Below are 72,089 nucleotides of genomic sequence, written 5' to 3'. Positions count from 1 at the left end.
GAATACGGACATCTTTCATAGAGCTGAACAAATAGCAAAACCCACAGTCAACAGGTTATCTAGACAATAAAGACAGTTCTGGAATAACTCCTGACCCCTGTGCACCATAAACTCACAGGCACATAGCAAAATAATCGAGGCAAAGGAAGACTTAGTGAAAACTAATAAAAACTCTCTTACTATACAAGTCTGTTTTCTCTTTTCCTTCCAGAAATACCATTGTTTTAGCACAGCTTTTATTCGGAATTCTATTTCATCTGGCCGCCTTATATGCAAAAACAGCAATGGCCATACACACATATTTCGTGATGTAATTATTCTTTCTCCAGAGAAATGGCTCCTTTGGTATCCAGGGAAAAAGGAGGCAAATGTGGCTTTGAACTAGTTTCTCTACTCAGCACATCGCTGTGCTGGCTCCACTGCACACACGGAGCTCTGGAGGGAGCGCGTCCTGACGCTTGAGAGCGGCCGAGGCACTTCGCTCTGTGCCTGAAACTAACACAGCATTGTAAACCCAGCATCCTTCAATGCAAATTCAAAAATTAAAATAAAGTAGATGAAGATGTCATTGAAACAAAACGAAACAAAAAAGAAGCTGGCTTGGAGTTCTTGCCTGGAGACCTTGATGTGTGGCCCAGAGGAAGTTTTTTAACCACAACTGAAAAACAGAGCTGATGGGAACACCTTTCAGAGAGGACTGAGACGAAAGGCTCACTGAGACGAAAGTCTGGAAGTCATAATGGTTGGCGACCAAACCCGACTGCGACGATTACAGCAATCGTTATTAATCTCTCTGCAGGTGAGCGGATGCAGGGCTGTGGCTGAGACGCTCACGTGTCTGAGTGGGAGGCCTCCACGTGGGTGTCTTCCTCACTTTTTCTAAGAAAGCGGGGAGAGGATTTGAAGCCCCTTCTCCTCATAACCTGTGTGAAGTCACCCACACTGCGTGATTGCCCTGGCCGTAAGCTCACGCTAACTTACCCGGGCGTCATGGAGAGAGTAAGAAATCTGCTCCAGAAAACGTGGTCCCGTTCCCAGCTCCACCTCCTGCTCCCTGTGGGACTTTGGACCAATTATTCTGCTCTGTGAATCCCCAGTTTCTTATCTGCAGATTAGAATGATACTTCTCTGTGAAGCTTATTTGTAGATAAATATGACTGTGCATTTCCAGAACCAGGGGCAGAGACCAGAGTTCATTTCACTCGTTCAGCAACTGCGTGTTATGCTCCTCCTGCGTGCCAGGCATTGTGCTAGGATCGTTGAGCGACAGCAGGGCGGGGGTCCCCTGCTCCCTTGGAATTTGGAATTACTGGAATTTTACAAATGTGTTCAGAGAATATGGGAAATTTCCCTTTTCCTTTCATTGCTTCGTATGGGAACGCGTTACAATTTCTGATGGCTTTGGCCTTTTAATGTCTGTACCCAGCCCCACAGGTGAGCCTCAAGTTCAGCGTGCCTCAGGCAAAGCGATTATCTTAAAGCCAGGAAGTTGAGAGAAGTAGTTTCAAGCTTGAGGGAGTCCTGAGGTGGGAGGGAGCACAGAGAACATGGCAAAGAGGGTTCTTTCGTGGGAGCACTTGGGGAGCTGCCAAATTTCTAATAAGAAATGAATTTGCCTTTATTTAAAGAAGGGAACAGTACTTTCCCACACTCAGGAGGAAGGAAAGACTGTCTGTCCTCTGGCTTTGGTACCAGCCCTGCCTCTCCAGGAGGGTAGCTAGAATGAGGAACAAAAGTGATGAATGCAGGCCTAGCCTTAGACAACTTCCTAGACAAGTGAAAACAGAAGGGAGCAAAGTGTGCACTACCGGAAGGAATGAACTCGAATCCAAGAAAGTGCACCGCACCGTAGCCTTGCACACGCGCCGTGTAGTGTGGGCTGGGAGGTCAGAGAGAAGAGGGGGCTAGTTGCTAATACTTAGCCCCAGACATGGCAGGATGCCTGGAGGTCAGCGCCTCTCTCTCTGTCTGCCTCTCTATTCTCCCCAGAGTCCCCCACAGTTAGGTTGGGACACATGCAACTGGGCTCCGGTCAATGGTGTGTGTACAGGGTGACTATTTCAATGACTCAAGTGCCTTCTTAGGTACCAGCTCCTGTTCTCAGCCTTGGGGGCTCAGCAGGAAACACGACCGGCATAAACTTCTGCCCTCACGGTTCTTATGTATCCTGGGAGGGTGAAGCAGACAATGGACATGGAGAATAAGTAAAATCTATAGTAAAATATGTGATTCAGTCAAATATATAAACATTCATTCATGTATAGCTTATATATAACTTATTAAATATACATAAAAATATAAATTTTATATATAATTTCCTAAATAGAAATAAAACTATACATGTGTATGTATACATATGATATATACGTGGGGTGTGTGTGTGCATATATGTTACAAAATATAGAGACAGTGATAACTGCTAAGCCAAAATAAATTAGGTAAGGATGATCTGAAATATCAGGAGAACAATTTTAAGGAGGGTGTCCACAGAGGTCTTGTAGAGAAAGTGAATTCTGAGCAAAGAGGTGAAGGAAGAGAGGGTTCTAGCCATGCAGAGAGCTGAGGAAGGAACATTCCAGTTTCCACAGAATACGAGGAGGCTGGGGGCTACAGTGAAGGGTATCATTCAATAAGGAAGGAGACCAGGGAGGGGACAGAAGTTTGGGTCATCTGTGGCCTCGAAGGCCACTTTAAGTTTGTTGGCTTATAGTTTGAGAGAAATGAGGAAGCCTCCACATGAGGCATGAGATGTGACGCACTTCTTAGAACGCGAGACTCATTCAGGTTGCTGTTTTGAGGACACACTGGGAGGGACTTGGGAGACAGAAGCAGGAAGACCAGTGTGGAGGCTTCTCCCAAGTTTCAATCAACAGACAAGACTGACTTGGACCATGAGGTGGGACAGGAGGAGGACGATGGGATCAGATCTAGATGTATTTTAGAGGTAAATCAATAGGATTTGCAAATGCACAAAATCTGGGAAGTGAGCATAAGGCAGAGTCATGGGTGATGCCAAAGCTTTCGCCTGAGCAGTGAGAGGGTGGAGCTGCTCTCACGGAGATGGGGAAGGTTACAGGAGGACTATGCTTGGGGAATATCAAGAGCTCAAGTTCAAGACAGCCAGTGGATCCAAAGTGTGGGGTAGAGGTCCAGTTGCAAGACACATACTTAGAGGTCAGCAGTGATAGAAGTCATCACGTCCTTCAGACTGGACCTAAAACCATAAGGCTGAATGGGGTCACTTTCTGTTCCTTTGTCCTGGGTGGTTGAGTCACAGATGCAGTGGCAGAAAGGGAATGAGTCAGCTCGAAGCGCAGGGATTTGTGAACGGAGAATGACCTTAGAGGCCGCCCACCTCCTGGGGAAAATTTTCTGGACTTCCCAGCAGACCCCACAGAGCATTAAAATAAACACACACAAATCAGAACCAAATAGTAAAACAAAAACACTTTATGGGAATTTTACCAAGTAAAAAATTTAGATAAATTATTGACTAGATTGCTTGATAACCACAGGGGGAAGGTGCACCTTACTGCCCTGAAACTGGCATGTGTAATGGTAAGTGTGAATGTTCTGATGATTCATCCACTTTCCCCAGTCATAGGTCATCTGGGAACTCTGGGGCCATTCTAATGCCAGTCTTAGTTCACAGGTAATTCCAATAAAGTGAAGCAGAATTCTTTTTCCATTGAAAGCTGAATGATAACTTAACAGGTTAACGTAGAAGTCAATAATTCAATGCATGCATAGGCCAGGCAGAAAACATTTAAATGGTAATGTGCTTGGACAGGAAGGGTAGAGGTCATGGCAGTCTGCAGGTAACAGTGAATACCTAGTTGAGTGTTAACATGCAGAAATAGACCCTCAATTTTCTGCAAATATTCAAGAGTCTAGAAATCTGGATTTTATGTGGAAAGGCTTTCAATACTGGCATTTCTTTGATCACACATTGTGTGCACGAAGTAAAGCAGGCCTCTTGTCTAGTTGATGCTGACTGGACACATTTTCTACCACTAATTGTCTGTTTCTGCACAGCCATTTATTGAGAAACTCTCTGTGGATACAAGTGAGTCAGACCTGCAGGATTCCCACCTAGCAGGGGAGGTAGCCAGATGGACAAGTGGTAGGGACACTTTGGGTCTGTAAAAGATTGCTTGAGGCAATATGGGAAGAGCAATTATCCCTGCAGGGACGAGCCACCGAAGACATCACGGAAGAAGTGGGATTTGAGTTAAACCAAACTTGAGGGATGAAGGGATGGTAAGGGGTTAGAAGTTTGCCAAACTATTGCGTTTGGTTAGTTTATTCTTAATGCCTAACCATACTAATCTATTGTCAATGAGAGCAGACCACTTATCTGTTATTTTTCATTAAGATCTATGATCCATTTCAGCCACTCACTACAGCTTTTTTTTAACAGTTCTATTGAAATGTAATGAACATAGCATACAATTCACCTATTTAAAGTTTATTATTCAAAGTGTTTTAATATATTCACAGCACTGGGCAACCATTACCACAATCTAATTTTGGAACGTTTTTGTCCCTTCTAAAAGAGATCCTATACCCATTAAGGGTCATTTACCATTTTCTCCTCCTCAGCACTAGACAACCATTAATGTACTTTCCATCTTTTTAGTTCGGGCATTTCATAGAAATCGAATAATCCAATATACGGTATTTGGTGACTGCTTTCACTTAGCACAATTCTTCCAAGGTTCATCTATGCTGTAGCATGTATTAGCCCATTGTTTCTTTTCATTGCCACATACCATTTTACTAAACAAATATAACACCTTTTACTTACCCATGCAACAGCTGATGGACATTCAGGTTGTTTCTAATTTGGGGCTATCATGAATAATACTGCTGCTACGAACATTTGTGCATTTGTGCAGCTATCTGTTTTCTTCTCTTGGGTCTAAATCTAGGAGGGGATTGCTGGGTCATATATAACTATGTTTACCGTTTTGAAGAACTACCAAATGTATTTTACAGTGGCTGCACCATTTTACATTCCCAACAGCAACGTATGAGGGTTCCAGTTCCTCCACATCCTTACCAACACTTGTTAACACGTCTTTTTGACTGTAGTTAGCCTATTGGTGTGAAGTGGTATCTATTGCTTTGATTTGCATCTTTAATAACTGTTGACCTAGAGCAAAAAGACTGTCAGTTATTTCCCAAGCAAAAATGTGATTACTCAGGATCAGCAAAGAATTCCAATGTGGGACCTGCAACCACGGGGAGCCACGTGCAAGTCTGTGCCACTGGGAGAGGAAAACTCATTTAAAGAAGGAAAAAGGAAGTTGAGAGGATTATTGTAAACAAAAAGTGCACTGGAGGAATTGCAAGCTTGAAGTATTGTGGCTTTTCGTTGGCTGAGTTGTGACAGTCTTTTATTGGCTGAGCTCTTCCCAGGCAAGAAAAGAAAGTCTTTCTTCTTCCCGTTGGACCCCGCTATCATAGCAGCACATGAGAGCTCCCACCTCTGGCCTTTCAACTCTATTTTAACTGAAGTTTCTGTTTAGTCATTTTTCGTAACATAATGTAAATAATATTTTCATGTAGTTATTGGATATTTGTATATATTCTTTGGAAAAATAACTACTCATATCCACTCCCATTTTTAAATTACTTTATTTTTCTTTTACCTAATGAGTTTTAGGAGTCTTTTATATATTCTGTTTAAGAGTCCCTTATCAGATACGATTTGTAAATATTATCTCCCATCCTGTGGGTTGACTTTTCACTTCTTGGTGGTATGGTTTGCATTACAAAAGCCTTTAATTTTGATGATACTAAATTTAATTTTTTAATTTATTGCACTTGCATAGTCCCTAAAAAAAAAAACATAGCTTAACTAAGTCACAAAGAGTTACGTTTTTATTTTATTCTAATAATTTTATGGTTGTTGCTTTTTTCATTTAGGCTTATAATAAATTTTATGTTAATTTTAATGTGTGTTGTGAGGTAGGAATCTAACTTTATTCCCTTGCATGTGTCTAAGAACCATCTGTTGAAAAACCTATTCTTTCTCCATTAAATTTTTCCATACCTTTGTTGAAAATCAGTTGAATATAAATGTAAGGGCTTATTTCTGGGCTCTCAATTTGGCTCCATTGACCTATATGTTTATCCTATGCCGCAGTACACGTTGTAGATTACTTTAGCTTTGTATTAAGTTTCTAAATAAGGAATTATTAATCCTCCAACTTCGTTTTTTTAAGTTTGCTCTTCCTAGTCTTACTATCCTGCAATTTCACATGAACTTCAGGGTAGACTTGTCAATTTCTGCAGAAAACAAAACAAAACAAAAACAAAGCAGCTGGGGTTTTGATAGGAATTGCATTCAATATGTAGACCAATATGGGAGCATTGCCATTTTAACAATATTGCCTTCCACTCCGTGACAATGGATGTCCTTCCATTGATTTAAATATTCTTTAATTTCGTTCAATGATTTTTCATCGTTGTCGGTACCCAAGTCTTGCATCTAATGTTAAATGTGCACCTAAGTGTTTTATTCTATTTGATGCTAGCTGTTTTCTTAATTTTGTTTTTGGAAAACCTGTCGTTAACGTGTAGAAAATACAATTAATGTACGTATACTAATCTTGTACCACGCAGCTTTTGTGATCTCATTTATTAGTTCTTGTTGTTTTTAGCAATTTTGTAGGGTTTTCCATACACAAGATTATGTCACCTGTAAATAGAGGTAGTCTTAATTCTTCCTTTCCAATTTGGGTGCATGCTTTTTATATTCTTGTCTAATTACTCAGGCTATAACTTCTTGTATGATATTGAACAAAAGTGATGAAAGTAGACTTATTTCTTTTTGTCTTGTTTCTGATCTCAAGGGGAAAACATTCAGTCTCTCACCATTAAATATGATGTCAGCTGTGGGTTTTTCTTAGATGCCATTTAGCAAATTGAGTAAGTTCCCTTCTATTTCTATTTGTCAAGTATTTTTATTAAGAAAAGATATCTAATTGCTCACCATCCATAACAAACAAACAATAACATTTTTGTTGTAGTCACTTAATTTTTTCCAGTTTTATTGAGTTATAATTGACATACATCTCTGTATAAATTTAAGGTGTACAGCATAATTTGACTTACATACACCATGAAATGACTATCACAATAAGTTTAGTGAACATCCAGCATCTGAAATAGATACAAAATTAAAGAAATAGAAAAAAGGTAGATGTTTTTCCCTTGTGATAAAAACTCCTAGGATTTACTCTCTCAAGAACCTTCATATGTAACAAGCAGCAGTGCTAATTATATTTATCATGTTGTACATTACATCCCTAGCACTCGTAATTGGAATTTTGTTCCTTCTGATCGCCTTCGTCCGATTCCCTTTTCCTCTATTCTCACTTCTAGTAGCTACAAATCTGATCTCTTTTCTATGAGGTTTTTTTGTTTGTTTCTGAAGTATAATTGACCTACAACACTGTGTTAATTTCTGTGATACAACATAGAGATTCCGTGTTTCTATTTATTTCAAAATGATCACCACAATCAGTCTAATTATCACCTGTCACCATACAAAAATATTACGTAATTATTAACTATATTCCTCACAGTGTGCATTTCATACGTGGGACTCAATAGTCACTTTGTATTAAAAAATTTTTAGTGTAAGTCATCCTGATAATTATTTTAACAAATATCATTTATGTCCCTTAATTTTCATATCATGAGTTTGTTGCATGTTCCCCCACCCATGTCTGTATATTTTTACATTATCTGTACATGTGCATAATCCATAGTGTTGTTTACCTGTGTTTTAATGTTTGTAATATGGCATATCATTGCCTACAACAATTTATATTTTTACCCATCATTATATATTTTTAATATCTTCTAGGCTGATGCAAAGAGTGATTATTTTATTTAAGTGCTGCATAGTTTTCTCACATGAATAGTCTTTATTTTATTTATTCATATCATTATTGATGGACATTCAGATTTTATTCTTGACTTATTTCTTTATGAGCAATTACTGCTGTGAGATTGGTGCACATGTCATTTTATACGTATGAGCTTGAGTTTCTAGAGAACATACATGGAAGTGGAAAAGTGAAATTTTGAAGCTTGTGTATTTTCAAATTTACTAAATATTACCAGATTATTCTCAAAAGTATACCAATTTGCCCTTTGAATGACAATGGCCTTTTCATGCACCTTTACCTGCAGGAATTGCAGGACTGCCATCTGTGCCTTTGAGGTGATCACAGGCTAGAGCAGCTCTGCCCATTGGAAATTTCTGGGATGAGGGAGCTGTTCTTAATCTACACTGTCAAGACAGTAGGCAGTAGTCACACATGACACTGAGCAGTGGAAATGTGGTGAGCGTAACTGAGGAGCAGCATCCTGAGTTGAATTGAAATTTAATTTTAAATGTATACAGCCACATGAAACTGGGGGAACCAGACTGGACAGCAGAACTCTAGATGGCGAGAAGAGATCTTCCAACACCAGTAGCGTCTGACAAGTGTCGACGGGGAGAGGCACGTTGAATACTACAAATGCTCAGAGGAAGGAGAGACCACTGTAGGGGAGTCGGGGGTAACCTGGGAAGGCAAGGTTTGAATTAGCAGTAAGATTTGTGTTGGGGGAGAAGTCTGGGCAAACCAGTCTGTTATTAGCCTAAAGTGTCACTAAAAGTGACAATTATGGTAACTCTATACAAAATGGGTAACAATTTTCAATGTAATGTCAAGTGAAAAAATAAAAATAAAAATTAGTTGTGATACAATACTTCTAAGATGTTTAATGTAGACAAGAATTAAAAATATATATGTATACATATGTATGAGTGCGTTAAAATGGAAACTTTAAAAATCATTGCTTAATTTTTCAAACTGTCTTACTTTATAATATCTTCTTCCTTTTTAAAAATTGGTAGATTCTGTGAATTTATAAGAACAGATAATTTAATGAACAATTAAGAACCAGATTTATCCGCAGTTATAAGGTAATTTTCTTCGGTTGAAAAAGTCCAAAGATAATCTTGATTTGAATAGCAGAATTTCTGAATGCAGAAACAAATAGAGAAAGATTGCTAAAAATTCCTGACTCTGTGTATCCTTCAGCAAAACCTTATTATGGCACATTATGGATTGATTATTCTCAACTACCTGCTGTGATCTTAGTCAATATAAAGCGTGAATTGTTTAGGAAGCAGGTTTTGTTCTTTCTTATAGGAACACAAGGCAGCCACTAGCTCTCTCCCAAGTAAAAAAAAAAAGAAAAAAAAAACTGAACTCTCCCCCCTCCAAAAAAAAAAAAAACCCCAAAATCTGATAGAAAACATGCACGTTAAGATTTTTAATTTAATTGTTCCCTTCTCTTTGGTCTTTGCATAGTCAAAGGGAAGGGGAGATTTGGCACATCGTACCAAGTGGTTTGAGGAAAAATATTTAATTCCTTGACGATTTGGGGCACCCAGCTATTGTTTTGGTTAGTCAAAAAAAAGGAGAACGGATTTTTTTCAATGAAAAATCTCAAACTTGCAGAAAAATTGTCAACGTAGAAGAAAGAACTGACGCGGCGTCTGCCCGAGTTCTGTTGGTATGTATTTCCCCTAAACAAGAATATTCTTCTACATAAACGACAATAACGTCATTGAAATCAGGAAAGCAACCTTGATACATTATCACAATCTAATCTTCAAATTCCATTGCAGTTTTCCAAACGTTCCAATAATGTCCTTTGTAAGTGAAAGGGTATGATTCAGAATCTCACGTTGCCCCTGGAACAAGTCAATTCTTTCCTCAAAGTTCATGCTCTTGACGCTTTTGAAGATTGCAGGCCAGTTATTCTTACACTCTGTCTCGATTTGGATTATCTAATATGGCCTCATGTTTAGTTTCACATTATACATTTTTAGCAGGAGTATCTCAGAATTGATGTTGTGTTCTCCTCACTGCATCTGGAAGGCTTGTGTCCTGCACGATGGCTCCAGAGAGTTCTTGCCCCGTCATGCTGTTCTTACAGTGTGCTGTAGACTCCCCTCCTACTGAGAGGGGGATCTGTGGTTCTCTTCCCTTGATACGGGGCTCCTGTCACCAGGAAGGGACTGATACAATGTATCATGAAAGCAAGGTAGCTTTCTGCTGGTGCTTTTGGGATGCTCACCCTTGGAACTCAGTCTCCATGCCCTGGGGAAGCAGCGAGGCCCTACGAAGTGGCCATGAGCAGGTATTCGGTCTGAAAGCCACAGGTGAGATGCCAGCTGACAGCGAGCATTAATTCCCAAGGTCTCATTAATGTCCTTTACATGTGAGTAAATCTTCAGCTGATTCCGGCCTTCAGCCATTGGATCATCTCCAGCCTTCGTTTTTTCTCTTCTGGGGCTTCAGACCTCATGAAACTGAGACAAGTCATTGCTCCAGAGCTCAGCTCTGGGCCGTCATGGCTCTCCCAAGTGGGTCTGGATGCCAGTGCCATTCTGTCCCACCTCATGGCTTCCGGATTGAATTGTTTGGGAAGGAAAGAGGAGGGAAGAAGAAGAGCAATAAGATCAGGGAGCTGAGAAATCATAGTCATATTCTGGTGTTGTCATCTATAAGCAGTCATCTTTGGCTTCCTGCTGAACCAGACTCTCAGTGTCCTTCCCTGTGAAGTGTGGGTGATGGTGAAGGTACCTCTCTCTTGATACTGCTGTGAATACTGCAAGCTAATATCTGCCCACTCCTCCTACCTTCCCACCCACCTGACACAGATTAGCCTGTTCCTAGACAGCAGGAAGTTTGTACTTACTTTTAATACCTACTGTGTGCTTAGTTCATAGTAAGCATTCCATAAATATCATATAATGAACGAGTCAGTAGTACTAAAAATCTTTATAAACTGTAAAACACTGTAGGAGTGACAGCTAGGACTAAGGACAAAGATTTCTAACCCTCTGAAATAGTTATTTATTTATATATATATAAACTATTTTTGAAACTTAACTTCTCATACAATCCCTGGCACGTGAAAGGTGCTCAATAAATGTGAATAATCAGATAAATGTGTGTAGGGATGGATGGATGGATGGATGAATAAGTCAATGATCAGTAGATGTTTATAAAAGGAAATATTCTGGTCTGATTTAATTTTTGCACCTTGTACAGATGGGAACCCCGGAGGGTTTCATGTGAATTACATGAGGGAGGTGCTTGGCCAGCCACACAGTACAGAGCTGATGAGAGATTTGCCAGTTCCTCAGCTGAGTGGGTTGTTTGGATGTCATAAACGGAGAGTTTAGATTCAGAACTTTTATCTAGTATAAGAAAGAAAATGTGATTATTATACTGGTAATTTGTGCAACTGTTTTGCATTGTACTACAGGATAAAGTCCAAATTTCCAAGGATGGTATTCCAGGGGCTTTCCCATCTGGCTGCAACCTATATCTCCAGCTTCATTGGGCATTTCCTATCATCTCCCTTCCCCTCTATTTTATATATGATTATGAGTTGAATATTCATCTTTTCTTGGCAGTTGTCTTCTGTTGCAAAGTAGAATTAATAACTTCCCTGAACCTCTCATTGCTGAGACTCAAATGATACAGAGCTTAACCATCAGTAAGTGTAATTGCATCTATGAAATAGTTAGTGATTATCTAATTCATGCCATAAACTGCCAAAGGCACCAGGGATGAACATCCCGTAACCCTCATCCTCACAGTGAAGTGAGAAACAAAAGCATTAGAAAGGTCATGCCCAATGAAACATTGTACGTGCTACAACCTGCACTGTCGGTGATGTTGGCACACAGCTGGGTGTTATTACTTTTTATGCAACAAATGTTTATTGAGCCCCTACTACGAGCTAATCTAGTTGTTGACGTAAACATAGTTGAAAACGTATGATGTCTGATTTTTCATAGAACTTACTTATTTTAGTGAAGTTCGTAGGCAATAAATAATCAAATAGATAAATAATGTAATTACACTTGGCGATGAACGCCGTGAAGAAAAATAAAGGAGAGTAAAGGGATGGAGACTAACGGGAGGTGGGGACCAGTTTGCTTCTCTTAGGAAAGAAGGGCTTCTTCGAGGAGGAAACCTTTGACAGTCAGAGATTTGCAAACAATGGCTCACAGACTTGTAAACAATAAGGAGGAGATGGAGAGAAGAGGGAGTTATCATGTCTTGAGGCAGGAATGTGTTCGTGAATTACCGGAACAGCAATAAGTTCAGTCATCCTCATGAGTGGGGCATGCGGCACGAAATGGAGCTGGAGATACCAGCAGGGTCCTGACCATATAAGATCTTATTCGTACTAACAGAGCTTAAATTTTGTTTATGATGTTACTAAGTATTTTTTATTAGAGTTCTTAGTAGGGGGGTGACATAATTAATTTATATATTAAAATGAAAATATGGAAGAATAGTTGATTTGCAATGTTGTATTAGTTTCAGACGTGTAGTAAAGTGATTCAGATATATCAGATACACACACACACACACACAGATATATATTCTTTTTCAGATTCTTTTCCATCATAGATTATTACAATATATTGAATACAGTTCTCTGTGCTACACAGTAGGTCCTTGTGATTTATCTAATAGTGATGTATATCTGTTAATCCCAAACTCCTAATTTACCCCTCCCTTCCTCCTTTCCTTTTTGGTAAGCATAAGTTTATCTTCTGTGTCTGTGAGTCTATTTCTGTTTTGTAAATAAGTTCATTTGTATTTTTTTTTTAGAATCCACATATCAATGATGTCATATGTTATTTATCTTTCTCTGTCTCACTTGTTTCACTTAGTATGGTGATCTCTAGGTACGTCCATGTTGCTGCAAATGGCATTATTTATTATACTTATATGGCTGAATAATATCGCAATGTATGGAGTGTTCTTTTTCCATTCATCTGTCAATGGACATTTAGCTTCTTTTATGGAACACTGTAAATCAACTATACTTCAATAAACATAATAAAAGCAAGAATAAAAACAAATATAAACAGAAGGGGAGCAAGAATGAAGAATGTTGCATTGTCCAAAGAGAGCTTGAACTGAGGCAGTCATGGTGGAGCTGAGAAACAGTCAAACTCACAACGCATCTTGAAAGTAACTGGAGAGACTTGTTATTTGACTGGATGTGAGAGTTAAGACAAGGTTTTTGACCTGGTCCATCGGTTATTAGGTGTGTAGTTGGATATACGAGTCTGGAACGTGGGAAGCGGTCAAGGCTGAAGATATTAATATGAGAGTTGTGGGTACATATATGATACATAAAACTGTGGGCTTGCTTACTTGGGAAGAGTGTATGGTTAGAGGAGGGATGAGGGACAAAGGGCCAAGTCCGGAATACACCAGTATTTTCAGGTGACAGAGAATGGGCAGACAGCAAAGGAGTCTGCAGAGAACAGACTGGCTTCTCAGAACACGGGAGACAATCAAGAGACTGTGCTTTCCTGAGCATCAAGTAAGAACGCATTTCAAGAAAGACGAACAGATGTGTCACTTTGTCCTGAGATCCTAAAATGGGGATTGATTTGGAATCGTTGGCTCTGCTAGCCTGGGTCACTCTGACAACTACCATATCACTGCAGTGGTGAGAACAAAATCCTCACTGCAGTGGGTTCAAAACAGAGTAGAAGGTGAGGAAGAAATGAAAGTGAGGCCAGACAAGTGACTCCCTACCTCAGGTCATTGGATCCCTCATCAGCTGTACTAAAATCAGCGAAAATGGTGATCTGAGGAATGATGGAGAGAGAGATGATGACTGAGTGTCAAGTCTTCAGTGAGTGAAGAAGGATGACTGGATTGTGGCTGATGACTTCCACAAAGGGACGTAGGGTGGATATAATCTGAGGACATGTATTTTAGTGGGGTTCTCGTGGATTTATTGACAGACGGGAGAAATGGTATCTTGCAGCAGCATGAGAAGCAAAAAGAGAATCTATGCCAACTTTGTGCCGTGCAGTACAAGGGGCTGTAGGAGAAAAAGAGCCACTGCTTTTGTGAGCTTCAAGGGAGCCTCAGGACAATGGACCAAAGGGCCCATGAATCAGGGGCAGCCAGGGAGGGCTTCATGGAGGAGGTGATACTTGGAGTGAACAGTGACGTGTGAATAGGGGCTTGTCAGGCAGGTGGCAAGGGAAGAACACTTCATGAAAAGAAAAGCACATGAATAACCTCATGGCGCAGAGACAGCGGACAGTGTTTAGGACCATCAGCAATTTAATATGTGTAGAAAATTAACTAAGATAAAAACACACACGAGGAATGGAATGTAGGATACGCAGCAGCTCAGGTAGCCAAGAGGCCTTTAAACACACTTTGGGGAACTTTGCGACTATAAAGTGGTTATTTTTTTTTTTTTGTATGACTCATACAAAAATGCTAGATGCTAAATAATTTTTTTAATAAGTCAGTAAATACATCCAGCTAATATGAATCTAGGGCACACTATATGTTAGATTCTAGGTTACATGCACACACTGACACATTTGCTTCTAACACCAAGTCCAGGGTAGGTGGTACCAGTGCCCTGATTTTACAGGTGAAGAGACAGACATAGAGACAGCACTTGTCTTGCTTCAGGTTAAATCGTGGACTCAGACTTTAAACTCAGTAATTCCAACTCGAGCGCCAGACTTTGACTACATTACTGTCTGAATGAATCACTATGGATGAATTATAAAATCAAACTAGGAATGAAGAGATCTGGGTCCTAATCTTAGATCTTTTACTCACAAGTGTGAGGGTAATACTTGTCCCCTTGAGAATTCTGTAAGTGAACGCATTTACACTAGACTGGCATTTCCAGTACTTGTTCTGTGGAACAGGAATATTAAACCCTTGAGATGCTACCAGGTCTTCATTGAAAACTACTTCAAAGTCAAATAAGTTAGAGACAGAGCATTCTCTGTCCCATTCTTGGATAGGCACAGTGTGCCTTAGGATGCTAAAGGCTCTGGCAAGGTCTGCTGCAAAGAAGCCAGTTCACGTTTAATCCAGCGCTAGCCAAACATACATGTCTTGGTCATTTACCATTAGGGGAATCAATGGCCAAATCAACAGAAACAAACTAAGGACTGACACTGTGATCTGTGTGAGGCACTCGTAGGAGTGCAGCAAGGTGAGAAATAAAAAAGAAACGCCCTTGAATTCAGAGGGGAAAGAAACTAACAAAAGCTTAGAAGTTGCTGTTTCATATCAGACACCTTACAAATGCTGCCTTACTTCATCCGCCTGTCAAACTAGTTGATAAATGTTCTTATCTTTATTTAAAAACAGGCTCAGAGAGGTCATGGGGTGTGTCTGAAGTCATCTATCTCCCAGAGTGGTAGAGAGGACATCGTAACATGTGACTGCTGGCTGCAAAAGCCATGCTTTGACCACTATAACATGGTGTTTCTCCACACGTGGTCATGGGGACAATATTCATAATTACAGTAATAACTCTCTGTTATATAAACCAGAGATCAGCAATCTTTCTCTACAAAGAGCCAGATGGCAAATATTTCAGACACAAGCTCTCCGTTGCAGCTACTGACCTCTGCCCTGGCGGTACTTAGACAGCCGAGGAAAAATGTAAATGGCTGGGCGGGGCTGGGTCCCGGAACCCTTCCTTTATGCAAACAGGTGGCCAGTTGGGTTTGGCCTGCCGGCTGTAGTTAGCTGACCTGCGTCATGCAATGTTTGCAGTTTATAGTGCTCTCCCGCGTTTGGTCTACACAAGCTTCCCAGGGTTGTGCAAACAAGGCTCTGTGATTCTGTTTCACAGATTAAGTGACCAGAGCTCAGGGAGGGAACGACTTGTCCACGTTGACAAAGTTGCTGGAGTAGCTTACACTGTCAGTGGACACTTGGAGAACAAAGTTACACATATACACCACTCATTACTCAGTGGATTCCCTGAGGTCAATGGCCCCATCTTTTCATGTTTGTGCGACAAAGGGCCTGTATGTAACGGGTATAAAATAGTTGAGAGGACAGAAGGTTAATAAAAGCACTTTTATTAATGGGAGAATATTCCAGTCCCTTCACTCAAAGAATATATTACTTTGATGTGGACGTTTAACATACATAGTAACGTTTCCTAGGGGGGTGTAAGTTATGTGTGGGGGCGGTGGAGGCGTCTGTATTAGAGTAAGGAGGGTGGTGTTATGGCAGTAAATTAAGAACACACAGAGCCTCATATTGATGGAGAAGACAGAGAATAAAAATTGTAAGCACCAGAGATAAGAACAAAAAACCCTAACAATATAGGGCCATTCAGGACAAATACAAATTAACCATCTACTTCAGACAGACCTGTCCTTTTTAATGTTCATAACCACTACCTTCCTCCAAGATTTACATTATGCTTCACTTACGCTGTTTAGGAGGCGATCAATACATTTAGAAAGAATTGCACTGAATATGTTTGTTATGATTAACGCTCATGTTGAAAATAAACTCACTCTCATGTTTACGTGATTGCGCTCTGGTGGGAGGTACTCTTGGACTTTGAGCTGAAGCTTCTGGGGTCTGCCCCGCACTGTCCGATGGGGAAGCCACGAGCCACGCGTGGCTGCTGGGAACTTGAAATGTAGCCAGTTCAGATGCGATGTCCTAGAAGGATAAAACACATAATGGATTTTGAAGACTTAGTACAAAGAAAGTAAAATATCTTATTTATAATTTTTGTATGGGTTAAATGTTGAAATGATGATACTTTAAGTCTCTTAGATTTTTAAAATCTGTTTCTTTTTTTATTTTATCTTCTTTTTCTTTTTTCTTTTTCTTTTTCATTTTTTTTAATGTGTCTGCAAGTAAATTTAAACCCACAGGTATGGTTTGCATTATATTTCTATTGGCTGATGGGGGTCTCGACAAATTGCTACTTGAAGGCATTTACAGTCTTACTGGGGAAAGGATATTTACTATATGAAAAAGTTGGTGAATGTGGCCGTGCATCGCCATACACCAAACTACATGTAGTACTTCTTGAGACAAGGCAGTGCTTTTTTGATCTTGTTTTCTTTTTAACTAGAAGACATTTTCAACCTATTGAAGGTCAGGATACCAGAGCACTGGACAGTGTATTTTTTGTTTTGTTTTGATTTTTTTGCCAAATCTTTCAAGTTTCTTCTTCCTTTCCAAGCAGAAAGCCAATATTATTCCCCTTTCTTCCCAATATACTCTTAGGATAGTAATAAAAACAATTGTAATGATATAAAATACTTTAAAAATGCCTAAGAATTACTTATCACTGGAGAAAATGCTTGACCTTCCATGTCTCATTACAAATGAAAATTGTTAGCGCCTCTATTAGAAGTCTTAACTCCTTGGGACTTGTTCTAAGATATAGAAGGTTTCGCAAATAACTATGGTGATTAGGTAATATTTGTTGGATAGAGACATCAATGAATACTGCACATAAACAGTGCTTCTCAGACCTGGAGGTATGTACAGTGGAATGAGGTGGAGAGGGAGATTTGCTCAGCAACCTGCCTTGGGGATGCAGGTTCAAGGTCAAAGCATACCGCACCTTCCCATAAAGCATACATTTTACTTAATGGTAAGATAATTTAACCCCATTTTCATATCAAAGTATACATGGAAGTATTGTGGGGGAGACTTAAAATCTCATGAATTTTTATGACAGAACAGGTAAAGGACTTCAAAGGAATGCCATCCTCGCTGCAGACTTTTCAAGGCTGAATTCTCAGCCTCTGACACCTTCACTCCTCGCCCACCAGCGGGTTCCTGTCTATGCTTCAGTGGGCGAGTTCTCCCAGAGCTGCTCAAAGGAAGACACCAGCATCCTCGCTGATGTAGAACCCACCGGCGGCCCACACTACATGGGGCACCAGGGCTCCTGCCATGCTACCCGGCACTCCAAGGGGCTCATCAAAGCAGCAGTAACCACAGGCCTTTCTTTGGGACAGAGAATTTTCTACCTTTCTGCTGTTAAGATCATGGTGATGTTGCGACATCAAACCCTGAACCTCCAGGACTGACAGTTACTCTTCTTAAAATTCTCACATTCTCCTCCGGGGCCTTGCCATCTCCTTTGGCAGCACCAAGCTGCCCTCTGGAGGTAATATTCTCTTTTTAGTCCAAGTGTCACCTTGTGTGCGTGTGTCTTGCTTAGAAAAGCTAGACTCTGTGGGTTGGTTTAGCAAGAGGAAGATGTACATTGATTTCCTTCACACGGTGGTAGCCACGTGGGACTTCAGCCCAAATGCAGTGCCTGCCTTCCTGTCCCTCCCTCCCTCATTCTTCTTCTCTTCACTCATGCAAGAAGGGGCCGCCTCTCTGACTGGTGAGCTTGTAGGAAGAGCTGAGCATCCTGGCACAGCCCACTCTCCACATGCATTCTGGTCTGCTCCCGGGGAGGCCCTGCAGGTGAGACCGGGAGTGTGGTCCATGGTGTGCACCTGTCTACTTCAGGAGAAGCGTTAGCAAGCTGGCCACAGAGCTCAGTCCATGTCCTCCAACCCTGGCTTAACAAGCAACAAAGCTGACTACATGGGTCTTCGCCTGTCTGATTCGCTTGTCTTTCTTAAGCTTGTTTCCAAACTCAGGAGGAAAGAGGAGTGTTATTGGCAGGCTCCTCAGTCTCCAGTGGACCTTGATTCTGGCATCAGAGGCATCAAAGAGGAGTGAACAGAGTACCCTTAAGTCAGAACATTGAGTTTATAACAAACACCTGCTTTCCTTCTGCTTGGACTCTTAGGCTGCCATCTTGCTGGCTTCGTTTGTGGCAGGGACATGCTTCAGACTGCCAGCTGGAACACACTTACGGTTCCCTGGGGTCCCAACCTGTAGGTCAGACTTAGGAGAGCCTGGACTGTCAGAGCCAGTTTTCTGTCTGGGCCTTGCTGGTGCCCCCATGATTCACACCAGGGATGAACGCCCCTGCTGGAGAAATCATAGCCACGTGTCAGGAGAGGGTGGGAAGGACTCAGAAGGTGATTGCTGCAAGACAGTGGGACCTTGGACAAAGGCAGGGATAGAGACAGGGACAAGTGATGTAAAGGTCTTTCTGTCTCTTTAAAGATCACCTTGAAGCTAACTGGGAATCTTGCTCTTCTGCTCATCTTTCTTCTCCCACCAAAACAATTCTCTGAATAGAAAGTATTTCCAAAGGGTTTAAAGTAAAATTTTCTGAAGTGAATTCCAGGGGAAGAGGGGAGCAGAGACCAGAGACATGCGTTTAAAACGGGATGGTTTGAACGGGACCCTACTATGTGCTTGTTACAAAACTTAAGCGTCATAAGCATTAGTTACGTCATCTTACAGATTCCAAAATCCTCAGAAGTTGGCAACAATGTCAAAGATTCTTTGTCCACCAAAGAGAGTTAAGCACACATGTGAACAGGAACACAGACCCACTGGCTAGCAGCTGCCCTCTGTTACCAGATGAGGACCACTTTCCCCTACACTGTGAACGTAGCCTTCAGAAGGATATTGGAGACCATCCACATCAGCTCAGTCAGTGTGCAGCAACCTGACCTGGGGTCTCCCCAGGGGTATGGTCAAAGCCAATGGAAGAATCAGATTCCCTGGGTCCAAACCAAGGCCCCTTTGACTTTCCGTATCTGCTAGAAAGTAAAATGTGGAGATCATACTTCGCATTAAGTAACATTAAATTTCATACTGAGCTTCTATATTTTTTAACATGACTCTGAAATTTCTTATGCAATTCTTGATTATATATCTTTGTATGATTTAATGTTTAGCTAAAAGATTTCATCAAAGTATAGTTGCAGAAAAAGTTTAACCAATGAATGAGGAAAATGTAAATAAACCGTCACTTGGGAATAATCAAGGTAGAAAAGATTGATCTTTTTGCTGGGACAGTTTGTTCATTTAGAGAAATCTTTTATAAAGGGCAATAATAATTTCTATTTGGTTGTAAATGATAATAGAAAAAAAACATTAGCCTTTCATCTAAGGATTCAGACAGAAGATCTGAGATGCATAGGGCTCCAAATTATGGCATTACACTGTCAAAAGAATGTGTGTCTTGATCTTTCTACACAGAATTCCCTCCATGACCCCATTCTCTTCTTGTCTGTCATTCCATTTCTCCCATTTTCCCTCCTTTTAAAAATCATCACGCAGTAAAATGGACTTATTTTGGTGTACAGGTTTACGGACTTTAACACATGTATGGATTTGTTTAATCACCACCAAATCAGAATTCAAAACAGTCCTATCACCTAGAAAACTCCTATGTTACCCGTCTGTAGTTATACCCTCCCCGAGCCCTAATACCCAGCAACCACTGATGTAGTCCCTTCTCTGCTTTCCTAAATTTAAAAATAATATGAACTGAGTCTACAAAGTCTGTTAAAAAATCCTAAAAAGATAGGGGATATTCCAGAAATGCACATCAACCAAAGTCTAAAAGAATTAGGTTAATTTTGCAAATCTTCTACTAGATTTTCGCAACCAGACATCCCCTTTCCCAATTTCTCCCAAGGATGCTCCACGATTACTACTATTCGAGATGTGCTGAGAGAGGCCAGCTCACTGCACACGACGGATGCCTTAGGGTGTCAGGGCTTACTTCTCTTGCAGAACCAACTGCAAAAACCTGCAAGATTTATTATTAAATAGTTAGAAACTCATACTAAAATAATTGCCATGCAGGCCAAATATGCAGGTAAAGATTTATGTACAAGGAGATTCATGAAAGAATGAAAAATTGGAAAGAACTTACATGTCCAACAAAAGGGCAGGCCGTTAATAAAATACGATATTTATAATGGTAAAAATTCTTTGCAGTTATTAAAATAAAATCTTAAATTATTACACAAGATAAAATGTGCTCATGATATATTGTGATAGACTTTATTTTTTGGAGACCAGGTATTTATTGAGACAGAAGTATCTAAATACACTGTGAAGTGAAGGACGTGTACAGTTCAGTGAGTGAAAACAGACATTGTTGATGCATGTAAAATGTACGTCTAGTGGTGATCTTTGCAGAGACTTATGAATGAATATTATTTTGTTCTTTATATCTTTTTGTTTTGTTTTGTTTTGTTTTCAAATGTTATGTAATGAAGCATGGCGATCTTTATTTTTTCAACATGTCAACTTGTCCATTGTTAGCCCCACTTATTTAGTTGAACACTAATCTAGATGTTGCTATGAATGCATTTTGTAGATGTGATTAAAGTCCATAATCAGTTGACTTTAAGAGAGGTTCCCCTAGTTAATCTGGGTGGGTCCACTGAATCAATTGAAAGACCTTAAGAGCGGAGCGGAGGGTTCCCAGAGGAAAAAATTCTCATTGTAGAATATCTCCAGCTCCTGCCTGAAAGTTCCAGACTGCCCTTGTCACCTGTCCTGTAGATTTTGGACTTGCTTAGCCAGTCCTCACAACTACACACGCCAATACCTACAATAAATCATCTCCTATTATGTATTTCTCCTACTGCTTCTGATTGTCTGGTTGACCCTTGACTGATATAATGGATTAGGAACCACGTATGCAATCACTCAGGTGTTGCTCACTATTATTCTCTGTGATGTTTTGAGTTCTCCCTAGAAGCTGACCCTTAGAAGACAAGGAGTTTATTCAAAAGGTGATCCCAGACAGTACAAGTAGTGGAGAGGGGAAGTAAGACAAGGAAAGGAAATCAGCAAATAAATGTTAGATTATCAAGCAAGTTAACCCTGTGGGCAATTAAAGAATGCAGTTGGGGAATTCTGGAACACAGGGTGAATTGCTTCAGGGTTATCTCAACCGAGCGGTGAGTGCGAATGGGTGCTTTCCCACCAACTCTTCAGCCATTATTGGGTAAGGAGGCTTCTGGGGGCATTCCCTCTGCTGCACTCAGGGCTTGCTCTGCTCCTCAGCACAGGACTCGCTAGCTTAGAAAAAAGATCCAGAAGGCAGTTGCGATGATGGTCTCTGTGGGTCTTCATTAAAGGCGGAGGCTGAGCAGAAGTTTCTGGGGAGCATTAGTGGCATTTGCTGCATTTTCCTCATTTTTACAGATGAGGAAACTGAGGTCGAGCAGTTAATTAACTTACATAAGGTAAAACAGATGGTAAGACTCAAAATAGATGTGTCTTCAAAACCCCCTTAAATGTTTAGAACATATAAGAAATAAATTCCTTGCCCATGGCGATATCCATGTCAACAGAGACTTAGGTCACAACAGCCTTACTGTTCATTTTGTTGGGTCACACCGCATTCTAGGAGTGCAGGCAATGCCTGTTTCCCTTTGAATTAACTCAGCTTCTCATATATCTCAGCCTCCAGCTTCTCTCTTTCCCTTTTGGTAAACACCTCAGAGTGTGCCTTGAGCATCTTAGCAGAGGCGGGAGAAGTCTGCAGTTGGAAGAGCGGGCGTCTGGGTGATGCTTCACAATGAGGACCTGACAAGAGTATTGCACATATTTTATTTCTCCCTCTGTCTTTTCACTTAGCAGGACCTTTATTTTGCCATGATTTTCTCTAACACTGTGCTCATCCACATCATTCTGGTAACATCTAAGCAAATCTTTCATCACAGTGTGAGACATTTGCAGCACCTTTCTGAGGAATATGCAAGATACCATATGGAAGGAAAATGTGGAGGAGAAAAAAAATGACATTAGAGACCTACTGTGTGCTGTACACTAGATAATGCACCTTCAATATTTAATCTTATTTAATAAGGTGAGTATTATCATTTCCATTATAGAGGTGAGGAAACTGGAGCTCAGGGAGACTGGACATCTTCATCAGGATATGCCGCTAACAAGAGGCTGAGCTGAGATTCAAACTCATGACATTCATCTTCACTGCAAGTGTTCCAGCAAGCTACACACAGTGCCTGACCCAAAGGGATCTGCTGACGGATGGCAAACCAAGTTATACAAGAGATACAGGACGGTAGGGAAGATGCCAGAAGGGTGACCTGGGTCATTACCAAAGGAATAATTCAAGCAAGTGTGTCATGAGTTTTCTATTAAGGGATCTAAGGAACATCTTTGCAGAGAAAGTGGAACTTAATCAGTGAGTGCAAAAATGGTAAGTGAGCAAGGTGCAGAGAGGCCAGGAGCGGATGTGCAATTGAGTCATGGTGTGTTTTTGTTGGGTCCAGATGTTGCATGTGTGCACACCCTTCCTGGCTCGAGCAGTTGTAATCCCAGCTCACACAGTGGCTCTTCTCTGAAGCCTTCCTGTGTCTCCTGATGGAGGGGTTCTTGCTTCATCTGTGTTCCAGGAACATTCTCTCACAACTTGTAGCACAACAGTTTAGAGTGAGGGCTCTGAAACCAAGATCTACTGCCTGGATTAAAATCTGGGATCGACCTCCTCCTAGTTGTGACCTTGGGTGACTTATTCAGCAAACCCATGACCTGTTTTTCTCACATGAAAAGTGGATAACAATGGTACTTGATCATAGGGATGCTCTAAAATTAGAAGCTTGGCATGATCTTCTAGACCTGTGGCTCCCAGCTGGCGGTGATTTTGTCCATCAACAGATATTTGAGACTATCTGGAGATATTTTGGTTGTCACAGTTGGGGAGGGGGTTGCTATTGGCAACTAGTGGGTAGGTGGGTAGCGGCCAGAGATACTGCTAAAGTAAACATCCTGCAATGCACAGAGCAGTCTCCTCCCCAGTCACTCAACAAAGAATCATTTGGTCTAAAGTGTTAATGATGTTGAGTTTGAGAGATACTGTCCTAGACCGTGGGCTTTCTGTGAACCGACAGTGTGCCGGCTGCGTAGGTATCTCTGTATTCATCATACCTCCTAGTAGGATTTCAGTGATGTTCGTTAATTTTCAGGAACTCGCCCGTCAGCTGTAGAGCGGCTGATTAAAGTGACAAGTCACAATGGAAGTCATAATCAATCCTTTAATCACTTACTGCAACGGGTCCAAATCAGTAGCTGCTGGCTTCCCCTATTTGGTTTCCACCCGCCACGAAACACCAGCCCAGGTCAGATGGGTCACATAAATGGGGTGGGGGGTGTTGTTTCACTGCAGAGGGAGCCCCAAACGAAAGGCTCCTACAGTCTATGGACCAGGGATCAGGAGGGAGATGAAAGGGGGAGAGCTGAGAGTGGAAGGGAATCTGAGCACTGACTCAGAGTGTGGAACAGTGTCTTCAAGGTCTCCCCTTACTTCTCAAACGATGCCTTGACAGAAGTGCTTGAAAGGAACCTTGGCCCAAGGCCTCAGATACAGAGACCTAGGGGTGAAGGTGCCTGGACCAGGAACGCAAATATGCAAAAAGCATGCCTGGCCAGAGGGCCCTCAGTCTTGGCTGCAGATTTCACATTGCCCTGGTTGTGCTCAGACTCTGGTGTGGGGAGGGCAGCTTTCCTCTGTAAGGCCGGACAGGTAAAGCTTTTATAATTGCATTCATTCTTTATAATTATAGTGCCTTTATTTTTCCCAGATTTACTGAGTTATAGTTGACAAAAGTTGGCTATATTTAAAGTGCACAATGGGATGTTTTGCTACACATATAGATTGTGAAATGATACCACAATCTAGTGAGTTAACATATCCATCACCTCATATAGTTACTTTTTTTTGGAGAGATAAGTTAAGATTTACTTTTGCAGCAAATTCTAAGTACCTAATACACTACGACTAGGCATAGTCACTGTGCTGTACATTAGATCTGCAGACCTGCTCAACCTGCACATCTCAAACTTTGTACCTTTGACTAACGTTTCCCCATTTCCCCCCACTTCCCAGGCCCTGGTAACCTTCATTCTACTCTCTGCTTCTAAGAGTTCAACATTTTTACATCCCACATGTAAGTGAGATCACGCAGTACTTAGTTTTCAGTGTTTGGCTTATTTCACTTGGCGTGATGTCCGTCAAGTTCATCCACGTTGCTGCGAATGACAGCATTCTTCCCAGCTGCCCAGTCCACAGGGCCCTTAAAATTGTAGGTTTTTGCCTGGGAGCTGGATTCCTCATGAATGAAATAGTCAGTAGAATTATATATCTTATAGGAAGATAATTCTAACCAAAATGTATATGAGTAGGTATATACTTGAAATAAGATCCCACTTAGCCACCACAAATGGTAATAACCAGTTCTTGGGGCTTTGTTAACTATTTTGCATAATAGGAAGATAAAGCAATCAACATACATTTCTATCATGACTCTAAAATTTTTGACTAAACACATTATGTAGTTTTTCCTGACCTAAGGTAGCATGGGAGGCCATTTGAGATTGATTCTAGCAAATGGACCACACGCGCTCATTTTTAGGGGGCAGAGTTTGTTTATAACTAAACTCAAGTCCAGTAAAAATGCTGTATTAATGTGAAAACACTATAGTGAATAATTCTGAAACTGTAACGTAATCACCCTTTGATGAGAGCTAGCCTAGAGTAGGATTTAAGAATGGGGCTCTGGAGCTAGACTGGCTGGGCATGACCCTAAAATGCTGGCTCTGACATCCATAAGCTGTGTGACTTTGGGAAAATCACTTGGCTTCTCTGTGTCTAATTTTTCTCACCCATAAAATGGGGATAATAATGATGATGATAACAATAGCAGTAACAATATGGCTGCTTGTGAGGTTTCAGTGTGTTAATTTCTGTAAAGTTCGTAGGAGGAGGACTCACATGAGGTAAGCCCTATAGAAATGTCTGCTGTTCCAAGATTGCTGTGGTGTCCAGGAAGTCTCTGGCCAGAAGTCACTATCAGGCTGTCCTGAAGATAAGGAAGTTAGTCCAGCAAAGCAGACAGTGATGGGCACGCCAGGTGGAGAGAATGCAGCGTGTGCTTAGAGCTTGAGGTGAGAACGTACCCCCGGCAGGTTGACTGAAGATTTCAAGGATACTGACACGGGAGGAGCCCGAGAAGAAAGCAGGTGGTGAGTCTTCCATGTCAGAGGAGAGCTTAGAATTCTGCCGTAAATAAACAGACCGTTAATGACGGGCTGTAACAGGTGACTGCGAGGCTCATCATTTTCCTGACTTTTTCTCACCTGCTCCTCATGCTCCAGGCTCCACCATGACAGCTGTGCACTCACGTTTGACATGAGCACTGGATCCTCTGATATCGTTTGCAGTTTCTCGCCTCTGACAAGACTCAAATTTGCAGCCCTGGTTACTGCTGCCACTAGCTACAAAAATGTGGCTTTTCCTGTTAGGCTGCTGCCCTGGGAGTGGAACATGCCGCCTTGGGGCAGGGGAAAATTAAGGCTTCCAGAGTTTCTCTCCGCTAAAATAATATGGTTCTTCTCTTCTCATACGCAATGCAAAATAAAATTTTATTAGTTTGAATTTCTGAAATAAATTACTCTTTTAAAACAAATGTCCTAGGTGCACAATTCTAGAGAAATGTGTTTTTATTTATTTGCTTACTTACTTGTTTATTTTTTATTAGGATTTAATTGAAATATAATATTGTAGATTTCAGGTACATCTGTCGATTATATATATATATGTTTATCAATTATATTTATATATATACATATATAATTACCACCATGGTGTTAGCTAACACCTCTATCAAGTCATATAATTATCATTTCTTTTTTGTGGTCAGATCAATCAAGATCTAGGCTCTTAGATACTCTGAGGTTTATAGTGCAGTATTGTTACCTATAATCACTATGCTGTGCACTAGATCTTCAGACCATATTCATCTTCTGGTAGTAAATTCGTACCATTTAAGGACATCTCTCCCACTCCCCGACTCCCCAGCCCCTGGTGACGGCCTTCTATGTGTTCTCTGTTTCTACAAATTTGGCTTTTTTAGATTCCACATGTAAATGATACCTCACAGTATTTGACTTTCTCTGACTGCTCTCACTTCGCCTAATGACCTCAAGGCCCATCAAGGTAAAAACAAAACACACAAATGGAAGGATACCCAGCGTTCATGGCTTTAGACAAGTTTATTGACCTTGAATTCCTCTCTCTTCTCTAATGCCTGCTTTGCTTGCAATTTAAGCATATGTTTAGCTTTAATTGATAGAAAAGCCCGGCCAGACTTTACAATTTTCTTAATCAGCTCAAAAAATAATTGGACACCCCAGCCTCCAAAAAGGTACGCTGTGGGTTGTACCTTGCAGAATCAGTGAAAGAGCAGAGCAGAGAGTGGGAACAGAGTGAGGCATGACTAGTGGCTACGATCACGAATGTCAGCAGTGGTCCTCACACCCACATACCTGGCAGCCCCAGCACCCATAGCTCCTGACTTCCTGGGTGTTACCACGGATGTCATCCACGGCCAGTCCCTCCACAGTTACCCAGTGTCCCACCACCAAGTCAAGGACTTGCTCCAGCCTGTCTCCCTTCCTCCTCCTGCATAGTTAAACATTCCTGTCTCCATCATTCCTATCAGCATGCAAGCCTTCTGCAGCATGTCTTTTCTTAAAAACAAAGCAGAACCCAAAACAAAACAAGCAACAGTAACAACAAAACATTCTCCTGACCATGTTCTCTCTAACAGATACCAGCCTCTGCAGTAAAATGCTTTGAAAACATTGCCCTTCCTTCCTGTAATGATTCCTGCTCTCTTTCTTATGCAGCCTTTGCTTCATCTCCCCATCCTCCTGATGCTCTCAGCGCTAAAACTCATCCAGTGGTCAGTTTGCAAGACACAGCTCTTTGACCTCTCAGCACCATTGGACAAAGTCAATCTCTCCCTCTTTATTGAAAAATCTTACCTCACATGGCCTCCTACAGCCTTTTCCTGGTCTCCCTTCTGTCTCCAGTGGTGGTTCTTCCACAGTTGACTTTGTTCCTCCCCAGCCTGTTGGCCCTGCCCACAGTTCCACTCTTGAACTTGGGCCTTCTCTTTTCACACTTACTCCCTTGTTGCTCTCATTCATCCATCTAATTTTTTTAATGCCACCTAGATACTTATGGTGATGAATTATTTAAGCCTAGCCCCAATTCTAGACTTCTACATCCAACTATCTACTTGAAATTTCTGCGTGGAAGTCTAATTGTCAGTTCATACTTATCACTGTCACATTTGACTCCTGGTCTCTCCTCCATGACTTGCAGTCTATCCCATCTCAGTTAATGGCAATTCCACCCTTCTGGTGCCCAGGCCAGTCTTTTTGGAATTATTTAGGTTCTTTCTCTCATTTCCCCTCATTTAAATCCTTAGGGAATCCTTTTGATTTCTGTCTTCGGAAGATACATCGAGGGTCTGGTCCTCCCCTCCTCCACTGCTCCACCCATTTTTGAGCCACCATCCTCTCCTGCCGGAGTTACTGCAGTCGCCTCTAACTGATCTCCCGGTTTTCACTGATTTCATTTAATTCCTTTCATTTCATAACCTGGCCCCCCTATGGGTTATCCTCAGCACTGCACTGCCAGAGGGATGCTTTTAAAGACAACATCGCTCACTGCTGAAAAGCCTCCAGTGACTCCTCATCTTACACAGAGTAGAAGCCAAAGCCTTTGCAACGTCCGAGACTCTATGCGATCTAACCGCCCTGTTACCTTCCTGATCTTATCTTCCTACTATTTCTTCACTTACTTGCTCCAAACTCCTTGGCCTCCACGTTCCCCAAACTCACCAGGCAGGTTTCCATCTCTGCTTTAGAACTTGGGTTCCACTTGGCCCACATATCCTCACAGCTACCTTCCCCTCCCCTCCAAGGCTCTGCTCACCTGTCGCCTTCTAATGATCCTCTGATCCACCTACTTCAGATCGAGTTTCCTGTCCTCTCATCCCAGCCTGCACCTCCTGTTGTTGTGACTCCCGTGGTGGGCTGAATAAAATCTCCCCAGAGAGTTGTTGCTATTCAGGGACTTCCAGGGACGTGCTTCTTACACAGTGATTTTGCAGGAAACTGTTTGCTGTCTCCAAACCCACTTTGGGGTGCAAGATGACAAATTTAACAGCTTTTAGCTCATATAAAAGTAATGAGGTGATCGGGGAGCACTTTGTACCTGGGAAGCGCTATCTAAATGCCTCATAAGAATGATATTCAGAGCCGGGCATCCTTTTAAGAGCTGTTACACTTCGGTCGCTCTCCAGTCGCATTACTCTTGTGAAAAATAAAACATTACTCGTCCACTGGAGAACAGGGCGTGCAGCCTGTTGGTTGACCAGACAGATTGCTTTTAAGAGGTGGCAGGACTTCTAAAATCACATTCTTTTCTACCACATTTCTTTTTTTACCATTCTATTTCACCCCGGTAAAGTTTCTGACGATTTTCCACAACCAAATTGTTTCTAGACAACCTATTAAATGCAAAGCTATGCAAGCTCATTGTCTACAGTCTTTTTTCGTTCTTACATATAAACGAATTCACATATCATTTGTGAGATTTTACAGTCAACAACTGGTTGTGTGTGTGTGCCCACACTGAATGGCTTTTCTATGAGTTACCACACTTCCCTTCACATAGCGTCACCATCCTCGGGAGCTGATGGGGTCTTTAGGAGCCATTTTGTCCAACCCCCTTATTACAGAGATGAGAAATCTGCCCAGAGTGGTTAAATGACTTGCCCAAGGTCATACTAGTTAATGGCAGATGCTCACGGGTGGTCACCAACTGTCTCTGCAACGTGAGAACCCTTTTTTTTTAATTTGCTTTTATTGAAGTATAGTTTGTATTAATTTCTGGTGTATAGCATAGTGGTTCCGTTTCATATATTTGGGCCCATTATTTTCTGGGCCTTTTTCCCAGAAAGGTGATAAGGGAGGGCTCACTGATGATAGTGACAGTGAAGGTAGAGAAAAGACAACAGATCAGAGAGACATTCAGGAGGATCTGGTTACTCCTTATCATGACGGCTTGAAGCCCTACCTCCCCTCCAGAAGGATATGATTGACATGATGAAAATAATAATGCTGTGGGGAAAACATGCCGACAGATACATAGATAGATAGATAGATAGATAGATTCTATGAAAGTCTTTTAAGGTTCCTTCGTACCAGGTCTTTGGAAAAAAGGCCAGAGGGATACCCTATGATAGTCTATCTGAAACAATGACAGCATTAAAAGGAAAAGTTGGTGGTAGAAACTAGCTTGGGTTCTCGTGTGGCAAACTGACGAAGCAGTGGACTCAATACCCCACGTCCTGTAGCCATTTGTCCCTGGCATTCCATCATGTGGGCCCTTCCCGCTGTGGCTTCGCCACAGTTCTTGCCACAACCTCATTATAAAAAGTTAAGTGTTGTTCTGAGACGGCATATTTGCCTACGTCGGCTCTGTAGGATCTTGTTCCTGATTAAAGGGCCTGTTGCTGCCAATCCTCCGGGGAGGCGGCTGCCACTGAAGGCACGATGATCATTTTTTATGCATCAAGGAAGGCACAAGAAGCTTCAAACCATAATCATTTCCATAAACATAGACAAGCCGTAAATTGTGACTGATAACAAATTAAACTATGTTCCTCAGTAATTATATTTTAGAGATTGCGCACCACATACCCAAACACAATTTTAAACTCAGAAAACTGTAATTGCATGCTTAGTGCTTAGCACTCTTTGTAGGTTTTGCTTAGCATGAGTTAGTCCAAGGAAATTGATTTCCTGGGCACATCACGAGAAGGTTCATGAGGCCATTGGCATGGCTTTCCCCACAGTATTATCATTTTCATCATGTCAATCATATTCTTCTGGAGAGGAGGTAGGTCTTCAAGCCATCATGATAAGGATTAACCAGTTACTCTTGAATGTCTCTCTGATCTGTTGTCTTTTCTCTGGAGCCTTCTCCCATATCTCCTTTCCGGAAAATGTCCACTGCCTCCCATTGGTCCCTTTGTCTGCAGTCTCACCCTCCATAGCGCTGTTATAAAAAAGTCTATTGACCATGACCTTGAATAAAAAAAAAATGACATCACAGTCTTACATACCCACGCACACACACACCAGACAGAAAAGAAGTTTCGCAGTGCAGTATTTATGGCTAGTTTTCTCATCCTTATAGACTGTGAAGGCTTTTTTAGAAGTTGGTGAGATCAGAGCAGCGGGGACTTCCACAGAGATGTCTGTGGTGGGTCCTGGGACAGGACCCAAGACGGTATATCAAGGTTTCAGTTCCCGTGCAATCAGACCCCTACACAAGAATTCAGGTGTGCAGTTGATTTGAAGAGAGAATGGGTAAGTCAGAGAGGGAGGGGAAGGAGGTGCATTAATAAACAGGCAATGGCCATGGGCAAATGGGGCTCAGTCTTGCTGGCAGCGCTGTGAGAACCTGAAACCTGGAGCCTGAAGCTTGATGACACTGGGACATTAATCCACTGACTCCTACCTTCCATGGATTAAGAGATTTCCCCTGGAGATGTTACCACCTCCCCTCTTCTCTACTTCTTGGTTGCTCCTTTGAGTTTTTTTTTTTTTTTTAGTCATCTTGGTTACAGAAAAAGCTCTCAGGTTAAAAGCTGCAGACCAGGAGCCATAGATTGCAGGTTCTTGAAGTGTAAGGCTGCCCCTGGGAGGAAAACTCACCTGCCGCCACAGGCGAGCTCAGGTGAGCTAAGTGATGTGGGGCAGGACATGAACAGCAAGTATTTGTTACAACAGGAAACCGTATTATCACAGATCTGCCCCGCCGTCTCTGGTGAGCTTTCACTCATAACCTGCAAGAGAAAAACCAAACAAGCTTCTTTCTCTGTGCTTTGCCCAAACCCTCTCACATGGGCTCTTGCTCTGTCAGACTCTTGCTGAACCCACAGTGAGCTGAGGACCGTTTCAGACTCAGCAGGTCGCCTGACCTTAGCTGCATCACTGCTGTCCAGTGTCATCTCCAACAATTCTGCTTTTGTCTCATTTTTTACAGCAGCTGCACTTTCCACTCCACTTGATGTTCTAACCGTATTGAACTGACTCTGTTGTCTAAGCGTTCTGTCATCTCTAGCCCCTGATCTTTACGTGTGGTTTTCCCTCAGCTTAGAACGCTCTTTCCTTCTCTCCTGCTAACTCCTCCTAACCTTTCAGGTTTCAGCTCAGGCAGTATTTCCTCCAGGAAGCCTTCTTTGACTGCTCAGGTACAAACTAGGTTTTTCTCCCAGGCACTGTCATAGCTCCCTGTAGCTCTCCTATCATATTGCTATCTCTTGGGCTCTGTTTGAGTTGCTCACACACTTACTTGTGTTGCTCAAAATAGATCATGCTTGCACCATGATGGTAGTGGCCCCATCTATCTTATGCATCACTGTCACTTCAGCACCTAGGACAGCTTCTGTCCTGTGAAAGCTCAGTAAATGCTTATTAAATGAGTAAATTGAATACTCAAGCCCTTAGCCCTATGCCCAGCTAAAGGCACAGTATTTACTTAGTGAATAAATACAGGAGACATAGAGAGAGGACCCACATTCCTGATGAAAGGAGGTTGGCAGGGGTTCCGGGTGGAGGTGAGTGGATCAAATATGTAGACCCCAGGAGGTAGGGGGCTGTGATGTGTTCAATATATATTTGTTAGACAAGTAAAGAGGTTTGCCAAGGAAACAATGAGAGGTTTGATTTTCTAGGTAGGCTGGAAACAAATTATGGAGAGCCTGAAATACTGGGCAGAGGCGTTGGGCTGCGTTTTGTCGAAGAGAGTGAGTCACTAGGTAGAGTGGCTACTTGTCTCCAGGACATGGTCCAAACGCATTAGGAGGATGCGATGAGTCCTCCACGAACTGGCACCTGCTTCCCTCTCTGCCTTACTTTCTTCCACCTTCCTTGTAGCATTTGCTCATCAACACCCTTTTCCCACTTGTTAACACCCACACACACACCCACTCTGTGGCCGAGTTTGTACCTCACATGTAGTTACTTGAATTGCTTTTGCTCTCTCTGGTGAATATCAGTCCATACAGGTCGACCCTAGAATGAGGTTAGTGAACAAAAAAAGACGCTTGGATTCAAGGGGCATGAAGAAAATGTTAAAAGGTTGGCAAAACACAAAAGAGACCGCTTATTTTGCATTTGGGAAATCTCTCCTCCAGTGGTGTACGTTTCAGAGCTCTGTAACACACCCATCAGGCTGCATCACGTGGCATCCCGACCTAAGGGCGGAAGGCGCAGGAGGGGCTGGAGGAGTTCTGGCCCAGCCCTCAGAGGACAGCCCCTGCTGCAAGGCTGTTAGCTGAGCTGGCACGCTCTGTGGAACAGATGAGCTTTTGAAAGATTCAAGTTTGGTTCAAAATTCACAACTCGTGTGTTCCAAATGGTTCTAAATTTGGCTGAATGCATTTTCCTGAGCCGTGTGCCACCGAGCAAGACTCAGTGACTTCATCGAGTTAGAAAAACAAAGAGTGGTTATTGCCGCTCAGCAGAAATAAACTTGATGAGGACAAAGGGAGTGCATTGCAAATACCACAGCAGCAGACCCTTAATTTTGTGTATTTTCCACTGAAACAGCTTCCTCTGGCATCGACAACAAAGCCATTCGCTGAAAGAACACCACCAGTTACGGGCTTACTTACAAGTAAAGTGGCACTATGTGAGCTATCTTTCAGCTTTGTTGAACAAGCAAATTATACAGTAAATTAAATCACATTTTACTGTTCAGTTGGTGTGGTGCTAATTAAGAAGTGCACTTTGATTCAACCTTGGTTCTCCTGCATATTTCATAGCCTCGGTGTTCCAGTGTCAATATGGGATAATTTAGCAGAGGACTCATGTCAGTTCTGTTTCTTTGTTGTGTTTACAAGTTCATTGCCAGCAGCCCACTCGGAATAGTGTTGGCCTGATACCAAAATGGCAGGCTTTGTTTGGACAGAATCTTCAGCTTCTGGTTAATTATTTAAGTGAATGATGTCTTCTTCCTTCTTTTTTTTTTTTTTTTGTATCTTCCAAGAAACCTAACCAAAGTCTCTACACACACACACACACATTGTTGCTAAATCTAAAGGAGTATAAAAAGACTGAATTCCTGGAGACAAGTAACTGATCTCCAGGGAAGGAAGCTAGCTAGAATCCTTCTGGCAACAGGGTAGAATGAAGACCTTGGATAGGGTCTTGACCAATATTTCAAGCCCCGTGAAACTGAGCACGTTAATTGTTCTGAGGTTCTGTTCCTTAAAGGAGGTTACAGATGTTACATGAAATTATTTACATTCCAAATAAATTTTCTTTCTCCTTTCTTACCTGAATCTTGCGTTAATAATGATTCTTTGGAGATTTGGAAATATCCCCTTTGAGTGTCCTTCCTCTTCACGGAACAGAGTCTGTTTCTGAACAGCAGGTGTGGTTCAATTGGTGTTATTATGACAAACAGGAAAAAGGAAAAACTACAGATAACCGTTACCCCAGGATTGTCAGCGTGAAGCCTAATGACTCCCTTTATGTATACTTTTCAGTGAAAAGGTCACATGGGTCAGCCCGCATCTTGGCATTTCTGACAAATGGGTCAGTGGAGATGGGAGTGTTAATTTATTTGAATGGATGTGTGGCAACAGTGCTTGGGAAAAAAAAACTGCTGTGCTGGGATGCTCTGTCACAAAAATAAGACCAAACTGACAAAACCCCAGATCCCCGCCGGGTACAGCCACGGCCACTCGAGCTCGGTAGTCACCCTGATTCTGCCAAGTGTCCCACTTCTGGTGATTGGGAAAGACGTTTAACACTATCCTGGCCTTGGTTTTGCAAACCATTTTCCTAGGGGTCAGTGTGTGCTACTTGAATTTTTTTTTTTAATGAAAACTTTCTCCAATATTCCTAGGTTTAGTACTAGCTACTGATAAAGGACACCTCTTTTATTTTATTATTTTATTTATTTTATTTTATATTTTGTTATATTGCATCACATTTTTTTCTAAATTCATTTTCAGATCTCAACTTTCCTGAAACTTAGTTTTCTAATTCATAAAAGAAAGGTTTTGAACCAGGGTTTCTAATGACCTGCTGTGGCTTTAGAGGCCTAAACTTCTGTGGCAAGAGAAATTTTGTTAAAAGTGTTTAAAAAAAAAAAAGAGAGACGACTGGGTCCACATCTACTTCCACATTTTATGTTTCACTCCGACGGAATCACCATGGACGTTGAACAAAACATGCCTGTCAAGAGAGAGGGAACTCAGTGAAATTGTCAACACTTAACATTTCACTGGCCTGCAGACATGGTGATGTCATGTGATTTGCCCTGTGATACTGATTTCATCTTTGTTGCGCATGGCGGGGTGATGGCATCACCTTCAAACCTCACACAATCCTGCAAGGTGTGTATTCGTCAAGATTCACTCCAATAAAAATGTCTTCTAAGTGTCTCAGTTCCATTCACATGACTCCATCTCTACCATCCCTTCACGAGTTCAGCAGACAATGGTCTTTTAACTGCTCTGCTGTCATATACTTTGGTCCTTCGCTCATTGATCCAGTACAGCCCGAGGAACTAACAAACTATAAACTTAGCTGTGCAGCATATTCTCTGTTTAAACCCTGTCCTCTCTTCCCAGTGCTGGAGGATGAGAAGCAAAGCCCCTAGAAATGGTTCTCAAGGTTGTCGCTCTGACATCTACCCACTCGCTCTGCCAGGCTCACTCCATACCTCAGGCCCAACACCAGCCACACCGCCTTCCTCCAGATCTCTGTGCTCTTCTGCTTTCTCCCAGGTCCTTTCCAAATGCTAGCCCTTTGGACCAGAAATCTCCTCTGTCCCTTGTCATTGACCTCATTCCTAGTTATGTTTAGGGACTCAGCCCACGCTGCTCTTTGCCTGGGAACCCTTTTGGAACTCTCGCACTGGCTTGGAACCCACGTGTGAAAGGTCTTCAGGAACAGCATACTTTTTAATGTAGCATTTGTCCCACTTGCTTTTTCCTTGTCTGGATAATAACTTAATGGGGCTCATAAGGTCTATGAAGGCAAAACTAAGGTGTGAGGTTGCTGCCTGCTGTATGTCAGCAGTCAGCTTCACATGCAGGTGAGATGTTCAAGAAGTATCTGTGGAATGAGTGGTGAATGCACAAGACATGGTGCATAGAGAGAGAAGGAATCGCTGCTGTTTGGAGAACTCAGGAAAACTGCCTACTAGCTAGGCTTCTCTTTTCGGTCACTTTCAAGGTCATTTCTGCTTTTAACACACGAGAAGCTTTGACCATCAGTAAAGCAGGAACCAGAACTAAAAACCACAGTGAAATACTTCAGGAGAAGCAGAGTTTCCCAAGAATTGCCCTCCTTCTCATCTCTTATCTCATAATCAGACACTTGGTGGTTTACACAGAATTTGCCCCTCTGTAATTATTTCTACAGCACACGCACCTCAACGTGGTTGGGCTGTTGAGAGTTAACTCCAGGGAACTCAGAGTCCTGTAAATTCAATAACCTCATCTGTGACTCCTTGGAGAAGAGAAGAGTGGTTTGACCTTAGCATCAGGAAGTTTGCTCCATGAAAAAGGAAGTTACTTTGTTTTGTTTTGTTTTGTTTCTACCAGAGCAGGTATTAAAAAGACTGAAAAATCTGAGTTTGCCCAGTTGTGGTTTGAGGTTTTCTGTGGTTTGGTCTTAAAACATTACAATGTCTTTGCGAACTTTGGAAGCTCTGGATTCTGACTGGTGGACACCGCTCTTCCAACAAGCACACACTCAGCCGTACTGAGCAACATTAACAATGACAAGGAGGAACTTTCATAGCTGGGAAATTCAATATCTGGAACATACAGTTGCTGTTAATAATAGCGAAAAATAACAAAGTGAGAATAAGGACCCCCATTTTAGAAATAGAAAAAGTTAGGACCAGGGAGGTGAAAAACAATAACAAAAACAACAAAAACAACAAAAACAACACCCAAGAGCTGAGAGGCTACCCAGTGAGTACAGGGGCAGCCAGAAGGGGAACTCAGGGCTCCCAGCCCCACCAGCTTTTCACCGTGGTTGTTGTTCCAGCCCAAGATTCCATGTTTTTACTTAGTTTTTTGTTGTTGTTGTTATTTTCCCAAAGTGCATCTCCCCCAAGTCTGATCACAGCAATCTGTACTTTGGGGGAGCTCAAGGCATTTTTCAAATTCATTTTAAAGATAATCATAGCATTAAACGTAACTGCCACTTAGCAAACACTTACTACATGCTTTAGGTATTTTGCATATGTCATGTTAGTTACACAGACATTTAGTGGGTACCTATTATGTTCTGGATACTGAGCATTATAGACTGCATGACTCTTTCCCTCCCCCCTCACGCCCCCACCCTCAGCCCACCAAATTCACATGTTGAAGCCCTAGTCCTCAGTGTGATGGTGTTTGGAGGTAGGACTTCTGGAAGTGATTAGATCCTGAGGTGGAGCCCCCATGAATGAGATTAGTGCCCTTATAAGAAGAGGCAGTAGAAAGACAATTACTCTCTCTACCATGTGAGGATACAGCAAGAAGTCAGACTTTGCAAACCAGGAAAAGGACCCTCACCAGGAATCAGATCGGCTGGTACCTTGATCTAGGACTTCTCAGCCTCCAGAACTCTGAGAAATGAACGGCATTGTTTAAGCTACCAGTCCATGGTATTTTTGTCATAGCAGCCTGAGCTGACCAAGACACTGGGTTTGCATAATGAACATGGCACAGCGGGTCCGTGCAAGGGTTTTAAAGGCTGCTAGTGAGCGGATGTTCGGGTCTTATTCCTACCACAAGTCAGTGATATGTTTCTTACCGCTCCTCACCTTTGCTCACAATGGAACTGAGGCTCAGGGAGGTAGAACACACGGAATCAGCATCCATAGGAAGATGTGACTGATCTGAGGTTTCAGTTCACACTTTTCTGACTCCAAAGCTCTTCTGTGTCAGGCTGCCTTATCTGGTCATGAATTTATCCACGTATTTGAACTTTATGCCAGCCAAAGCCTGCAGAAATAAATGTTACATGGATTTTGTCCTTGCATCTCAGTTAATTTGATGAAAGTAGGGTAACTGAGAAGGGTAATCAACATCCCAATTTTTATGGGTCTGAGGGTTTTCCTGGGACATGAAAACCATGTGCTAAAACCAGGAAAGTCCCAGGCAATCTAGGACAGCAAACAATTAGGAGAACAAAGAGAAAAGAGGGAATTAGAAAGATCTAAGTGCTCCAGACCAGAAGGGACCTGGTGTGCATTGTAACAGCACGCCATAAAATCAGTTTCATCCTGAAGGGCAAAAGAAGGCTTTGCAATATTATCAGTGGTATATCCATAAGTGAGCATTCATCAGACTCCAAAAAGAAACGTGTTTCTTCCTCATGGGAAAATTCTAATTTATTGCCAGGTGTGCTATTAACAGCACCAGAGGAAGAACTTCCCTTCCTTATTTCAACTTTGAGGCGTAGGACTGCAGAGATGAATGGAGTGCGGCATCCTTGTTTCTGTGTCATTGTGAGGACAGACTGAAGGGGGAAGACTAGAGATGAACAAGTGAGAGGAGAGCTGGTGGATAACAATATTTCAAGGCTTTTAAGTGGAACTGCAACTATTCCTCCTTCAACCTACATCACTTTCTTAAATGCTATGGGCTTAGTGCTGCGAGTACAGCATGAAGATGTACCCTGGTCTCGAGTGCAGACCAGCGAACATACTAGGATGTAATGAATAATTACCAAGTAGAGTGGTAGGTGCTAAAAGAGAATCAGCGTTCACGGAGTGCCTACCGTATATGCAGCTCTGCGTGTCACACAGTACACAGCCTCACACTGATCCTCAGGGGACTGACATTAGCTGGGAAGCAACTTCTCTCGATTTTCTTGTATAAACCAGAGAAAGACACAAATGGCATGCAGCCGTAAGTAGTGAGAAGATCAAGGCCCAGGACTTGTGTGTGAAACCCGTATACATTGCCCTGCATGTGTATCCGTGTGCATGTGTGTGTGTGTGTGTTTTCCATTGGAAGTATCAGGAAAATACCACTCACACCGGCCTGCCCACTAAGGGTGTAAATCATTTCCTACAGGACGCCTAGAAGTTGGGAAGATTCCGGGCTTGGAAGGTCAGGACCCCCCCAGGATTCTCTTGGGTTTCAGCTTCCTCATCTGTCTGCCTGATGCTCAGGTTTGCTCTCGTGGTTACAAGACAGCCGCCGTTTCTATTCTTCTCCAGGAAGAGGTGAAAGGCTTCGGTCTGTTTTCTAAGCCGCCATAACAAATTACCACAAGCTAAGTGGTACTTAATTTAAAAAAGAAACAGAAATATATTGTCTCACAGTTCTGGAGGGTAGAAGTTTGAAATCAAGGTGTCAGTGGGACCTGCTCCCTCTGAAATTTGTAGGACAGTCCTTCCTTGCATCTTCCATTCTTGGGTTTTCCAGAAATCTTTGGCCTTCTGTGATCTACAGCCACGTGACTCCAATATCCGCCTTCACTGTCGCGTGGTGATCGCCCTCTGAGTCTCTGTTTCTTCACAAGTCTTTCTTCTAATAAGGACACCAGTCAGGTTGGATGAAGCGCTCCCCTATTCCAGCATGACCTCATCTGAACTAACTACATCTGCAAGGGCCTTATTTCCAAACAAAAACTCATAGTCTACAGCAACATACCTTTCAGGGGGTGTGATTCAGCCTACAACAATTTCCTCAACCGTGGAACATGGATTCTTTTCTTCAGTTTGATGGGGGTTATTTCAGGTATATAACCTGAGATTTGATGTATATATTGGTTTAGGCTAATTGGGGTCCACCTCTGGAATGAAGGATGGCCAAATCTTTGAATAAAACAAGGTTCTGTTAGAAAGGAGAAGAAAACAGGGATGAACGCTGAATAACTATAACACAAAACTGTGTGTTGTGTGTGTGTGTCTGTGTGTATATATATATGTGTGTGTGTGTGTGTGTGAAAGTACAACTTGTTATAATAGGAGGATTTTAAGGGAGATGCCCCAAATTTTGTAAGTCATTAGGAATAAAGAGAATGAACAATTACCGAGGTATGTGTTAGGCTCTATGCTACACATTTACACATGCATTTTGATTTAATTTAGCAAAAGCCCTGGAAGTAAGTGTAATGCTCATCTATTTCACAGGAGAATAAAGTGGGCCCTTCAGAGGCAAATGACTCATCCAAAGTCACCTTACTAGAGTCAAACGCAGGACTAGAGCTCATGGCTATTGTGTTATCAGTTCTATGGCTGTTTCTATTCTGTGGTGCCTCACAATGTAATAAAAGGATGTTTGAAGTTTCAGTGGACTTGGGAGTTATTTTTCACTTTTCATTTCAGTTTTGCATCAATTATCTTCGGAAACTAGGAAGCAGCAGTGAAGATAGCCTCTGCTCTTTCCTGCATTGGGGATAATCGGGTGTGGGAGCTGCGCCAAGAACTGTAAGGGTCTGAAATTTTACTCTACTTGCAAAGCTTTGTGGAAATTTCCAGAAAGCACACAACTCCTGGGTCAGAGATGAAAGATAGCATATTATTCATACGGATATCAGTAGCCAGAGTAATATCTTCCCACTGGCTTCCTTAGCCCCATTTCCCAAAAGGTGACAAAATGAAGAGAAGGTGCTGCCTGGTGACGCAGTAGGTTGTGTTCCAGAAAAGAAACTCTGGGATTAGGGAACCTTGGTTTTACATAAAGGGGCTGCAAGAAACCTTGCTCAATCCTTGCTGTGGAAAAATACATCACTTTTATTCCCCTGGCCAGTAAACACACCTGCTCCAGATGGAGACATTATCTCTCTTCCAAGGTTGTTTTTGTACAAATATCCTTGAAAGGATAGTCTAGAATGAAAATGCTGTTCATGCCTTTGCTCAGAAGATGTTTAGAAATGTGAGAAATCCAGGGACAATGTCACTCAACAAGCTAGGTCTCCCTGCACAATAATTTTTTTTATCATATAATATGTTTACATTTAGAAGTCTAATAACCAAATGGCAAGTTCATGACCTCCAGCACTATATAGTGCAACTGATGGCTTGATTTTGCTTAGTGACCAGAAAAGTTTTCTTCCTTCCTCCCTTTCTTCTTTTCTTTTTTCCTTTCTTTTCTTTCTTTCTTTCTTCCTTTCTTCCTTCCTTCCTTCCTTCCTTTCTTTCCTTCTTTCTTTCTCTCTTTCTTTCTTTCTTTCTTTCTTTCTTTCTCTCTTTCTTTCTTCTTTCTTTCATTCTTTCTTTCATTCTTTCTTTTTCTTTCTTTTTGTAGACTCCTGCTGCTTTGTTATATATTATATACATTCAAAACATGACATTAAAATTTTATTTCATGTTACAGAAAAGATATTAAGGCTTTCTATTATTTATAGGAGATAAGCAAGCTCTTGAGATGTACCTATTTGAATTAAAAGTCAATATGCTTTCTCTCTTTTTATTTTTTTCTGTAAAATGTGTTTATCAAAACACTGAAGCATGAATTTAAGACTCCACCCTCTACATGTCTTCAAGGAGCTAAAGAATTACTAAAATGAATGTCTGTCTTTGTCTTGAAACCTGATTGGTGTTTATGGGATGAATGAATGAACTGATGACTAGCTCACAACTGCATCTAATTCAGTGTTTTGCTTCAGGTTGAACTGTTTCCAGCTACCTTGGATTCCTTACACGTTATATCATGCGAGTAGCAATTTACTTAGTAAATTTAGTAATTTTAGTAAATGTAGTAATTAAGGAAATTTAGTCATCTGACTTTAGTGTAAACAATGCAATGTATATACATATACCCGAATTAACTCTAGTCTATACTCAGTGGCAGTTAAGTTGCTTTGGAACTGGATCAAGGACCATGAGCACACAATAACTATTTACAAGTGCTTCATATATCATTATCAAAATTTATATAAAAGGATCCATTAATTAGCATGAGGCATATTGGAAATAATTTTTCATTGGTGAAATTAGTAATGTTCAAAATACAAGACTGACAAGAAAGGCAACACAAGTGGCAGTGTCCTTGCATAAATGATGGATCAAATTCCAGCAACTCAACCTCAAGGCCAGTCACCTTCACAACATCTGCATCCAGTGCTGCCTTTGATGTCTTCATATATTGAAGGTCTCTCTTGCTTGATCTGAGCAAAGAGATGGTTTAATCCTCTGCAAATTATTGATGCATTTACCTCTGACCTCTTAGCATTCTTTTTCTCTTTTCTTTCTTTTTCTATTTATTTTGCAAAGTGCCTGTTAGTGGGCTTGAATTGACCAAGGGAGGATTGCATTAAAAAAAGTTGGACCACATTTTTGCCTAATAAATCTTCTAGCGGTTAAAAGAAATTGGCCTGAATGTTATTTCTTAACACACTTTATTGTTGTCAACTTGTTAGGAAGGGGATAAAGAGCTCCCCTCTTTCTAACTGCAGCAGGCTACTACTATTTAGCAGACTTAAACATTTAGCCATATTTACCCCCAAATCACGACAGTCACTAAATGGACAGTTTGCAATGACGCATTTATTCAACATCCCTCTCAGCCATCCGTGTGACAGTGGTCAGTCTCCCCATGTGCCACCAGCGTGGTATTCACAGGCTTAGGGAATACTGGATTTAACAGTCTTTACAGACGTCTTTCTATAATGTTCTGGTGTTAACATTCTGTTCACTATCAAGCAACTGAAGGAAGCTCTCTATTTGTCCTTCCAAGTTCCTCTCTTTGGGTTACTGCAATTTTTTTTTCTCTCTGATAGGTATTCATTCATTTATTTATCTGTTCTCAAAACATTTTTAATGCCCTAAATAAAATAGAAATACATGTCAGGTAATAGGAGAAGTGCTGAGTCTACAGTGATACATGAGACATATTTGATAAGATAGACAAAAAGCCTTGAGTCGTTGAAGCTGATGGGTAAAGGGGATTCTTCGTATTATTTTCTCCGTCTTTCTATAGGTCTTAAATTTTCCATGTTTAATTTAAAAGTGATGAAAGAATAAACTAGAACTTTGGCAGTTGAAAAAGTAAGATATATTTGAGACACATACATACACACACACATAAGTAGAGATATAGAAAGCGATTCAGAGACTGAGCAGAGAAAGAACAATTACACAACAGCATGATATCTTTCGTGTGAAAGAGATAGTTTATGTCATTGTTTTCAGTCATAAAAAAGGAATTTCCCATCCTAAGAGAGGATCCTCCACCTCCACGCCCCCATCTGGTGTTGTCCTGAAATTTGTGTAACGTGCTAACGATGACTCGTGAAGCCTCAAGTGCTAGCCTATAACTTTAACATACTTGCTTATTTCACAGGTTCCAAATCATTTTCCAGTTTAAAACTTAAACTCAGCAAACTATTATTTTTGAGAGATGCTTAGAGCAAAACAGGATTTTAACACGGAGACAAAATCAGGTTGCCAACACACCCCCAGAGCCAGAATATCTGTCAGCAGAGCCACACCACCTACGTGTCCCTGAGGCCTCATGGCCCAGTTTGTAAAATGCAGCCCCTCTCTGGGTCCCTAGAGTCCTCCTCTGCCCCTTGGAAGCCCGATTTCTTCTCTCAGGCATGTCCTGACTGCAGGGCATCCAAATTAGAGCTGCGGAGGAAGGAGGCAAATCCATGTGGGCGGCTGAGAGGAGGAGGTTCAATTGAAGTGTATGCACCCAGGAGTCAGCTTTATTCAAGAGCTCCCTGATGTATAAGACAGCAATTGGGTGACTGGTATTTTCTAGAATAGACTCTAAGTCTGCATCTTTCACTCAGCTTTTGCAATTCTGGAATGATGAGCATTGGTGCATTAATTTATTCAGTCAAACTTTCTTGAGGCACTCAGATACCAGAACTCATGTTTTATAGACTCAAAAAATATGCCACTTTGTTTGCGATAGAGACTTAAAAGATCTGTTCATGCTACTTCTGCCTTAAGATGGCAGTCTGAGGGAATATTCACTTCTCTCACCCCTTTTGAAGTTTATGATCAACAGCAGCAAAAATTGAGAAATCTGACTTCAATAAAAGGAAATGGCCATTGCTCCAAAATAAATCTTCTGAAGGTAATGTGTCCAATATAGAAACACGTGGACAGGCTGTTAACTGACACTAGTCTCCTCAGGCTTTGGGCAGAGTATTGATTTCTTTCAAAATAAGTGTCGCAGTCCTGAAAGTCCCATCCAATGAATCTTTGATTCATGATATGGAGAAATATCAGGAGACCAAAGGAGAAATGGAGAATGTTGTCATTGAAGCCAAATCTCATTGCATGGATCCGTAAGACAGGTGCTTTGGAAGGAGGGGAAGACATCCACACCCACACCCACTTATACCGACACACCCACACACACTCACCCTACATTATTATTGTTTAAGACCTCCAGGGGTGGATAAACTACTGACTATCTGGTACACTCTCATGTTTATTTAAAACTCTTGAGCTAAGAATGATTTTATATGTTTAAATAGTTAATAAAAACAAACAAAAGACTACTGTTACAATCTGAATACTTGTGACCCCACCCCCACCTCCTGCCCAGTTCAGATGCTGGAATCCTAATGCTAAGTGTGATGATGTCAGAAGGTGGAGCTTTTGGAAGATGCTGAGGTCATAAGGGCAGAGCCCTCATGAATGGGATTAGTTCTCTTATAAAAGAGGCCCCACAGAGTTTCCCAGTCCCTTCCACCATGTAAGGACATGAGGAGAAATCTGCCATCAGGAAGAGGGCCTTCAGTTTACCATGCTGGCACCCTGATCTCAGACTTTCCAGCCTCCAGAATGGTGAGAGATAAATATTTGTTGATTTTAAGCCTCCCAGTTTATGACATTTTGTTATAGCAACAACCCAAATGGACTAAGACAAATATGAAACAGAGACTATGTACCCCACAAAGCCTGAAATATTTACTATCTTGACCTTAAAAATGTTTGTAATGCCTAACTGATGGCACACGCTGATGGAGATAAGTTAGAGCTAATAGAGCTAATAGAGCTAATAATGATTCTAGATTTCCAACACAAAACTTGCAATTAGGGGATTTTTAATTGGAAGAATGAACATGAATAGAAGCATAAGCAAACAAGCTTAAGGAAATTACAAAAGATGAAGTGGAAAATAACCACGTTAAGTTTTAGTGAAAACATTACAGACAAGGAAGCTAATCAAAGATAATATGTAAATTATGATAATAATGTAATTTAGTACTGTTTTACATTTAATAATTCATATAATTCATATAATTCTCACAACAACCCTATGAAGTCGACTGACATTTGACAGATGAGAGAAACTGAGGGATAGAGAGGTTAAGTACTTTTCCAAGGTCACATGTTGAGTAAGGAAAGAAGCATGGATGTGACCCCATTTTCTGAATCACTACATGATATTGCCTAGAATAACAAAAATGTCTAAATATAGAATAGAAAAAAAAGTATTTAAAATTAAAGATTATCCTCTACACATTGGGAAGGACCCCTGTATCCTGGACTTGGGCTAGGGGACAGAGTGTGATACAGAATGATTCAGCAACCTACATGGTCTGACGGACCTCAAATTCTTCAACAAGTTTTAATGCTAGGGGTGGGTAGACTGTCTACACAAAATGAAGAAAAGAAATTGCAATCCCATAATTCTTCATGCATAAAGGCAACAGGCATACAATCTCTATCATAAAAAGTCAGGAATAAAACATCTGTTCCCCCTCATGGAAAACACTTGATGACAACACGCCATCAAGCAAGGGACATGCATCACGATGAAGAACTCGCAGAGGGAGCCCACAGGGTGCTGGTCTGATGGTGAAATCAAATTAATCTGAACAGAAAACTCTGCCTAAAGCAAGTGTGAATGTTGGATATAGGAGATCATGTGAATAGTTCAGACCTCATCAATGTAAAAGTGACCTAACTCATAGAATTCAGAAGATTTTGTTGTTATAAGAGGTAGGAAAAATTTGAAGTTAAAACTACCATATTAGTAAAAGTATTCACTAGTACTAGTTAAAAAAAAATGAAGTACAGATACCATATTAGTTTGCCAGGACTTCCATAGCCTTGTACCACACACTGTCTGCCCTGAACAATAGAAACTCATTTTTTCACAGTTCAAGAGGCTGGAAGTTCAAGATTAAGGTGCCAGCAGGTTTGATGTCTTCTGAGGCCTCTCTCCTTGGCTTGCAGAGGGCTATCTTTTCCTGTGTCTTCACGTGGTGTCTCTTCTGTGTCTACTCACTCCCCGGTATGTTTAAATTTCCTCTTCTTAGAAGGACACAAGTCAGCTTGAATTAGGGCCCATCCCAAAGTCCTTATTTTAACATAGTCATCTCTTTAGGAACCCAATCTTAAATATAGCCACATTCTGGGTTACTAGGTGTTGGGGTTTCAATGTATGAGTTTTGAAGTGACACAATTTAACTCATAACCAATACTCTATTTTGTTATAGTATTTTATACATATATATAGTATGATCTTTTAAGAATTGTAAATACCACACACAAAAAAGTTTCTGAAATTTAAACATTTCTTGAGCTTCATGAATTTATTTATATTCTACTAAATATAGGGAAGGTTAAATAAAATTTTTTATTAGAATATGATTAGGTGATATATGTGCATTTTTTATTAAATTATTTCCATTTACCCTTGTTCCTACAAATATGCATAGAGAGATGGCTAAAATGATGTTCACTAATTGTTGATAAAAATTATTTTTGAGATTACTAAATTTGTGTTATTTTGGGTGATTTTTGGTTGTCATTTCTACTATCTTTACTTGAATTTGTATTATGAGGAATATGACATTATTATGAAAGCAGTGGAGTTAGTTAGGAATAATTAGAACATTGTAAGAGGGATATTAAGGCCTACTGAGAAATCAAAATTAAAAAAAAAATCACAGGTTTCCTTGGAAAGTCATGGAGGGCTTCTTTGTAGAAATTGGTTTGGATTTTAAGGATTCAGTAGAAATTGTCCACAAAGAGAAAAAAAAAAAAGTTTAGGCTAAATAATGCCATTTCTCAAGGCAAAAAAAAAAAGATAAAAAATGCCGTTTAAGATATGGATGACTTGTTGAATATATTCAGAGGGATGCTATATGATGATACTAGAAAGTTTGCATATGCTGTTTTAAGGAGTTTGAATTTCAATTCATCTTAATGGGAAACCCAATGGAAGGATTTAAAGATAAAGGTACCAATTGTTTAAAAATAATGGATCAGATAGTAAATATTTTAGGTCTCCCTTCAGCCTCTGTCACAGCTACTTAACTCTGTCACTGCAGCATGAAAGCAGCCATGGACTTTGCCTAAATGAGGGTGTGACTGTGATTCAACAAAACTCTCATCAGAATTTTATTTACAAAAAGCTACAGCAATGCCATTTGTCTTGGGATCGTAATTCATCAAGCACTGGGGTAAAGAAATGGAGTGCTGTGGTTAGAGCTGTATTTTAAATTGCCTATTCTGGAAACTCATCATGAGGATGAATTTAAGGAGAGACTGACGGTTCCAAAGTTAGGAATTGGCAGGACCACATACATATCCCTATTTGAGTTCCAAGCCTAGTTCATTACCATTTAAAACGTGTGTTTGTCTCCCTGCTCAGTCTTGAGGTCCTTCAGGTCAGAGGCTGTACATCCATTATTGTTATCCTATTGTGCTCCTATTTGAGGCCTTGTGCTGGAAAGATGTTCATGAATATTTATATATTTAATGAATAAGTAAATTGGTTACTAATTGGATAAGTAGGGAAGAGAAGCAAGATATTTGTGGTCCATTGTTTCCCAAACTTCAGTTTTTCTCATACCACTTTCATTGTTTTAGTCATTACAAAATGCTCCTTATATTTGTGTAATACTTTTATTTAAATTATTTTCTTTTAAACAATTCTAGACTATTTACTTTAAAGGAAATTTTCTAAGTACTTAAGTACTTAGAAAACCAGCATTGCTTGCTATATTTGGGAAACAAAATTGTATACATAGACATAAAAATAAAAATGACTCATATCTACTAAATTAATCTTCCATACTGCCATGTCAAAAATACTGATCTAATACAATAATACCCTTGCTTTATAGGATAGTAATGTTGATTCAAATAAGTCTCATGGCTAACTCAAGGGTACTGAGCAAAGGAGCAAGAGAACTGAGTCTAGACCAGTTTCCCTGACTCTACGCTTCTGAATCAGTCAGGCTTCAGAACAAGGAACAGAAAACACTCTAAGCAAAAAGGGATACAAAGAGCAGAAATAGATGGTTACAGAATTGCTGGGTTCTAGACTTAGTTTCCAGGAATACTATGAGTACGTTGTAGATACGGCTGTGTAACTTTCCTGTTGCTGCTATAACAAATTACTATAAATGTTGTGCTTTAAAACAGCATGACCTTATTGTCTTACAGTTCTGGATGTCAAGTTCAAAATGGGTCTCATCAGGCTAAAATCAAGATGTTGTCAAGGCTGCATTCTTTTAGAAGACTCTGGGACAATCCGTTCCCTTGCTTTTTCAAGCTTCTAGAATCAGCTCACATTCCTTGTTTCATAGCCCCACATAATTTCACCTGCTTCCTTTGTCACCTCTCCTCTGAGCCTTGCTGTCCGTCTCCCATCTTTCACTTACATTGTGATTATACTGCGCCCATCTAGGTAATCCAGGATAACCTCCTCATCTCAAAATCTTTCATCTTACCACATCTTCAAAATCCCTCTGTAACATAAGGTAGCATATTAACAAGTTCTGAGATTTAAACATGGACATCTTAGAATGGGGGGGCATTATTCAGCTTGTTACAGTGACTTACCAAGTTACACTGTTTTCTTAAAGTAAAACACGAGGTGTTCCTTCCTTCTCTATTTTCTCAGTTTGTATACAATTGGTATTTTTTCTCCTATTAATGTTTAGTGGAATTCTCAAGCAAAGACTTCTGGGTATGGATTTCACTTTTAAATTTCTTTAACAAATATATAGGTATTATAGATTTTTAATTTCTTCATGTAGTCATTTTAGTTATTTGAATCTTCTTGTAGTCATTTTAGTTATTTGAATCTTTTAAGAAATTAGTCTATTTTACCCACGTTGTTGAATTTATGGATTTAAATTTGCACAAAATATTATCTTATTATTTTAATATCAAAAAATCTCCAGTGATATCTATTCTTCTATTCCTGATATTCTTATTTGTGAGTTTTGTTACTTTTTTTCCTTTTTTCCCCTGATTAGTTTTGCTGTGGGTTTATCAAGTTTATTGATCTTTTCAAAGAAGCAAATTTTGCTTTTGCTGATTTTCTCAGTTTGTTTCAGCTTTCAATTTTTTTTATTTCCTCTCATGTCTTAGTTGTTTCCTTTTTCTACACACCTTAGCTTTATTTTACCCTTCTTTTTAAACTTTGGCATACGGGAAGTAAGATAATTAACTTTTACTCTTTTTCACCTAATATATTCATTTATGGCCGTAACTTTTCTTCTGGGTACTGTTATAGCTGCCTCTCAAACTTTTTGTTATGTTGTGTATTCACTATGACTCAGTACAGTTAACTAATTTAACAATTAATTAATTAACTTTAAAAATATACAACTATAATCAAACACTGTTCTAAACACTTAGAATATATCAGTAAGCAAAGCAGAGAAAATATTTTTCCCTTCTGGCAATTATATCCAGTAAGTTAATCCAGAGAATTGGCAAAAAATAAACTAGCAATAAGTTAGAAAGTACTATGGAAAAACACCCAGAGAAGTATTTGGGTTTCAAGGATTGGGGGTTGCTGCAGATCACTGTGTTAAAACAGACATCACGGTGGGTTTAACTGAGATGTTAACACTTAAGCAAGACTTGCAGGAGATGAAGGCATTAACCTTGCAGATTTCTGGGTGAGGGCATTCAGGCAGAGGAGAAAAATAAGTGCAAAATTCTGTAAGGCTGGAACATCCCTCCTGTGTGCGAGGAACAGCAGGAAGCCAGGAAGGTTAGGATAGAATCAACTGTTAGTCATCCTCCTCTATTTTCTTAGCTCAACACAAACAAACCACATTTCCCTGAACTCTCTGGGTGGGATCACATTTCCTGGTTATACATTCCTGTAGATTTTTGTACTCTCCTTTCAGGGCACTTATTTTAATTTGTAACTATATATTCATGTTAAGTATTTGATTAAATTCTTTATGTTCCACTAGAGTGGGTGCACCAAGGGCACAAAGATTTTGTTTTCACATTGTGTGATCCTGAGTGCAGAACAGGGCTTGGGCTTTGTACAGACTAAATGCATATTGGTTTTCTCATGGATTTAGTGGATGAATGGTTGGAGGGGTTGATGGATACATGCGTTGTTAGGCAAATCCTCCCTACCAACTCCTACCAACGAATGAAGTTTTCCATTTATGAGCTCTATATCTACAAACAATCATCTGGACCCTACCACCTTGTATTTTGGAATAAAAAAAAAATGAGAAATTTTGAAGACCAGCAATCCAAACCTTAGATTCCCAGAGACATGAATAGATCCCAGTGGAAAAACATCATCAATGGTAGTGTATTTTTCTTATAAAGTATATCTTTTAAAATAAATATAAGAAAATATATTAAATATATTGAGAGTAGTTCTTGCTGCATGTGACAATCTATCTTTAACATAAGTTGGGCCACACTTAGGAAACTCAAAGGTCATAGGGGATGTCCTGATGTATGAGCATGTAGCGACAACATTGGACCTGTTACCAATCAGGGTGTATATGCAATGGATCCAAGGTTTTCTGGTCTAAATTATATATATATATAATTATTTTATATAAGGTATAATATATACCTTATATTTTCACTTTACATTTGTAATATTACTCAATGCTGGTTGCAAATTAAACTTCACTACTAAGAAAATGTGTTCCTTTGTAACTTGCTGAAAGACATTTTAAATCAAAAGTATTCATTGCTTTGCATGAACATTTTTTATGTTCCATGAATAAAGTGTAGTTTTAAAAAGTTCCTAAGATCACACGTATTAGAAAATGCCAGCCCCATATTCATGTTTTAGATGAGGAAACCGAGGCTCAGACAATTTAGTGTACCCTTTCATCCAGTGTAACTCCCTCATCTATAATTTCATGTTTTCTTCTTAGTACTTTGTATTGTAAATGCTTGCTTAAAAGCTCCGTCTCTCTCACCTTGCTATTAGTCACAGCAAGGCAGAAAGTGGGCAAAAGACTTTTTTTGTCTTACAGAGCCTAGACTTGTCTGAGTCCTTAAGGACTTCGCAATGTGGTTGTCTGAAATAGGACCCAATCCAAGGTATTATTTTTACTAACGCATGCCCACTGTTTTTATCATTTGAGCTTTAGCTCTTCTGAAAATTATTTTCAATATTTTTCTCACTGACCTGTCAAAGTATATTATGGCCATATATATATATATATATATACACACACACACAAACACACACACATATATATAAACTTCTAAAACTGTACCATATATAAACATATTCAAGAAGATATATAGATAGATAGATAAAGTCAGCAGTTTAGACTTACATACTATTTAGCCATAATTATTTCCTTAAGATTAATTTCTAGAGATAATTGTATTAAGTCAAAGAGAAAACGCTTTAAATATGAGCCTTTTATACATATCTCCATAGTTATTAGAACATCTGTTTCCATGAACTTTGCAAATATTGGATTGCATCATTCTTTTTTAAAAAAATCAGCATAGTTTATTAAGAAAGGAAATCTCACTTTTGTATTGTTTTGGTTCACAAGGAAATTGAACTCCTTCTTGGATCATTGTTTTTTTGTGCTCATATGCTTTTCCCATTTGTCTACCTGAGAGTGAGTGGGAGGCATTTATCTAGTTAGTTAAATATGATAGCTCTTTATATTTTATCTTCATATTTTAAAGATATTTTTCTGTCATACAGTTTTCACATTTGTTTCCCATGTTAGACTTGTAGCATCGCAAAAGGAAATATCATTATTTAATGCCCCAAGGCAATTAGCAACACATGGATTCTGCCAATAGGAGGAAATAACAATATTAAATAACCTTTAAATAACAGTAAGTGTTAAAAAAAACTCCAAAAATCTGTTTACAGTTAAATGATAGTCTAGTTTGGCAATAACATATTGAGAAATCACTATACTGCATTTAAAAACATGTTTTGACATTTGTCATGTCTTCTCAGAAAATTTGTTTCCTGCACTGAGCCTCCAGGTCTTCAATATGGAGAGTCTGGATTCGACTATTCCTAATGTCTTTCCCAGCTTTGAATTTGTGCTCACCTACATTATTCAGCTCTGCAGGGAATAATCCCACCTGATCAGTCAATCAGCTAGACCTTCAGTCTGTACAGTGCATTCAGCAAGTATTCATTGAATGTTGCGCATTGTTTTAGATGCTGGAGTTAAAGCACTAAACAGCTCAGAAAAAGTCCCTGCCCTGTGGTACCTACGGAGGAAAGAAAGACAGCCAACAAGCAACCTGGTGACTTGTGTACCAAGAATAGTGACAGGAAGAATGACAGGGATGCTACTCAAAGTGGATGGACAAGGAAAATCTCTCTGAGGAGTGCATCATTAATTTTTTACCTCTGGCTCTCTTTATAACCTAGTAAAGGAGTTCATGTGTAGTGGGGCGGGGAAGATTTTATATTCATTTTAGATGTAGTTTACTAAACCCACCTGTGGACTGTTCAGTGAAATTTCCTGTATTAAACCCATCCCTCAGGTCCATCTTATTTCTATATACTCTGTAAAACATCTCCTTGATTATACTTAGTTGCAAATTAATTATCCCCTACTTCATGGTCTCAGTCTACTTTGCAAAAGGTCTCTCCAGTTGGGTAGGAGGCACTGAGCCATGAATAAAAGAAATTTCACATGCCTGGGTCCACAGCTGTGCTAAACTTTCCTTTAGGTCTCCTTCTGCCCTCTGGCACAGTCCACTAGCTGACCACTATCATTATCTTCTTCTTCCTTCTTCCTGGAGGAAGCACTGTGGGGCGCATCCATGCCTGGTCCATGAAAACATCTTCACCTTCGTGTTCTTTTTCAATTCGGGCAAACTTCTTGTTGTAGTTGTTAGAACTGCCATCCTTTTGGGTCCCTGAAGCAATATATAGAGCAGACATATACCCCAATTCCTCTACTCCAAACCTATGTGTGTCCTAGAAATGCCCTTGCATAATTTTATTCTGTAGAGGTGTTGCATTTTGGGTGTATCTATCACAAACTTTAGCTAGCTACCTTAACCCATATCCTCTGGCAGTGGCTATCAAATAGTATACCCTGCATGAATGGGCACTCAATGGAAACTTAATTTGATGACTCAAAATTGGGAAGAGCATATGGAGTAGCAGAATTAGAATTTCATGTATATTTTCCAGCTCCATGACTCTCATCCCCTTTGTAGCATAAAACTTCTGCCAAGAAAGCCCTACTAAAGATTGAGATAATTAAGTACCAGTGGAGAAGATAATCTGAAAAACATCCACTTCCTGCCGGGCAAGTTGGATCATTAACTGGTTTCCTCATCATTTTTATCTCAACTTTTGTTTACTTATCCTCTTAGTTAATGCCCATCAAAGTATTTACTCAGATTTCCTCACCTGTTTCCCATATTTACTCTTAACTACAGTATTATATTTTATCCAAGTCTGTTACTTTCTCCCAATTCTGTCTTGACCTATTTTACTTCTTAACATCCTGATCTATTATCTGAGCAATCTATCAACACCATTCCTCTCAACTTCCAGAGATCAGCTAAACAGTCAAGTTCCCGACAGAAATCTTGTGTGATGGCACAGAATGGAGTCTAGACCTCCATGAAGAACAATGTAACTAGAAGAACTTTCTCTGCCCAAAGCATTGCACATATGAAAATAGAGATATGGACCAAAAGTATACAATAATGAGTGCTGGGAACTGAAGGAGGTGGTTACGGTGATAAAGTCCCTTCTCTCCTGTTCCTTTTTTTCTTCTTACTGAGTGAGGAAAACTGAGGCCCAGGAGAGCTTGATGACTTGTCTAAGATCTCATAATAATGGCTGAGAAGAAAATCAGTTCAGTGACTGTTACAGAAGGAATCAGAATCCAGAGGATTTCCATTCTGGAAAGGACTCTGGCAATGGGATTAACCCTGAGATTCCATTCTAGGGACAGAGTGCACAAATACTGTCAGTTACCCAGATGCCTTGCATCTGTCATCTCCAGTCATGATAACATCCCCATGATGGAGGTATTGTTATCTTCATTTCAAAAATAAATCAGGTTGGTAGTAATTGATGTGAAGAAACTTACACAGACATTTTACAATTTGCTTACTTGGGATTTAACTTCAGGTCTTTCCGGAGACCAAGAATTTCTGCTTTTATCTGACATGGTGTCAGAATCAGTTCTGTGAAGACTCAAAGCACATTGTCCAAGATTTTAGCCAGTCTTTACAATAGCCTGAAAATACTAAACTGTTTCCTCATTTTAAATAATCCTCTAATTTATTCAGTGTATTCATCCAGAGGTTCTCTCATTAATAAAACAATTTTTTATATCAAGGCATTTGCAACCTAAATGAGAAAGACACAAATAATATTAACTACATTATTAAATGTTCAGCTTACACTAACTTTAAATTTTGCATTCTGTCCTTTTGAAATGAAGGGTTTTTCTCTTATCAGTTCATTGGAGTTTTGTTGGGTTGAATAAGATAGGCGATCATTCTTTGTAATCAAGGAGGGTATTCAGATGGTAGTTCTCAAATTCATTTGTATTTAATCATTTACTTATTTACTGATTTGCTTATTTCTTCCTAATAAGCTGCAGTGTAATATATAGCATGTGGTCACTAAGTCCTGAGTGACAGCCTGCCTGTCTTCACACTTAGATGCATGGCCTTGAGAAAATAATCGAATTTCAGCAGGGCCTTCTTGGCTTCAGTTTCTTAAGCAATTCAGAAATTCTGGGCCTCCAATACCTCCCAAGTAATTTGTGCACCATTTGGTGATTTTAAAGCTATTGAGTGATGTGGTGAAATAATGGTTTGGAATCCAACTTGAGAACTTTAAATTGCTAAGAAAATCTTCATGTTTTATTAAGAGCATTTCATATTCATTTCAAAAAAAAAGCATAGATGTATTCCAGGGCAAACGACTGATCACACTCCCATGATTTGTAGAAAATTGTAATAAAAGAATCATGCCTTTTCTCAACAAAAGGAATTTGGAAAATTTCTAGTAGAGAATTTATCTAGATTTCATTTCTGTTGTAAATTAGGATGGTGGAAATAAAAGACACAAGAAATAGATGGTATACCATCAAAACATGTGTGTTTGGATGAATTTCTAACCAGGAATGTCTGAAAAAGCTGAAGAGCAAAGAAAATTGATGTCAGAAATTAAAGAATCTTAGAATTCTAATGAACAAGCCTACTTTCTGAGATTCATTTCACTGTCAAGTAGCATGATGTCTTTATTAAGTATAGGCTGCAGTATCAAAGGAAAATGTTGCATCTTCTTTTTAACCCAGTGGAGGGTAAAAAGGATTCAAGTAGCCTTCATTTTCCTTCATTTTTCTGAAAGTGTAAATGCTTGCCCTTCAGCTTGGGCATTGGGAAATCTTGTTTGGATTGCTCCTTCACGTTCATCTTGGCTCTCTCAAATTCTCCCAGAGATCCAGCGCTGAGAAGCTCAAGACTCAAAATCTGGTTCAGGGAGGTCACAGAGGGAAAGAAACACAAGATGCCCTGACCCTTTCCAGGCAAGAGCACACCTCTGAGAAAACAATCGCTCTGCTCAGTAAAGGAGAGACTGGTACCATGGAACTTGCCTTCTTTGAGACCATAAAGTTTATAATCCACTCTAGGAAACAAGTGTCCTCTTCAAGCCTTCCCCACAACTTCAACCCCCTTCCATTTTGCCGATTGCTAACATTGCTCATTGACCAAATCCACCCATCTCTCTGGGGTTTAGATTCATGACCTCTAAAGGTCAAGGCTGAGTCCATTCCTATTTCTGTTCATCTTCTTGGACAAGAAACATTAACATGCAACAGGGTCTTGCTTGGTCTGGATACATGACCCTTCTGACTCAACTCACCTGTGTTTCAGGAAGGTCAATGAATTTATCGGACTCCAAAAAATGCTGTTCTTAGGATTCCAGCACAACTGGCTCACTCTTCCCACTGGGTAGGTCTGTTAACCTTCTCTGAGCTGTAGTTTTTTCATCTTTAAAGTTACAGGACGCCAATGTGCGCTCCCCAGAGTTCCCCTGGCATTTAAAACTCCCAGGACACCATGTCCAGGGAGGAAGTTTCTACCAATCTTTTCCATCTCTGATTTCATAGTCCTAGGACTTGAATGGATGCTTCTAGCTTCACTTTGTGTGTTTCCTGAGCAATCTGGCTGTGCCTTTGATAATTATTACCTCTGCCTTTTAACTTGCTCTGAGCAAGTTCATCTACACAGACTGATTAGCTGGGAAACCTTTCAATATCGGGGTGAACTAACAGGTATAATTTTCTTACCCTCTTTTTATGAATGTAGACTGAGACCTAGAAAGGATTTTTTTTTCCTTCAAAACACTTAACACACTATGGTGTAACAAAATTATTTCTAGTTCTATAATATTTGTCTTCCCCGTGGGGCTGCCAGAACCTCGAAAGCAATGCCCTACTTGTTTTGTTACCAGTCTCTGTGACCAACCTCTAGAATGTTCCTGGCCCACAGTAAGTATTTATTAAATTAGTGAATGGATTGGCTACTATAAGGAGGACCACTGGGCCTGCGCCTTACAATAACCAATGTCCACAAATTTAGATCTTTCTTATAGCCTCCAAATGAAATTACACGCCCAGTAATATATAAACTTACAGAACTGGGGACAAGAGAAGTTTCTCATAGAAATATAAAGTTTTGTCCTGTTTTCTGACCACTCCTGCTGTAGTGGCCTAGTGAAGAATTTTTATAAACCAAATCTTGGGATAATTATTATAGTGGTATTTTCTTCTAGAAAAAGAGTCAATATTAAATAGAAATATTTTGATAATTTGTTTATTTCATTTTTTAACACATCCAGAGCATCAAAAAATTAAAGTTCCTTGAGTGTACTCAACCTTGGAGAGACTCTATAATTGAATGAATGAATGCATGCATGAATGAAGTGGTTTGGTCTCCCACTCAGAGCTGGGCTTCCTACCTGGGCCTCCTGACCCCTAATCCAGATTCTGAATGTCTTGGGGGCATGTGTCAAAGCGCTCTCATCTCTGAAGCCCTGTGCTGGGCTTTCTCTGTATGACTCACTGCCTCGCCCTTCTTCCCTTGGATACCGTCCTAGTCGTTAGGCAGGTTCCAGCTGAGCTGCAGCCTTCCCCAGGAGCCCCTCCCTGGTGTACCTTCCTTCATTCTGGCTTGTGAGCTTCCTGGAGACAGGGACCTGCCATTCTTTTATCGCAGTGTCTGACACGGTGAACATGTGCAGGAAGAGTTCTCAAGTTGTTGACTTAATTCTGCGCAACCAACTAACCGTGTATAGAGCTGGCCGTGATCAGTGCTTGTTGAAAGTGGTCTACTTTGCAACCATTTCTCTGCCTGGGGATCTGCTGTACTTCTTCTCCTAGGCTGCTGTCAGTACCCACAGTGAGAAGAGAAGCAAGTAATCAAAATAAATTAACCCTCCCTCCAGGCCAACTGTGTTATTCTGGACACAGTGACAAAATGTATGGAAAAGGTTTTCTGACTTTAATGCATTTAACTGGACGTGAGCTCTGTGACTCCACAGTTGGATTATCAGTCTTATGCCCTAGAACTTCTTATTGCCTGTGCTCGCTTTTCTTATTAGCACTTGTACTGATGGCTGAGATTACTCAGGTCAGACTGTGACGCACCCACTGTTGCCTTCCCATCATTTAATGGCCTTCCATTTAGACGTCTGTTGGTTCTTTACCCAAGATTGCAGAATACACTCATATGGTTAATCAATAGTTAATTCAACAAATATTTATTGAGTACCTACTATGCGCTAAGCACTATTTTAATGCTGGTGCTATAGCAGCCAACAAGGCAAAAAAAAAAAAAAAGAACCCTTGCCTTCATGATGCTTATATTTTAGTGCTTATTTTCAGTTTTAATATTTTGTAAAAATCTTTGCAATTAGTTATTACAATTGATGTAGCAGATGTCATTGGTGCATTTTTGCTACCCTTGTTTTTATTTTAACAGAAAAAAGTCCCAATTTTTGTCAGGTAGAAGGTAGTCTTCTGTGGGTCCTCCTCAGCCCCAGGGAGCGAATCAGGACTGGACTCAGCCTGGCCTCGTCGATTCCATCTCCCTGGCAAGTGATTGGTTTAGAGAAGCACACGTCATGCAACTCTGGCCAGTGGTTCAATTAGAACAGTTGTGCTGGGAGGGTCTGGCAAAGCTTGTCTGTTTCTTAAAATGGGACATGAGACCTGGATGCTGTGTTTCCTCATTGAGGCATTGTCAATCCATGTGACATCTGGCACTGGAACAGCCATCCTGGGACAAGGAGGACAAGCCACACTGAAGAGAAGGAAAAAAGGAATCTATACTCCTGGTGATGACCCTTGACTGCTAACTTTACTGACCCTGGGGCTCCCACACTGCCAACTTGTTGCTTTGTGAGAGCATGTAACTTTCCCCATTTTTCAGCTGGCTTTCTGTAGCTTACAGCCAAAATGGACTTCATGCTGTGGTTGGTAATAAAGACCTATTTTTACTGTGCCCAGGATAGTGTAACTCAGAGGTCAGAAACCTTTTTCTGTAAAGGGACACACAGTAGGGGCTTTTGGCTTTGTGGATCTTATGGTCTCTCTCACATCTATTCAACTGTGCTGCTGTAGCTGGAAAGCAACCATAGATCACATGCAAATAGACAGGCATGACTGTGTTCCAATAAACTTTATTTACAGAAACAAGACCTGGGATGGATATGTCCTGTAGACAATAGCTTCCGAACCCCCGGTATAATGCAGAGCCCGTGGATATTGGAGTTACACAAAGTTTGTCTGAAACCTCATTTCTGTTATTTTTGCTGTTTTATGGTACACATTTAAGCATATGAAGTGTACGTATTTAGTTGTTTATATTATTCGTCTTTCCCATCAACATTTGAAATCCGTAAGGAAATGGTCTTTCTTCTCTTATCCACTGCTGTAGCCCAATGCCTAGAAGAGTGTTCAATGACTTCATCTGTGTATGTGTGGTTGGAAGTTTTAGTTATGTTACTGTTTCTGCACGAGGAGAGTGACTGCATCATAGACTTGTCAGCGTAGCTCCTTAATAGGCACATTTCACACAGAAGACACTCCCTCTCCACGCAGGTTAATTGGTTGCAGAATTAATGCAGTCTCCTTTAGCCTACTGCCACAATTTTCAAAATCCCAACCATCTTCCATTTGGGTCAATGCTATTGGTGATGACATTGACTGTTCTAGTACTTAGTTATATACGTGTGTGTGTGTATGTGTGTGTGTGTATGTGTACAGTTGACTTTTGCACAATGCAGTGGGTTAGGGGTGCCAACAACCCTACACAGTGAAAAATCACCACTTAACTTTGTAGTCAGCCCTCCAGATCCACTGTTCTGTGTCTGTCTCTCCATATCCACGAATTCAACCAACTGATCATGCAGAAAGTCAATACAATATCTACTGAAAAAAAAAATCTGCATATAAGTGGACCCATGCAGTTCAAACCACTGCTATTCAAGGGTCAACTGTGTATATGATATACCTTATATAATGTACATGTAGGTATCTGTCTTGGAGACAAGGAACGATTTTGTGATTCCTGTATTGCACACAGTGTTTTCAAACTGCCTGAAACTGAGTAAGTATCTACTGAAGGTAAGTTTATTGTCCTATTTAGCAATGGGCCGATACATTTAATTAACTCATAAATCAAAAGGTTAATTCAAAGGAAGGAGATTTTAATTGAGCACCTGCTGTGAGCCCAGACTTCTACTTACGGACATGTTAAATCTCTCACAGCCTCTTCCTGAGGGATGCTGGTTAACAGCCTTCACCTACAGAGAGATGGCATCTCTCAGAGGTTAAGTCATTTACTACAGGTCATATCCAGACCCTGGCCTTTCTCTCTAAAGCAGGTCTTTGCAGAAGAATATACTTAGTGGTTACCAAGTGAACTTTATAAGACCTGAGTTTCAAGAAAATATTCATAAAAACTGTTTTTCTTTGCTTCTTTCCTTGTCCATCTCTTTGCTCGGGGTGGACGGGTTGGTTAGAACTCCTTACTTACTTCCAGCCCATCATTGCATGGTGTTTCTCATCAGATCTTTGATAGACCTCAGATGGAAAGCAGGATTTACAAACTTCCATTTTTTTAATAAGTGAGCAAACCAACCAGGAAACTCACTAGCTAAAATTAAGTATGGTTGGAATAGAGAAAAAACTCATAAAAAACTCTTTTGTAGAGCAAAGCAAGGTCGATGACTTTCCAAGTACTAGTTCTTGGTTACAGAACAGTTTCTAATTCTAGCTCTTTGCTGTGGGTTCTGTGGACAGAATGAGAGAATTCAGAATGTTCTACTTACACCTGGCGATGAGAGGAAATTGATGATACAGGTGCCCCCTCAGACCTGGGCACTGGTGTAAGATTTGATTCACATGAAGCCATCCACACATTCATACCCTGTGCCCGCCTCAGGACCTGAGCTGTCCCTGACCCTATCACAGGCCAGGCTTATGACTTGTACCCTGGGATCCACCTGCTCTTGCTAGTCCAGGGCTTACCCCCATCCCTCCCACTGAATTTGTCTCCTTCATTATGATTTATTTTTGTTTACTGAAATATCAGTATACTCAATATCTCCCATCTCGAGAAGTCAGAGAGTCCCTAAACAATCTCTGCCTCATAACCTTCAACCACTGCCCTGCTTTTCTGCTTTGTCTTATAGCAAAGGTCTTCAACATATTTATTGGTTGAATTCATTTTCTCGCTTCCTGGTCCCTTCTTATCTTTCCAACACTGTTGTCTGAAGCCGCTCTTGCAAAGGTCATTAACAATCTCCTTCCTGCCAGATCCAAAGGTCAGTTTGTAACCAGCTCTCTTCGGAGTCAGCCACTCAGCCAGTCTTTCTTTAAAATATTCTTCACTTGGCCATCAAGATCCTGTATTCTCTTGCTTCTCCCCCTCTTTCAGGGGCCACTTTTCTGTCCCCTTTGCATGGCTAGTCCTCCTTTCTATCTAGATTTTCTCCCTGCGAGAGCTTATCCAAGCCTACAGCTTTATAGACCTTCTGTGTGCCAGTGGCTTGAATACTGACCTCTTCCTTGGACCTCAGGTTCAACATCCCCCCTTGAACTCCAGTCGGCTTGTCAACCTTACCTTGCACAAAATAAATGTTTATCTTAAATAAAACTCTTGATTCCTACATTCCAAAATTCCTCTTCCTCTAATCTTCCTCATCTTGGTAAACACCAACATCATCCCCTCATTTCTCTTCTCTTTTCCACACTTGTTACTGTCTATCCATCTGCAAATTTTGTTAGTTTAAAAATTAAAATTCAAGGCAAATTTGAGCATTTCCTCACCTCTTCTTCTAACACTCAGGTCACTCAATTCCCTCCAGTCTGTCAAGATTTATCCCAGCCTAAGGAGCTTTGCAGTTTCTCTTGGTTCTTGAATTCTAATCATGCTGACCTCCACAGAGCTCGTGCCCTTGCCTCATTCAAAGATTTCACATCTTTAGAGACCTCTTTTGACAGCCATTTCTAAAACAACTTCCTCCAGTGTGACCTCCTGTCAGTGTAGTTTATTTTTCTTCCTAGCACTTAACATCCACCTGAAATTATATGGTATATTTATTTATTTATTTACTTACTTTCTGTCATCTGTGTCTCCTAGTAGGAGGTAAGGTCTGTAAGAATAGGGACCTTGCTTTTGTTGGATTGTGTATTCTTTATACGGGATTTTACATAATTGTGTGCAGGGTTCTTTTGCCAGTGCCTAAAAATGGACCTGGCATATGTTAGATACTCCATAAATATTAGTTGAACTCATTAATTTTTTGGCATGAGCCCTTATATTTGCATGTTGCCAGTGAAATATCTAAGTTGTTCTTTCATATAAGCATTGTATAATGATAATAATTAACCTTTATTCCTTGCTTAGAGTACATCAGGCCTTTCGCTAAGGACTTTGATCAGCATTGTCTGAGATGTAGGAGAGACTGTCCTCCTCCAGAGAGGGGTCACACCACCCGGTCGAAGGAAATGTGGATGGTATGCTGTGTTACTTCTCCACCCCATACTGTTGATATAGGAAAGCTCTTTGGAGCCTTCCGTGGCCAGCCCGGCGTTACGGGCTCTGTCTGTGCACCTCAAGCAGCTGAGAGGCTGACACACCCACCCTGCTGATGCTGAGCGGTTGGTCTGCAGCCCAGGTTGCCTGCCGCCTGGCCTGCACCAGGTGCTCAGCTCAGGTGCTCTTTGTCCCTGCTGTCGGGACTGGAGGTCCTTCCCAGGGTCTCTCCTAGTGAGCAGGATCAGCTCAGGGAGCTGGCGCCCACATTCAGGGGCAAATGTGTTCCATTGGTTGAGAATTCGGCAGCAAGTTTCTGAAGGTGGCATGGACGGCTTCAGTCTTTGTTTAACCTGCCCCCTAAGCGGACAGGTGCTTTCACACGTATTACTTTAGTAATCTTACCTTGACCTCACATCATCCTTATGAAGTGGGTGTGAGTGTTTTGATTCACAGACAAAAGACACTATGACACGTTCAGGGCCATGAAGTGACAGGGGTGGAAGTTGATTCTCAAGTATCATCCCTGGCTTCATCTCTCCCCACCTCAGTGGGTACACTCACACACATGCACACACACGGGCACATACACATGCACACACAGCATGCACACTTTTCTCTAGCTGTAATGGAAATTGTGAAGGTCTTTAAACTCCCCATGCCTACCTCAGATCTGGGTATTCACCCTTCTCTCGTTTTCTCTCCTGGGAAACTAGCCCTCCTCTCAAGCTTTCTGTCTCTGGCACCTTCTCTGACCCCATGAATTTCTTTGTTCCCAGAGAACCTTGCATTTGCACTATTATAACCCTATCAGTCAGATCTCTTTTTGATGTAAAAGATGGAAATCCAATTCCAACTGGTTTAGTAGAAAAGTTCTGGGGTTCTCTGGCTTCAGGCATTGCTGGATCCAGGGGCTCAAATTATAGTATAAGATTCTTCCTTTCTCTCTCTCTGGCAACACTTCTCTCTGTTCATTGGCTCCCTAATCAGACAGGCTCTCTCTCTGGGTGGAAGGAAAGAGGGCAACTGGAAGTCCTGGGTCTCTGCAACTTATTGTCCTAGAGACAACTTATTGTCTCAATAGATTCAGGAGAAAAGCAATATATGAATGCATAAGCCAACCATGTTCTGGTTCTTCCTCTTCTTGTGTGAGCAGGGGGGCAGAGCAGACCCATCCAAACTGCATGGAATGGTAAACATTACAGGAAAGAAATGCTGAGCAACCGTAAATGCCCACAATATTCATCTCACGTTTTTGTTGTTTTCTTTTGTTTTAAGTCTATTTTCTTCACATTTTCTATACTAGTTCCATCAGGGAAAGGGTCCTGCCCACCCCTATATGGCAGATCCCAAGCACGCTGCCTGACACACATTGGATACTTAATAAGTATTCCAAAATGAAGAAATTAAACCAATTATGACAGTGTATCAAGTTGTTTTTTTCTTAATTACAAGACTCTTTAATTGTGCTGACCTAACAGAAACTGGGTCCCTGACTCTCGAGATCCAGCTGCCGGACCAGCTCTACATCCCCTGCTCGCTTGGGAAGCTGCCTGACGCCCAGTATTAGACCCACTTGTTGAGACTTGCTCCAGGCACCTAATGCTGATCTAATTATCTCTATCTGCCTGCCCAACCAGGCTTCCTCTGACTGCTGCTTCTGAAAGCTGGAGCCACTGCCTACTTTGACCCATTGTGTCTGTCCTCGTCTCTAGGTCTTAGGGCAGAAGACAAGAACAAGGAAAAACAAAAATAATAGCAAACACTAATACTCATATGTCCCTGATAGCTTACAAAGCACTTTTCTACAAACAACTTCTTTTTAATACTTACTGTAAATATCGGGGTTTTATTACCAGTTCAGAGATGAGGAGACGGAGACTAAGCTATCTTATTATCAATCCAGTTCATGTCTTGGCCGGTAATTCTGCCTCTATTCATAGGCAGCCTATGGCATGTCCAGAGTAGAAAGATCTAAATGAAATGCAATGATTAGAGGAGAACATTCTAAGCCCTTTCATAACAACCATCTGGTGAGGCAAACAGTGTTTATTTATTCAAGCTAATGAAATTGAGACATACAGAGAAGGGAGCTGCCCGAGGGACAGGCCAGACCCCAGTCTTGGTTTTCAGCTATAATTTGCCAAGCTGCTCTCCTGGAGTTTCGGTGGCCCAAGGTCTGTCTCTTCTGTGCCTGGACTTATCGCCCCCTCATGTCCTGGTCGTCATCTTCAGCTTATTCCATGCCCTTTTCATTTCAGGGGTGTGTTTCGATGACATGGAGGTGACCTCAGCTGTAGATGAAGCGTGACTGACACATTCTCCAGCTAGCTCAAGATGACTTAGCTGGCGGCTCACTGGGAACGCAGCATGCTGGTTCCATGTGCCAGGAGGGCTTGTGCCTGAGGCGACAAGCCTCAGCCTGCCAAGGCTGGCACACAGGAGGCCATGCGCGTCGTAGACCTGTAGGCCTTTTGTCAGTGGTGGGTTTCCCTCCATCAGAGTCCTGGGAAGACCCTAGAGCATCTTCAAGGTGAGCAATAGAAATACGCTTCTCAGAATCACAGTGCCCGGGTAGGGGCTAAGGCCCAGGCAGTGCATCTGCTGGAGTACACCACGATTACAGGAAACGCAAGAACGTTTAACACGCTTACCCGTAGTCTTGTGAATGAAAAATCCTGCCAGCTACATCAGGAAACAAAGGATGCTGTGGCCATCAGGTCATCAGCCACTGCCGCCACCCCGACAGTGAGCTCAGGATGGAGACAAGCAGGCAGCGGGGCTTCTGCAGCCACCCCCAGCCGTGCCCCTGAGGGAACTCAGGATGTGCAAGAGCAGGAGACCGGCTCAGGCCGCTAGGTGCACATCAAAGGAATGATTTTAATGAGTCCAGGTTTTGCACCTTCCCACACATAGAAAAGCGCTAGATTCCTGAACTTGAGATACCTGGTTTTCTTTAATGGACAGCAATCTTTTGATGTTCCTCCTGCCTGGTCTTTGTTGCAAAAGTGCCTGTGTATCCCGCGTCCCCCCTTGCTGCTTCGTTCGGTCTCTTAGAGCTTGAGTCCTCAGCAAGTGCGCCGATAAAACCTAACTCCCAACTTTCAGGTTGCATATGTTTTCAGTCAACAGTCTTGCATCTATGAAGTGGCAGAGCAAGGGTTCAAACCCAAATCTTTCCGACTCCCAGATTTCTGTTTTTGTCTTACGCAATGCATATTAACCCGAGAATTTTGCGGAAAGGAAAACCACACAGAGAATCCAGTGATTCCCTTATTAAACACTTCTAATATCCACTGAAACGCTGGAGTTGGTGGCCTGGGCTGTGTGAAGCCGCATCTGCCCAGGGCAGTTGAGGGAGGGGACGATCAGCCCTGCTGTTGTTTCCTTGAACAGCCTTAGGATAAATTCCTTGTGGTCAGAACGTCAGCTATTTTTCTAAGAAGGACCAGTTGACCCTGCAGGCCTGTAATTTCCTGACTCTCAAGCCAGCGGGTCTGGGCCATTCAGGCGAGCCCCAGGTGGCCCCGGGGTAAAAGGACTGATGCCCGCCTGCTTGGATTCATGTCCGTCCAGAAAGGAACTGGGAAAATGCGGGTGCCAAGAATCAAGGAAGAGGCGGAAAAGGTCTTTCTTCCGTGTTCAGAGTATTTTCCATATCACATTGGTTATTCAGTCCACGGGAACGTGCTGTTGGCAGGGTGCGTGTGCGGAGAGCAGGGCTGGGGTGAGGGGAAGTGCACCAGTGGTTTAGAGAAACAGGATCTGCCTCACGTTTGTGTTCAGGAGAGGTGGGGCGGGTTCTCAAGAGCGTATCTGGCTTGGGGTCAGAAAGTCACAGAGTTTCAAGTGTTTGCCTCTTCCACGAAAACTCTGAACTTCAAATTCCTGATGGGAATGCCTGGAGACAGGCATTGTCTTAGACAATGGAGGTAAAAATACATTTTCAGGATCACTGGACGATGAAACAGAAAAACAATGTGAGAGATCCCTGTTACTTCCACCAAGGAAGAGAAAACTCAAGGACCCACTGGGAAAACAAGATCAACCAACCGCCTTGCAATCAGAAAGAACAGCTTAAGATGCTATTTAACTTGGACGAAGCCACGTGGCGTAAACTCCTGGCCCTACAGAAAGATGGAGATAAAAGACAGGGCTCAAAACAGCTAAAAAAAAGTCAAAAAAACTTCAGGGCAAAGGTGAGACTTGAGGAAGAAGAGAAGGAAACTGATGAGTATACTTTCAGTAACTGGTATTGGGTGCATTTCCGCAGCATGCATGCATAAATCCTAGAATCCTCGTAAAACATGTGCAGGGAGTTTCGTTGTGCTTAACCTTGTGGCCACAGGTTCAGAGAGGTAAAGACTAGTTTTCTTTTTTCTTTTTTTTTTGCAGTGAAAGTCACAGCTCCTTCATCAGAACCATTTGGGATGCTTGTTAAACAGAAACACCTGAATCCTCCTGCAAGCCTACAGAATCAGAATCTTTCGGGATGCAACCAGGAATTTGCATCTCTTAAAGTCTCCTGAGTGATGCTTACACATAATATAGTTGGAGAACGACTGTTCGAATTATCACCTTCACATTGAGAACCACCTGAGTACCTTGAAACATACTCATGCATGCGTCCTACTCTCAGAGACGATGATTAAATTACCATTAAATCACACAGTCTGGGCATTGGGATTTATAGAGGCTCTAACAGGATGTTCAATAATTAGCCTGATTTGAAACTTTCTCTGAGGGTCCACTTACATCTGTGACAGTTATGACTCCAGCAAGACAATGTTACTGAAAAAAATATATAGTATATTCAGTTATATTTGAATTTCAGATTAAAAATGATTCTTTTTTTTACAACTTGTCTTTTGCAATTATTGCATTGAACATATTCATACTCAAAAATGATTTGGCAAATTTGGCAACTGTTAAGTCCAGGGTTGGTGTCTCCAATGCCAAAATTCACTATTTTTGACTATACTGTGGTGTTTCTCTTTCTTACTTCTGTAGGATCTGTGAACTTTGAATAGGGCACACTCATCACTAAAATCATCATCCACAGACATCTCCCAGTAAAAGTAAATTAATAGCAATATACAAATACTGCTTGTGAGACAGGAAGGGGGCAGGGCACAGCCATTCAAGGAATGCTACGGCAATTAACATCAAAATGGTGAAAGATTCAACCCCCAGGAGGTCTTGAGGCTCAAGATGGTGGGAGACTTAACTTCTAGTAGACCTTGAGCTTCATTATACTCCCATTGGTAAATAACATGCCCACAGGCACCATGGCAGTCCAAAAGCTAGCTACAAAAGGTCAAAGAGTGGCCAACTTCCCCAGACTAGTTAGACTGGTCCTTCCACTTATTAGCGTATGAACTCACTGAGCCCATGGTCGGTGTCTCACAGCTGCCACCCCGTCACCTCTCCATTTGGAGACACCCCATACTCTGTCTATGGTGTGTGTACCTACTTTTAATCTGAGGACCCAACCCCCACACCTTGTGGCCTTTCTCTTGCCTTTCAATGTATCTCTCTGAATAAATCTACCTTAACTCAACTGTGGCTTGCTCTTGAATTCTTTCCTGCGTGAAGCCAAGGACCCACACTTAGCGGGGCGCAACACAGGGGCTCATCTGAAGCCTGGCACGTGGCCCTGCTTATGCCTCACGTCCGTTTTTCCTGTATCATTGGACATTATACAAAGTGAGAATCTCTTGATCAGTCAAGCCTCGTCTCCTATATTAGTTTTTTTGCTGCCAGAACAGATTACTATAAACTTGGTATTACATGTGTGTTGTCTTACAGGTATGGTTCAGAAGTCTGACGTTAAGTCTCACTGAACTAAAGTCAAGATGTCTGGGAACCTGTTCCCTTGCCTTTTCTAGCTTTTGGAAGCCACACACATTTCTAGGCTCATGGCCCTCTTTCTTTCTTCAAAGGCAAAATGTTTTATTTTTCTGACCATTCTTTTGTATGAGTCATTCTTCCTTTGACTGTCAGGAGGGAAGGTGGCAGGGCACAACCATTAAAAGAACGACACAGCAATTAGCACCAAGATGGTGGAAGATTCAACTCCCAGTAGACCTTGAGCTTCATTACAGACGCCTTGTAACCTATTAGCTGTTAAATGGCCCTCCCACAGGCACCATAAAAGGTCAAAAAATGAGTGATGGCCCAATTCCCGGGAATCCCAGCTCCTTCCCCAAAGCAGTTGGAATAACCCTCCCACTTGGTAGCCTATGATATTACCACGTCCGTAAAAACTAACCATCTTGCACCTCTTAGTTGCTCTCTCACCTTCAGAGGCGGTCCACACTCTGTTTATGGAGTGTGCATCTCTGAAGAAATCTCCAACTATGGCTCGCTCTTGAATTCTTTACTGTGGGAAGCCAAGGACCCTTGCTTTGTGGGGTGCATCCCAGAGGCTCACCTGAGGCCTAGGACACGGCCATTCTCTCATACCCCATGTTCCTATACAATAATCACAGCTAGGAAAGGTTCTCCTCTTTTAAGGACTAGACTTGGTTCACCTAGATAATCCAGGCTACTCTCCCGACCTCAAGATTATAATTTAGTCGCATCTTTAAAGCCCTTTTGCCATGTAAAGAAATATATTCACAGGTTCCAGGCATTAGGGTATGGATAGTACCTAATACCTTCGGGAAGTGCACAGTATTCTGCCTGCCATACCTCCTAGTTTGTTTATTTTATAAATTAGATTTTTAAAAATTGATTCTCTGGAAGCAATGCAATCTTATAATATGATATAACATAATATAAATATCCTATATAACATACTATATTATTCCTGAAAGCTGATGCTAAACTTTTATTTTTTTAAGCAGAATCAGTAAGAAAAAGGTGTAAAGTGCAAGTTGCAAAGATGGCTGTTTATCCCAGTCAGCAATCACTTATTTAGTGCTCACTTTGTTCCAGGTCTTAGTCTAAACACTAAAAGTGTTAACCCATTTAATCCCTATGTAACAGCACCATAAACTAAACCCTTGTAATATTATTACCATTTTACAGATGAGATATAAAGTCCAGAGAGGTTTATTAGCTTCTCTAAATTTACCAAGTTGGATTTACCACCAAAAGTGGTGGAAATGGATTCCAAAAGAATGTTTTAGACATTCCTCTCTCCTTTGAGCTTTTTCATGCCCACTGCATCCATGGGCAAGGCGAACAGGACTGAATGAATACTCAATCATAGAAAGAAATTTTAGAAATTCCTGCAACCTTTAGTTTGAAAAATAGGATCTTGAGTAAATGATTTTATCAGTGATAGTGTTTCTTAAAAACTATGTAGTAAGAGGGATGTGAGGCTGAAGAAATGCTGGGCGTTAGTTTAGTTTAAACATTTAATTTAGGTTTAGGATTTGTTTTAGGTTAGCAGACTATCATCAGATGGGACTCAGTGAGTCTGGGCTACAGATAAGGCAGAGCCATGGGAAGCCCGGCTCTGACCCAGCCTCAGATAATTAGGGACCAGAGTGTACGCTTTCAGGTCCCCGCTTACTGCAATCTAAATAAAAATGCTTCGGGCTGTGAGATTCCTTTTTAGAGGGGCTGGTGTTGTTTGGAAAGACAGGGAAGCCAAAATACTAGTATTCACCCAAGATTTGCTCTTCAGAAACACTCAGTAAAAGTTCAGTGAAGGCCTTCCCTTTCTCAGCACTTCTCTGTGTAAGCACCATGCACGTCTCCAACGCATATTTCTGTCTAATTTTTGCACTGTGTGCATTTAGGCAGGCCATCACAGTTCCTTTCGGAACAAGTGTCCAAGTCAAATGCATATTCCCCAGCATCATTCTTGTCGGAAAGACACCGGTGAAAGGAAAATGACAGCAGAAAAACCAACACACTGGACAAATGCCCCCCTACCAAGTCCTTGTCATCACAGAAGCACCTAGCATTTGTTTAGGTAAAAAAAAAAATGAGTAATGAGCTCTATAATTAAAATTAAGGCCTTGCTTTTCTTTCTGCCTCATTGCTATGGTCCGTTTGGGGTGCATTCTGATCGCCCCTCTGGATTCACTCTCCACCCCAGTCTGCTCTGCCAGGTATCCTGGGAAACGGTCTTATGTGGACTGCACCAGACCAGCTCCTTATCTTCTGGATTCTCACTGGACTTGGTCAATGGGATACACCAGCAAAAACAATTGGAGGTAAAAGGAAGGAGAGGCGAAGGGCATTTATTCCTGTGGCTCCTTGTCTGCCCAGCAGCAGGTTGATAGTGACCATGATCCGCTTTGGACTACAGCAGCTCCTGTGGGAAGCCCTTTCCTCTAACTTCAGCTTTCACCGGCTCCTCACAGTTGACCTCTCCCCTTCCCCTTAGATGTGGCTGGAAGTATTTGTTCTAATCTAGACTTATTCTAAGTGCAAGAGATGAAGTAGAGAAAAGAAGAGGGGGGCACAAAAAATCCTCCTTTACTGAGGTTGTAATCTAACGGGAAAGAGACAGAAGATAAACAAAAATAAATAACTAAAATAAAATATGCCAGATGGTGGCCAGTGCTATGAATAAAAACAAATTGAGGGAAGTGGGCTAGTGAGTGCTGGGCAGGGAAGGTGTGACTATTTGCAAAAGGTGTTCAGGGAAGGCATGAATGACATTTTGGTTAAGGGTTGAAGAAGATGAAAAACAGTCATGAAACTATGGGAAAGAGCAGCAGAACTGGTAGAAGGGAAAGTATATGTAAAAGCCAAAACAAGAGCTCTCCTGGTGTGTCCATAAAACCTCAAGGGTTCAGCAGAACCGGAGAAGAGCGAGGAAGGGGATGGTGGAGATCAGGGAGGTCCCAGGGCCATTTGTGGTGGGGCTTACGTTTCCTTCTAAGGGATCTGGGTGTTATTTTGAATGATGGGAACCTCTTGGAAGATTGGTGCTGGGAAGTTATGTGACCTGCTCTACCTTTGTAAATATTCACTCTCATTTTTGTCTGCAGGGCATTCTTGCTTTGTGTGAAAAAAGGAAAAGAAGAACAATTAGAAGTTATTGCAATAATCCTGAGAAAGACCATGATGATTTGGGTCAAGAAGGGGGGGTGGTGAAAAACTGTCAGAATATGGATTTTTGAAGAAGGAAGAACCAACTGATTTTTTTTTATATTAGTTAGGGTTCTCTAGGGAAACAGAAACAATAGGGTCTGCCTATCTATCTATCTATCTAAACTTCCATCCATCCATCTATCTAAGAGATTCAGAATAAGGAATTGACTCACAATTGATTATGGGGGCTAAAAAGTCCCATGATCTGCCACCTGCAATTTGGAGGCCCATGAGAGTCAGTGAAACAGTTCCAACCTGAGTCTGAAGGCCTGAGATTTAGGAAAATGAATATTAAAATTCCAGTCCAAGTCTAGAGGCCTGAGAACCAGAAAAGCAGACGTTATAAATTCCAGACCAAGTATAGGAGAAGACCTATGTCCCAGCTTAAAAACAGTCAGGCAAAGGGCATCTGAAGGGGAAGAGAAAATAGTTAAGAATGTCCATGAAGTTTCTGAGCTGGCCAACTGGAAACTGGAAAGATAAAGTCTATTCATTGAGTGTGAGAGGTTTTAGTGGGCACGGGGAGTGGGGGCAGGTGGGAAATGGCAGGAAGTAAGCTCTAGGTACGTCAGGTGAGAAATGCCTCTTTAGCCTCCAAGTGGTGATGTCAAGTCGGCAGTTGGATCTGCACGTTAAGGGTTCAGGGAGAGGTCCTGGCTAGAGATGTGCATTGAGATTTGCCAGAGCAGGGATGGTACGTGAACCCCTACATCTGGATGCCATCTCCTAGAAAGAAAGTCCAGATGAAGGAAATGCAAGGTCTGAGGCTCATTTAGATGTCTTAAGAATGAAGTAGAACAAGTTAAGTCGACTGTAAGGAGGCTGCCCAGAAGGAAACCAAGAGAGTGTGGTGTCCTGGAAGTGAGATGAAGAAAATATGACCAGAAGGAAGAAGGAATCTAACGTTTTAAGTGCTGGTAAGTCAAGCCAGATGGACTGAGAGTTGCACATTGAATTAGCAATATGGAGAATCCTGGAGAAATAAACAGGAGTAATATCTGTGGAGAGGAGATCAAAATGGTAGATTGAGTTCAAGAGCAAAGAGGAGGAGAGATTGAAGAGTGTGAATGTTGACCACTTATTGAAAATTCAACTGTAAATGAGGACAGAGAAATGGGGTGATGACTGGAGTT

General features: G+C 41.1%; 1 long non-coding RNA gene across 4 annotated transcripts; it reads left to right on the top strand.

Annotated features, from left to right (window-relative positions):
* Positions 1–44,294: 44,294 nt before the first annotated feature.
* LOC140688059 (uncharacterized) lies at positions 44,295–66,568 on the top strand. 4 transcript variants are annotated; one of them, XR_012062754.1, is made up of 6 exons: positions 44,295–44,424; positions 45,747–45,880; positions 55,729–55,806; positions 61,771–61,880; positions 64,161–64,432; positions 66,295–66,568. It is a non-coding gene; the product is annotated as an uncharacterized lncRNA (long non-coding RNA). The 4 variants fall into 4 exon arrangements; XR_012062756.1 differs by lacking the exon at positions 45,747–45,880; XR_012062755.1 differs by lacking the exon at positions 55,729–55,806.
* Positions 66,569–72,089: the final 5,521 nt, after the last annotated feature.

Source organism: Vicugna pacos, chromosome 2, assembly GCF_048564905.1.
Source record: "Vicugna pacos chromosome 2, VicPac4, whole genome shotgun sequence".
Taxonomy (NCBI): Eukaryota; Metazoa; Chordata; class Mammalia; order Artiodactyla; family Camelidae; genus Vicugna; species Vicugna pacos.
Note: the sequence above shows the minus strand (reverse complement) of the source record. Positions and strands in the feature narration are given on the sequence as shown.